This window comes from Bufo bufo, chromosome 6 (assembly GCF_905171765.1).
Source record: "Bufo bufo chromosome 6, aBufBuf1.1, whole genome shotgun sequence".
NCBI lineage: Eukaryota > Metazoa > Chordata > Amphibia > Anura > Bufonidae > Bufo > Bufo bufo.
In genome coordinates this window covers 294,154,700-294,226,788 of record NC_053394.1, presented here as the reverse complement: position 1 = coordinate 294,226,788, position 72,089 = coordinate 294,154,700, and positions in this window count along the sequence as shown.

Genomic DNA, 72,089 nt, shown 5'->3' with positions numbered 1-72,089 from the left:
CAATTTTTTATTTTTTTTTTGTCATACCATTTTGGGGCACACTTAACCTATTAAAGGGGTTGTCCGTGTTCAGAGCTGAACCCGGACATACCTTATTTTCACCCAGACAGCCCCCCTGAGGCTAGCATCGGAGCATCTCATGCTAAATCGCGCAGGGCACATGCTCTTTTGTTTTCAATAACACACTGCCGGGCGGTAACTTCCGCCCGGCAGTGTGTTCGGTGACTTCACCGGCTCTGAGGGGCAGTATGCTTTACCGCTGCCCTAGCTGTTTTACTGGCAGCCGGGGTTTCTGGCAGCCCCATGGAGAGCCCTGGTACGTCACCGGAACTCCAAAAATGCCTTTGCCCTGCGCAATTTAGCACAGGGCAAAGGAGAGCATCGGAGCATGAACTGCTCCGATGCTCATGTCAGGGGGGCTGCCTGGGTGAAAATGGAGGCATGACCGGGTTCAGCTCTGAACCCGGACAACCCCTTTAGCTTTTAATACCTTTTTTTGGGTGGTAATAGAAAAAACTGTTCTGCCATAGTTTTTTTGCACTTTAAATTCGCTGTATGGCATAACTAGTGTGTTACTGTTATTTTGTGGGCCAGTACGATTATTTTGTATGATATAATGTAAGATATGTACTTTTATGTGTGTTTTTTTTTCTTCTACTTTTGCACAATGATAGCGCGTCTCATTTTGTCACTGCATTCCAAGAGCAAGAACTCATTCATTTTTGCATTGATGTCGCCCTGTGAGCTTGCTTTTTTTTGTGGGGCGAGATGTAGTTTTGATCGGTACAATTATTTTGAGTACATTATATTTATTATTTTTTGGGGCAGGGGTTAATGTTAAATGAGTAGGGGAGGGGTTTGAAGGGGGGACCATGCTTCTGGGAGGGGGGGAGGGCGGGGAAGGGAGATAGTGCTACTCCAGTAGTGCAAGGGTAGGAACAGGGACAATGCGGCTGCAAATAGGGGAGAATTGGAAAGTGGGACAGTGCTGCTGTCGGTGTTACATGGGAGGGATGGGAGGAGGGACAGTGCTGCTGCCAGTAGGGGAGTGGTGGGAAGGGCTACAGTGCTACTGTCAGTGTTATATAGGAAGGATGGGAAGAGGAAAATGATGTTGCCAGTGGGGAGTTGGGGGTGGAAATGGACACAATGCTGATTCCAATGGGGGGAGTGGGTGGAAATGAGGACAATGCTGTTGCCAGTGGTGGGGAGGGGACAATGCTCCAAAGCTGCCATTGCGGAAGGGGGTAGAAAGGGTGAGAATGCTGTTGCCAGTTTTGCTGTGCTGGGGTATTTGGCACTTATGGAGAGGTATGTTAAGGTGCACGGATGTATTCTTTGGCGCTTCTGAGGAGTTTTGTGCTTCATGGTGGTATTCAACTAGAACTGCTGTAGGTCATATGAGTGCTGCAAGGCAGCATTTATTTTGCACTATGTTGTAGTATTTGTTCAGTGGTGAAGCCCCAACATCGCAGTGATTGACTGATGATGACAGTGATGGCTAACCTTCGGCACTCCAGCTGTGGTGAAACTGCGACTCCCAGCATGCTCTATTCATTTCTTTGGAGTTCTGAGGAGAGCCAAGCCAGAGTACATCTTGGGAGTTGTAGTTTTACCACAGCTGGAGTGCTAGAGGTTAGCCATCACAGTTCTAGAGTATCCTGTTTGTACTGACCATACGCCTTAAAGGGCTTCTGTCACCCCACTAAACTTTTTTTTTTTGTGTACTTATAATCCCTATCCTGCCATATTGCCATCCATTATGTTATTAATAATTTTCGTTCAGTAGATTTAGCAAAAAACGTACTTTTATAATATGCTAATTACCTTTCTACCAGCAAGTAGGGCGTCTACTTGCTGGTAGCAGCCACAGAAAACCGCCCCCTCCTTCTGTTGATTGACAGGGCCAGCCGCGATCTCCTCCTCCGGACAGCCCTGTCAGCATTTCAAAAATTGCGCGCCTGTGTTGATTCGGCGCAGGCGCTCTGAGATAAGGAGGCTCGCCTCCTCAGCACTCCCTCAGGGAGTGCTGAGGAGGCGAGCCTCCTTAGCTGGTAGAAAGGTAATTACCATATCATAAAAGTATGTTTTTTGCTAAATCTACTGAACGAAAATTATTAATAACATAATGGATGGCAATATGGCAGGATAGGGATTATAAGTACACAAAAAAAAAAATAAGAGTTTAGTGGGGTGACAGAAGCCCTTTAACCCCTTAGTGACCAAGCCTGTTTGGGCCTTTATGACCAAGCGTTTTTCTTCCTTTTTTTATGGTCTCGTTCCAAGAGCTATAACTTTTTTATTTTTTCATCTATATAGCTTTATGAGGGCTTGTTTTTTACGGGACAAGTTGTAGTTTTTAATGGCGCCATTTTGGGGTACACATAACTTTCTGATTAACTTTTATTAACTCTTTCTGGGAGGGAGATGGGGAAAAATAGCAATACTGCCACTGCGTTTTTACATTATACATTTTTTGGCGTTCATTTTTCGGTACGAATAACATAATATCTTTATTCTCTGGGTCAGTACGATTACAGTGATACTAAATACTTATAATTTTGTTTACGTTTTACTACTTTTTTTGCAATAAAACACCTTTTATTAACCCAAAAAATTATTTTGCATTGCCACTTCACAAGACCCATAACTTTTTTTATTTTTTTATATGGAATTGTGTGAGGGCTTGATTTTTGAAAGACGACTTGTATTTTTCATGGGTATGATTTTGGAGTAAATGCCGCTTTTTGATCGCTTGTTATTACGTTTTTTTTCGGTGGAAACTAAGAATAAATTCAAAATTCTGTCTTTTTTTATTTTTTATTTTTTACGGCGTTCACCATAGGGGATAATTTATGTAATATTTATGTAGTCCCGGTCGTTACGGACGCGGCAATACCAAACATATGGGGGATATTTTCTTTTTGCAATTTTTTTCATTGAAAAGCGTATTTTCAATGGAAAAAAAGGCATATTTTTTTATTTTATGGAATTTTTTTTATTAATAAATGTGTATTTTTTTTCAATTTTTTTTACTACTTAATAGTCCCACAAGGGGACTATAATATACAGTATTTTGATTGCTTTTAAAATGTAATGCATTATCTCTATAATGCATTGCATTTCAATAGCAATGCTATTCGAACATTGACCAGCAGGCTGCGCCAGAGAGGCATAGCCTGCTGGAAGTAACTGAAGACAGGCTCGGGCTCTCATCGGAAGCAAGGTAAGCTTCCCAGCACATCAGCACCCCGCGATCGCATTTTCGGGGTGCTGATGGGAGACAGAGGGAGTCCGCTCCCTCTGTCACCACTTTACATGCAGCGGGCGCCATTGCGCCCGGCATGTAAAGGGTTAAACAGCCCGGATCGGCACTCCTGCCGTTCCGGGCTGTTAGAGCAGGGACCCGGCTCTCATGTGAGAGCCAGGTCCGCGCTCCCCGCTGCACGGGGGGAGCGCGGCGCTTAAACTGGGCCGACGTAAAAACGCGGCGGCCCAGCCTAAGGCCCCTTAGTGACCGCCGTAAAAACACGTATGGGTGGTCACTAAGGGGTTAACAACGTATTAATCCGACCAAGACAGCAGCACCCTGGACAACTGTAGAGTACGACGGTAGATTTCAAACTCCTATAAAGCAACATAGTAACATAGTAAAGTAGACCTACATCTTTCAGTAACAGCTGTACCCTCTAACAATAAGATCATTACCTATGTATGTCAGCAGTTTTACATCAACAAAGCTGCTGGCAGACTCCCTTTAAAATATTCACCTAAGCTGAAGTGTGCTTATGGAGCAGAGCTAGAAAACCAAGCAACATTACCCAGCATGGCCTATCTATGACCGTCACTCTGCTGAGTAATCTGCCATAGGATTAAAACAATACCTAGTCAGATCTAGTATTGTGCCAGGCGTAATTCATTGGTACATGGTGGCACCACCTCTGATCTGGTCAACAAAATCTTTAAACTTAGTAGAAATTTACATAGAAAAACTTTATAGTTAGTGAAATTTACCTTTCCCCCAGTTTTTCCTGTGACCTCGATAGCAGCAGACTGCTGGAAATGACAATACGAGTGAGTGGAAGGAAGCTTTGATGTGCAACGCACCAAACTTATTCCTACCCTTCCTTTCATCCAGCGTCTGTCAGCAGCAGAAAATCGGGACCAGTAATGGATCTTCCTTCATTATTTGTTCACAGCAAAGCCATTTCCAAAGATTAGTGCGCCATATAGCAGAGGCGAGGAGAGCCCACCGCACTAACGCTGCAGTAATGGAGGCCTGGGGCTGTTTCATGTTACGTATAGCAGTGCACTCAGATTGTCGAACCTACACACACATATAAACAAACACTTATTCACACATAGAGGCACGTACACAATCACACACATATACATAGGTACATACACACACAAGCAACAAATGCACGCAAACACCAACATGCATATGTACATAAATGTACAAGTACTTATTTACACAAATGCATAAAAAGTACACAAACATACATGCTGTTGTGGAAATTTTATTATGCGGACATTTTACTTTAGGATGTGTGTGTGTGTTTTTATAAATTGTCATCTGTCTCCCTGTGTCTGATTTAGCCAAGGAGCGCTCTAGCAGAGGGTACTTTGGCTGAATCGGGACCAGCGGCAAAACCGTCAGTATGAAAACCTTCCCGTGGGCTTGGAGACATATCTGCCTTTAAGACATGCATATCTGCCTTGTCGGTATACTAGTACCATATACTGACAATAGCCGTAGCAATGCCTCGCAGATAATTTCAAACCTATGGGAACCAGTAGAATGATCTTTATTAGATACTGATCACCTTTGAGCAGTATTGAATGAGGTCCATGCTGACAGTGATGGGGGGTGGGCGGCCATCTGGCTGATCGGACAATGGACATGACTCATCCTTCCTTATACAGGGATGGGGCGTGTGCATTGTCTGCCCGGCCACATTGGTTGCCCCGCCCTGTCCTTTGACATCACTTCCTGCATGTTATAACTTCCTGTATCCTTGTCTTGGGCCAGCCCCTTTTACACCTTTTGTTAGTAAATAAAAGGTGAGCAGACTGAGAAGGGCGGGAGGAGTGGCTCAGAATTTTCTATCAAGATGGTAACATTGGTGTCTCTCTCTGACTGGGGCTGAGGGAGGGGATTCACCTTTTTCCTTACACAAACTTTGATGCGATTGATTACAACTATTATTATTTGCCACAACAGTTGGCGACCACGAAGGGACCTTTGAGGTCTGGATTTGGGAAAAGTTTGTCCGTGAATTTCCCACTAGACTCCAAAGCCATGGTTCCCTCCAGAAGGCAGAACTGTGGCTGCACAAATCCATCGAGCTCCAGCAACAGGGCATTCAAAAGTCCCAGACAGTGCGAACTAACACTGTCATGTACTCCCGTCCCGCAAAGACTGCAGAGTCCAAGAGAAGCACCCTATCTCTTTCTCCTTTTCTCTTTCTCTATCTCTCTCTCTCTCTCATCCCTTCGTCATCTCTCCATCTAACCTTGAGACGATGCACCATGATTAATCCAGCTTCTCTTCATCCTGGTTTTAAGGACGATGAGAAGGGGGGAAAGTGGTGCAGAAAACAACGATCTTCAAACTTTCTAACCTCTCAAATGTCAATCCTTTTCTTTGCTGGTACTTGGGTCCGATTTTTGCAAAGAAGGTAAAAATCACGGCCGATCCATGGCCTGAATGTTCCACTGTAACCCTTTTATTCCATCAGGTATGCCCCCAGGCAGCCCCACAGGTTATCACCCGATGTCCACCACCGGGTTTGGGAGTTCTCTTCCGGACCCAGACTCAATAACCAGTGTTCATTCTAGTCAACCAGGTGATTGGGTCGTGCTAAAGAAACATCCGAGGACGGGACTAGAGCCGAGATATCTTGGGCCATTCCAGGTGCTGCTGATGACGCCAACCTCTCTGAAGTTCGAAGGACGAGACAACTGGATCCACACTGGTCACTGCAAGAAGCTGCTCAACTAAGTCAAAGAATGCAGAGTATCACTTTTGTTTATTTGTTACAAGGAGGCATTTGTTGATAGACGATACATTATTAATATTAGCTCTGGCTCCTGCTCCTTGCTTATTAATCCTGTATGGGTGTCCGGGCAGCTAGGCGACCCGTAGATGTGGGATCCCTTGGTTGTGAGGAAGGTTATGCCTGGCTAGCAGACACCATTGACAAGGGTCAGGCCCATACTGACAGGAGCAGGACAGAGGCGGAGCTATGACTAGTGAGGGTCAGAATCCTTTTTAAAGCTTTGGGAGGTCTTGGGGCTCACTGGTTTTCCATTGGATCCGGGTGAAAGGAAATGGGACATGTACTTATGTTTTTTGTTTCCATTCCTTCTATACGCCGGAGTGAGATGTTCCTGATGTCTAATCCCGAACAGACAAGACACCCTGAAGACCAATCATGGACCAGATGCAGAGGATCCCAAACCAGCCGGCGACCAACGCGACGTGTCAAGATTGACTTTAGGTTTTACAAGACAGTTTTTTTTCAAAGAAGAAGATCGAGATCAGTCAAGGGACATTAGGGAGCATATGACAAAGAGGTGGGACTGTTGTGGAAATTTTATTATGCAGACATTTTACTTTAGGATGTGTGTGTGTGTGTTTTCATAAATTGTCATCTGTCTCCCGGTGTCTGATTTAGCCAGGGAGCGCTCTAGCAGAGGGTACTTTGGCTGAATCAGGACCAGTGGCAAAACTGTCAGTATGAAAACCTTCCCGTGGGCTTAGAGACATATCTGCCTTTAAGACATGCATATCTGCCTTGTCGGTATACTAGTACCATATACTGACAATAGCCGTAGCAATGCCTCGCAGATAATTTCAAACCTATGGGAACCAGTAGAATGATCTTTATTAGATACTGATCACCTTTGAGCAGTATTGAATGAGGTCCATGCTGACAGTGATGGGGGGTGGGCGGCCATCTGGCTGATCGGACAATGGACATGACTCATCCTTCCTTATACAGGGATGGGGCGTGTGCATTGTCTGCCCGGCCACATTGGTTGCCCCGCCCTGTCCTTTGACATCACTTCCTGCATGTTATAACTTCCTGTATCCTTGTCTTGGGCCAGCCCCTTTTACACCTTTTGTTAGTAAATAAAAGGTGAGCAGACTGAGCAGGGCGGGAGGAGTGGCTCAGAATTTTCAACCAAGATGGTAACATTGGTGTCTCTCTCTGACTGGGGCTGAGGGAGGGGATTCACCTTTTTCCTTACACAAACTTTGATGCGATTGATTACTATCACTAATATTATTACTAATAATGATGAACTATTATTATTTACCACAACAATGCATACATAACTACATATATTATATATATATATATATATACACATATACAGATGCATACACACACAACATCAGCACTTATATACAAACATACATATTGTAGGAAGGAACAAGGGGCCATCATTGATGGTCGGTACGTGTCACCGAGGTTCCTGGCCTCGGTGAGGTAAGAGCCGTTTTTTGTTTTTTTTCCTGAAGTGTCATTATTGCAGATTGCAGTCTGACACTTCAGCTGTTTAGTATGGCTGTAAAGCTGATCCGGGATGGCTCTTACTGGGAGTAGCCAAAGTGCTGGGTGGGTGGCTACTCCCTACATTCCAGGCTAGGTCTTGGCAGGCTTATAAAAGCAGTCAGCACTATCAGGTGGTGTGGATTTTCCTCCATCTGACAGTGATGCTGTGGAGTCCTCTAGGCTGAAGACTGCAAACAGGCGTGCAGGTCGCCTGGAAGCCTGCCATTAAACTTTTCTGTGACTGAGCATTCAGCCAGGTGTGAACAGACACCTAGGATTCCAGAATCCAGGTGAACATTGTTTTGTTTTTGCTGTGTGTGAACAAGCACCAAGGCTGTTATGTTTTGCTGAGTGTGAATAAAGCACTGAAGTTTGATTTACAACCTGCTTCCTTGCCTCTATACTGCGTCCGCTAACCTGTCTACCAGAACAAATCCCCACAATATATACAAATGCAAACACAGATACATGCATACAGCAATGTATGCATACATGAACACATAGATGTACACATACATACACAACAAAGTTATCCACACATACATACACTGATCAGCATGCAGCTTTACCTAGACCATGTGAGGTCATGTTCATTGGTTGCATGCCCTAGGCGCAGCTCCGGCCCATTAAAGTGAATAGGGCTGAGCGCAATAGAAAGCACAGCCACTATGTACGGCGCTGTGCTTGGTGAGCTGAGAGAATGGTGTGGCGCTACTACGAGCGCTAGTGCCTTTTCAAACAGCTGATCTACAGGGGTCCCGATTGTTGGACCCCACCAATCAGATACTGAAAACTGGAGGATAAGGCTACTTTCACACTTGCGGTAGACTTTTCCGGAACAGCTTGCCGGAAAAGTCTACCGCAAGTGTGAAAGTAGCCTTATCCTCCAGTTTTCAGTATCTGATTGGTGGGGTCCGACAATCGGGACCCCTGTAGATCAGCTGTTTGAAAAGGCATTAGCGCTCGTAGTAGCGCCACAGCATTCTCTCAGCTCACCAAGCACAGCGCCGTACATAGTGGCTGTGCTTACTGCTGCGGTTCCGGGCGCCATGTTCAGCAGTGATCTGCGGCCAGTGCTTCCCATTTCACCTCTGCAGTCCTGAGTTTTGTCTGTGTGGGTGCTGTTCTGGATCCGCTCCACAGTTTGCTCTCAGCCCTGGCCACAGCATGCTTGCTGTTTGTTCCAGCTGCACTTCCTTAAGGGCAGGCACGCGTCACTTTCTCGGCTTTGTGGCTTAGGTCATATGACCTTGCTGACCTATCTGTGCATATATAAGTGGCTCAGCCCCCTTCCCAGATGCATCAGCGTCAAGTTCCTTGTACTCTGCTGAGGCTCCTGATAATCACTTGTGTTCCTTTGTTCCTGACTCGTATTTGTGTTATTGGATTCTGCTACCCGTCTGATCCCTGCCTGCTAGCCTTGACTCTCCTATTGCCGATCCTGATTGCCTGACCTGTTCCTGTACCGCCTGCCCTGGACTGGCACTCCGGTCAGATTCTGCGTTGGGGTTCTTCCTGCCAGTCTACCTGCTTATCAGAGGTCCAACATGCTTCCTTGCCTACTTTACCTGAAGACCTGCCTGGACTTCCGCAGCAGTATGTCAGTTTTGTAGATGTCTTCAGTAAGAAAGAGACGAGTAAGCCGAGACCCTACCTCCTCATCGTCCTTATGATTGTCCGATTGACCTTCTGCCTGGTGCCAGTCCTCCGCGTGGTCAAGTCTACCCACTCTCACTTCCTGAGACCCAAGCGATGTCTGATTACATCACGGAGAATCTCGAAAGGTGGTTTATCCGGAAATCTACTTCACCAGCCGGCGCCGGGTTCTTTTTTGTGCAGAAAAAGATGGATCTTTACGGCCCTGTATCGACTATTGAGGTCTGAATAAGGTCACTGTCAAGAATCGATACCCTCTTCCGCTAATCTCTGAACTCTTTGACAGGATCCGGGGAGCTAAGGTCTTCACAAAATTCGACCTGAGCAGCGCATACAACCTTATCCGCATTCGAAAGGGTGATGAGTGAAAGACTGCTTTCAACACTCGTGATGGACACTACGAGTATCTTATCACGCCCTTCGGTCTGTGCAATGCTCCCGCAGTATTCCAGGAGTTGGTAAACGATATCTTCCGGGACCTGCTCTATGTCTGCGTGATAGTGTACCTGGACGATATACAGATCTGGTCTCCAGATTTGACCACTCACCGGAAGCATGTACGTTTTGGTTTTACAGCGGTTGAGAGAGAATTGACTTTATGCCAAACTCGAGAAATGCATCCTTGAAAAATCTACCATACCATTCCTCGGATTAGGGGTGGGCGATATTGGCGATATGATATGTGCCACAATAAGGATTTTGTGTATATCGCCGCCCCGCAATATGACCACGGAGCGGTAGTGAATGATTGCGCAGAAGCTTCTGGCTCACCGCTCCTTGGCCTCCCGACTCCGCACCGCGCTGTACTGGCTAGGGCCGGCGTGCACACAGCATCAGCCCGCTTTGCTGACGCTGTATGTGACGTCAGTCAGGTCCCGCCCAGTGCTTGAAGAAGACTAGCACCCTGCAGGAAAGGTAAGTATAATAACAGCAACTCTTGTGGGGGGAATGGGACTCCTTGCTGGAGGATCGCGGTTGGGGGGGGGGGGGGGGGGGGGGTGAAGTGGATAAGGAAAGGATCTTTTTGCAAAAGATGGCCAGAACCTGATCATCTTCTGATGGCACTGAGACCGGCTGCTCTGTATGAATATATAGCAGGGGGGACACATGGAGTCTGATGATGGCAAATGCTGGGGGACACATGTCTGATGATGGCAAATGCCATGGGGCGCTGATCTGATGGCACTGGCTCACTGGGTGACACATGGAGTCTGATGATGGCAAATGCCACATGGGGCTGATCTGATGGCACTGGCTCACTGCTGGGGGACACATGTCTGATGATGGCAAATGCCATGGGGCTTGGGGCTGATGACACTGGCTCTGAGGGACAATCATGTATGATGATGGCAAATGCCATGGGGCTGATGGCACCGGCTCTGGGCCAAGTTTTGTAATTTGTATTTTTTGTATTCATACGGAAGAAAATAATATATTGCATATCGCACATGCTTCAAATTATTTTACAATATAGATTTTAGGCCATATCGCCCACCCCTACTTCGGATACATAATCTCATATCCCGGGTTGCAGATGGATCCTGAAAAATTTAATGCAGTAATGGACTGGCCCCGCCCACAGGGTCTTCGTGCTATACAGCGCTTTCTTGGAGTTGCTAATTTCTATTGTCAGTTCATCCCGAATTTCTCATCTCTTACAACTCCGGTCTCCGCTTTTACTAAGAAAGGGGTGAATGCCAGAGTCTGGACTCCTGAGGCGGAGTCCACCTTCGTCCAATTAAAAAGGTCCTTTGCTTCTGCACCTGTTCTGCGTCATCCTGATGTCTCCTGCCAATTCTTTTTAGAAGTGGACGTCTCCTCCATAGGAGTCGGTGGTGTTTTACTACAGAAAGGTTCCAAGGGCAAGATGTTTACATGTGGATTTTTCTTCAAGCTCTTCTCCCCTGCTGAGAGAAATTACTGTATAGGAGACACAGAGCTTCTGGCCATAAAACTTGCCTTGGAGGAGTGGCGTTATCTATTGGAGGGGGCCCAGCATCCAGTGATAATCTTCACAGACCACAAGAACCTTACATATCTGCAGACGGCCCAGTGTCTGAACTCTCGCTAAGCCAGATGGGCACTCTTCTTCTCCTGTTTTGATTTTGAACTTCACTTTCGGCAGGCCAAGAAGAACATTAAGGCGGATGCTCTGTCTCGGTCATTTGACTTCTCCAACCAGCAGGAGGAGCCCCAGTACATTGTAGATCCTGCTCGCTTGATCAGTGGCTCCTGTCCTGGTAAAAGACATCCCTCACGGGAGGACATTCGTGCCATTTGCCAAGAGAAAATGTATTCTAGCTTGGGGGCACAATATCAAATTGGCTGGTCACCCAGGGATCCGCAAGACCACAGAACTTTTGTCTCGCCACTACTGGTGGCCCACACTGTAAGGATGTGTGTGATTGTGTCTGCCTGCACTGTCTGTGTTTGGAATAAAGTTTCCAGGACCGAACCACCCGGGCTGTTACCCCTTCCAGTTTCTGATGCCCCATGGCAACACATTGTTACTGATCTGGCCTCTTCTGCTGGATGTACAGCTATCTGGGTGGTCGTGGACCGCTTCTCCAAGATGGCGCACTTCGTTCCTTTGGCTGGTCTGCCCTCGGCTGCTGAACTTGCTAAACTGTTCGTGAGACACTTATACCGCTTGCATGGTCTACCTTTTGCATATTGTTTCAGATCGCGGAGTCCAGTTTACCTCTAAGCTCTGGAGAGCTCTTTTCCGGCTGCTCGAAATTGAGCTGGACTTCTCTTCCAGTTGCCATCCACAGACCAACGGGCAAGTATAGCGGGTTAATCAAATATTAGAGAACTATCTCCGGCATTTTGTTTCAGCCCAACACGACAACTGGGTTCAATTGCAACCTTGGGCTGAATTCTCCTATAACAACCACTCTAGTGAGTCTACTGGATCTTCTCCATTCTTTGTCGTTTATGGACAACACCCTCGTATGCCTCTTCCTGTTCCTACATCTTCTGGGGTACCAGCTGCGGATTCCTCTTTTAGGGATTTTTTGAAGGTTTGGCGTGACACCAAGGACTGTATCAACAAAGCGGTGACCTGAATGATAACGAATGCGGACAAGAGAAGAAGACAACCACCTCAGTTCTCGTCTGGAGTTAAGATATGGCTCTCCTCTAAAAAAATCTGCTTAAGGGTTCCCAGTGGCAAGTTTGCACCTAGATTCCTTGGACCCTTCGAAGTATTGAGGAGGATCAACAAAGTGACATACAAGTTACATCTGTCTAACTCTCTCTGCGTATTCCTAATGCCTTCCACGTGTTCTTGCTAAAACCAGTAGTCCTTATTCGCTTCTCGACTGCTCCTTCTACCCAAACTCCGGTATCTGAAGATTCTGACGAGACATTTGAGGTCAAAGACATCTTGGACATCAAGAAGACCTACTATCTTGTGGACTGGAATGACTTTGGTCCTGAGGAGAGGTCTTGGGAACCACAGAACATTCATGTTCCGAGCCTGATTAAAAAGTTTCTGTCTCGTCGCGGGTTCAAGAAGAGGGGGCGTGGGGGTACTGTGCGCTGCTGTTCCCCTGCACAGCCGCGCTTCCAGGCATCGTGTTCAGCGGTGGTCTGCAGCCGGTGCTTCTCATTTCACCGCTGCAGTCCAGGGGTCTGTCTGTGTGGGTGCTGTTGTTCTGGATCCACTCCACAGTTTGCTCTCAGCCCTGGCCACAGCATGCTTGCTGTTTGTTCCTGCTGCATTTCCTTAATGGCCGGCATGTCACTTCCTGGGCTTTGTGGCTTAGGTCATGTGACCTCGCTGACCTATCCTAGCCCTCCTGTGCATATATAAGTGGCTCAGACCCCTTCGCAGATGCCTCAGCATCAAGGTCCTTGTGCTCTGCTAAGGCTCCTGATAAACACTTGTGTTCCTGTGTTCCCGACTCATATTTGTGTTATTGAATTCTTCTACCCATCTGACCCCTGCCTGCTAGCCTTGACTCTCCTGTTGCCGATCCGGATTGACTGACCTTTCGCCTATCTGACTATGCCTCTGCCTCATCCTTCGGTCCTGCACTCTTGCTCCTGGTTACGATTCCGCCAGCCTGACTACGCCTGTACTGCTTTTCTTTTTTTTTTCTTTTTTTTTATTGAATTTCTTTTTATTGAAGTTTAACAAGTAAGGCATGTTACAGCAGGACAAAGCAGGGGTAAATCCCACGCAGGGGATACATTGACAGCATGATATATCTCTAGAATCTTGCATCAGACATGAAGAAAGATCCATTCTTGATCAGAGAAAAGTGATCAGCAGCTATAATGAAGCAATAATCCAGAGCTCAAGGTACGCACAATATTATACAGCAGGCGTATAAACTATATCGGCCACAGAATACATGCATGCATTGTGTAAAGTTAAAGAAGATGAGCACCACTCTCCCCACACCCTGTGAAACTTTTGTGGGCATTTTCTGTGAATAAATACAATTTTTCCCATACTCACAGCGTGGTTGACCAGTGATTTCCATTGACCTAGTGTGGGTGCTCTATCGGCCATCCACCTCAAGACAATGGCTTTTCTAGCAAAGAATAGTCTCACTCAAGAATACCCTGTGATAATGTCCCCAGATCTCCTCATCTAATATACCCAGAACACAAACTTTAGGGCAAAGCGGTACTGCAGAAGGAACCATAGTTGTCAATACCCCAATCACTTCTCTCCAGAAGCTTTTTAAGTATGTGCAATCACACTTGAGGTGCCAAAAATCAGCGTTGTTCACTAAGCATCTATGGCATCTATTGTGTGGTAGTCTACCCATTCTGTGTAGTCTAGTGGGCGTAAGGTAACTTCTGTGCAGAATAAACAGCTGAATCAACCTATTGTTAATTGATAGAGAGACCTTCACCGGAGCCATTAAGGCTTCATTCCAGTCATCAGCCGTCAGAGAAGGTATTGAGATTTTCCAGTTTCCTTCAATGGCAAGAAGGTTCAGCAGCATTCGATTATTGAGCAGGTGTGTATAAAGTACAGAAATGATACCCCTCGGGCCCTGCGATCTTAGTATACCTATTAAAGGGTATTTTGAGATGTTTTGTTCTCTTTCCCCAAACTGAGCCTCTAACGCGTGTCTCAGTTGCAGATATCTAAAGAAAAAGTTATGAGGTAACTCGAATTTCTCCTGCATCTGCCAGAAGGAATGCAGAGTGCCCCCAACATATAGGTCTCGTAGGGTAAGGACACTATGGGATTTCCACAAATTTACTCCTTCCAATTCCCTCAGATGAGCAAACATGGGATTATCCCATATTGGAATATCATCCGGGAGATCTCTAAATGATTGCATCTTGGCAGCACTTCATATCTGATGAGCTAATTTATGTAGAGGGATAATATTCTGCATTTGGTAATTCTGATGCTGAGATCCAAGGAGTTAAGAATTTCAACTGACCAGCCAGGTAATCAGGCAGGGCAGCGCCCCCCTCTAGCTTAGATCTATGCAGAACATTAAGGGAAAGTTTCCGTCTAGACTCTCCCCAGATAAAGCTAGCCACCAGTGAATGAAGGCGACCAAAGAATCCCTGCGGTACCGGTGTGCATGCATGTGTCAGGAGGTATAGACCCTTAGGCAAAAATCATTTTGACCAGGTTTAATCTCCCCATGATTGACAACGGTAGGGACTTTCACGTTCTAAATTTATCAGTGAATAGGGGTTCCAGCGGTGCTATATTTAGGGAATGCGACAATTGGGGACCCCTGGTGATTACAATTCCCAGATACTTGAAGCGATCTACAACCAGTAAATTACAGTATTGTGAGGGCCACTTATGTGCCCATAGGGGCATAATTGCAGATTTCGACCAAATTATGTGCAAACCCAAGTACTCGCCAAATTTTCCTATTTCAATCGCTCTAGGGAGCGTAGTCTCAGGTTACTGCTGATATCTTTCTCTGGTACCTCCTGGTCCGCCTGAACCAGCTGACCTGGTGTTCCCCTCGGGAAAGTCTATCCCCACCATCAGGGGTACTGTGAAGAATCGAGGGGTTCACTTAGACAATGCCCATAGAGGGGGTAGGACACGTGGCACAGTGGGTTCACACCCGCTGGTTCATGACACCGCTAGTCCACTGTGCCGCCGGAAGTCCGCTCCGGCCTATTCACTATAATGGGGCAGAGCCGGACGTCCGGCCGCAGCACCGTAAACATGCCAAGAGGTGGCCGGAATAAAACTACAGCATGCGGCAGTTTTTGTCTGGCAGCCGCTCGGCATGTTTGCTGTGCTGCGGCCAGACTTCCGGCCCGCCCCCGTTATAGTGAATGGGGCTGGAGCGGACTTCCGGTGGCACGGTGGACTAGCGGTAGCACGGATCCGGCAGGCTGTTCCCTCGCTGGAACAGCCTGCTGGAAAAGGCTACCGCAAGTGTGAAAGTAGCCTAAGTGGCCCCGAAAGCCCCTTTAGGCCAGATGAATGCCCACAGCAAACACACTCAAAACAGTGACAACTTCATACAACAATCCAGTAGAGAAAACTTCAGCGTTTCTTAAAAGCCAAAGACTTTAATAGAAATCCATAAAACAGGAAATACAGTTTACGGTTTTCGAACACAATCAGGTCAATGTTCAGGTTTCTCTATTGGGTCTTAAAAAAAAGGATATTTACAAAGAAGTTATCAGATGAAAACTGCTGTCCATATATCCTTTTAGGTCATGTGCATTTAAGAAAGTAGAATCTCTCTTCTTGGGACACCACTCTACCTGAGAGGAAATTCACTAAGGATTTTAGTGTCATAGGGCTTGCTGACAGATAGAGGTTGTCCATACTTGACAACAGAAGAAGGCTCCTCAATGTTACTATTCACTTTTTGGGTTGAGGAAATAACTCATTAAAAAACTCAAAAGGTAAATTAAAAGTCATCATTAAAAGAATATTCTTAGAATCAGTCTATGGTCATGATGCGTGAAAGGCTAATCTGAGAGGCCCTTCAATGTTATAACCTTCAAGAAATGTTCACTTTACAGTAACTCCCATCAAATAGGAAACATGAATCACTTACAAGATCTATCAATTTCCTTGCAACTTGTAAATCGCATAGGTCAAGTGTGTCCATCTATAAACATAAAGAAAAGTGCAGCCCAAATGTCACAGAGTATGTTCACCCTGTAGACTTTTGTTTAATTACGTGAGCCGAAATCCATCCAGAAACAAGGTGACTCAACAAGTCTCTTGTAATATCTGCAATGGCTTCCATACAATCTTATTAATTGTTTTGTAAGACAAATAGTTTAATCTTCTGTTAACAACATGTAGAGAAGATTAAAGGGTTGTCAGATTTTTTCTTTCTTCAAAATTACAAAAGTACAGGAATCTGTATAAAATAAAGTAAAAAAAAAACATTACTCACCCACTGCTCCAGCACCACCGCTGCTTCGTTCTCTGCTGATCCTGTAATGATCACATGCCATTAATGGTTGAGTCAATAACAGTCTTTAGCGTGTGCATGAATCGCATGTGACAGCTAAGGCCAGTGATTGGCTGTATCCGTCAGGTGGACAATAAATATGACTATGACAATGTTTTTTATGGGCCCATCGTGTCACTTGAACAGATTTGGCCTTGGGCTACTCCTAAGGGAAATTTCAAAGTGGCTTCCAAGCTGTTCACTCTTTAACCCCTATACAGGGATCTGGCCTTAGCTGCAGGTGAACCACTAGGTTGTTACCTCAGGAGTAGTCTTGGTTCATGTGACTTCTGACCCATGAGGGTCAGGAGACACCGATGCAAGGCACCAAGGGTTTAGGCAAAAACCGTAGTCAGGGACAGGCCGAGGTCAGGGCAAACAGAGTACCAGCAATCCGATAAATAGGCCTTGGTAAGGATGGTCAGCTTAGGGTCAGAACAGAGAACAGGCAGAAGTTAGCAAGAAACTAGTGAACTAGAACCTATTGCTGTGACACTTTCCTACAAGGGAAGGTTCCAGAATTCCAGAAGGTTCCATAGAAGGGAACTCCCATGTTCTATGGGCAAAGAGAGGTATTGTAGGTAGGAAGGAGGCGTTATCTGCATGGAAGCAGCATCTCTACTTTGGTGATTGGGGCTGTGAGGCCGGAAGCGGAAGATTCCAATAAGACCAAACCGCCAAAGCCCTGCAGCTATGGAGCAGGTGAGCAAGGTCGTGGCTGTGCCCACCAGCAGGAGAGGAGCAACAGCAGGCACTGACCACCACTATAACAGTAAGGCTACTTTCACACTAGCGTTCGGGGCTCCGCTTGTGAGCTCCGTTTGAAGGGGCTCACAAGCGGCCCCGAACGCATCCGTACTGCCCTAATGCATTCTGAGTCGATGCGGATCCGCTCAGAATGCATCAGTCTGGCAGCGTTCAGCCTCCGCTCCGCTCAGCAGGCGGACCCCTGAACGCAGCTTGCAGCGTTCGGGTGTCCGCCTGGCCGTGCGGAGGCAAATGGATCTGTCCAGACTTACATTGTAAGTCAATGGGGACGGATCCGTTTGAAGATGACACAATATGGCTCAATTTTCAAACGGATCCGTCCCCATTGACTTTCAATGTAAAGTCTGGACGGATCCGTCTGAACTACTTTCACACTTAGAATTTTTTCTAAGCTATAATGCAGACGGATCCGTTCTGAACGGATCCAAACGTCTGCATTATAGGAGCGGATCTGTCTGTGCAGACAGCAGACGGATCCGCTCTGAACGCTAGTGTGAAAGTAGCCTAACGCCTCCTTACGCCCCCTTTTTTTTTAGGTCCAGACTGTTGGAAACATTTTTTAACAGGATTGATACATTAACGTTTTCAGCAGGTTCCCAGAATCTCTCCTCTGGTCCATAACTTTTCCAGTCCATTAAATAGTCGGCTTTCCTCTTTTTTTTTTTTTTATAAAATCTTTATTTTTATTGTTTGAAAGACAACAAAACATGTCACATTACAGCAAAATATATCAAGAAAGAAATAAGGGAAGTGCATCCTCCAGGTCCCCCCCCCTGAGACCAGCGTTAGTACGGTATATGCAGGATACAGTTCCACAAAAAGATAGCAAGGGATAAAGAGAAATCTGTGGTCACAGTACCCTACAAAACACGTAGAGTGTAACCGGTATCCTTGCTTGAAGTCTTCTATTGGGTTCGCCGTGTGCCTACTGGACCCACCGGTTAACTGTTACTCGATAAAAAATAAAATATAAAATAAACGTACTGCTATAGAACTCTCTTAACCGCCTGAAAGCAGGTTACTGCGGACTGAGCGGTCGGGCACTTCGGACGTGGTCCGAGGGCCCGGCCGGGATGGGGGCCCGCCGCAGCAGTGCACATAACGTCAGTCGTCACTGTGTTCCTTCTGCACCGCACTGACGTCACACACACACACCGCAGCGCTGTTCGCGCACTCATTGGCGCTGCAGGATTCGCAGGAGAAGGAAGGGAACTCTGAGGAGCGTGGGCACAGAGTTTGCTGAGGTAGTGGTTTTGGGTTAAGTGGTAGCCGAGGCAGCTTTACGTCTCAGCTGTGTCTGGTCTGAAAGAAATTGAAAGACTGTGCTGGGCTGGCGGCGCTGCTGTGGGCTGTGGGCTGTGGCAGGGCTGGGGTGAAAAGCGGAGAAATATTAGTTATAAAAAAGTCTGATAAATACCAGTGTGAATGAAGGACTGTTGAAAGGGGTTAATAACTACTGAAGGCCCTTCACAGTAGTTATTAACCCGTTTCAGCAGTCCCTCATTCACAGTATTTATTAACCCCTTTCACTAGTCCCCTCTTCAGTGAAAGGGGGACTGCTGAAGGGGTTAATAAATACTGTGAATGGGGGACTGCTGAAGGGGTTAATACTGTGAATGGGGGACTGCTGAAAGGGGTTAATAACTATTGAAGGCCCTTCACAGTAATTATTAACCCCTTTCAAATGTCCCCTGTTCACAGTATTTATTAACCCCTTCAGCAGTCCCCTCTTCACTGAAGAGGGGACTAGTGAAAGGGGTTAATAACTACTGTGAATGGGGGACACAGGACTGCTGAACTAGGTTAATAATACAGCGCTTTTCCATTTCACAGAGTCCAGTAAAGCAAAAGCGCTATAGTGACGTATTTTTTTTCTTTTGCCGGGCACTTACTGGGAGAGGGGCGTGGTTTATCAGGTTGAGGGTGTGGCCTAGAATGTCCTCCTTTTTGGGGTGAAGCAAGTGGCCACCCTAGTCGCGAATCGTAATACTTACCTGTATAGGATAGGACTCAGGAGGGGCCTGGTCCTGTACACGTGGGTGGGGCTTGCAGCAGAACATGGGTGGGGCCTGTAAGGGGGCCCTTGATTTATTTTGCCCGGGGGCCCTGAGGCTTCTCAGTCCGCCCCTGCCTGAAAGGTACGTTAAAAGCATCTTTATTGATTCAATTATTAAAATTCGGTTCTCCACCAATTCTGGTTATCAGTAGGGGTGCACCGAAATTTCGGCGGCCGAAAATGCACCTAATCCACTTCGGCCGATATTGTTACATATCGGCCGAAAATATGGGGTGTGGGATTTGTCACCCACCATCTGCGGGCGGGCGCCGGGCGGGCGGTTTACTTTGTCACTGCATCTTTATTTTACCTTACAATCGTGAGGCTCCAGTAACTAACAACTCTGCAGGCAGAGCGGAGGCCGGCGTAACGTCACTTACTCACGTGACGGGCCTGCTCCGCCTCCTTCATTCATAAAGTGGGCGGAGCAGGTGCGTCACGTGAGTAAGTGACGTTACGCCGCCCTCCGCTCTGCCTGCAGAGTTGTTACCGGAGCGTCACGATTGTAAGGTAAAATAAAGATGCAGTGAGTGATGCTGTGAGCAGCAGGGCCGGGGCTGTTATGGGTAGGGGGATCGGTCTATGGCACTGCTATGGGGAGGGGGGATCTGTGCACTGCTATGGGGAGGGGGGATCTGTGCACTGTTATGGGGAAAGGGATCTGTGCACTGTTATGGGGAAAGGGATCTGTGCACTGTTATGCCCATAACAGTGCACATATCCCCTTTCCATAACAGTGCACAGATCCTCCTCTCCATAACAGCGCCACCCACAGATCCCCCTCTCCATAACAGCGCCACCCACAGATCCCCCTCTCCATAACAGCGCCACCCACAGATTACCCTCTCCATAACAGCGCCACCCACAGATCCCCCTCTCCATAACAGCGCCACCCACAGATCCCCCTCTCCATAACAGCGCCACCCACAGATCCCCCTCTCCATAACAGCGCCACCCACAGATCCCCCTCTCCATAACAGCGCCACCCACAGATCCCCCTCTCCATAACAGCGCCACCCACAGATCCCCCTCTCCATAACAGCGCCACCCACAGATCCCCCTCTCCATAGCGCCACCCACAGATCCCCCTCTCCATAACAGCGCCACCCACAGATCCCCCTCTCCATAACAGCGCCACCCACAGATCCCCCTCTCCATAACAGCGCCACCCACAGATGAATTTCATTCATGAAAAAGAATTATTAATAAAATCATTAAAAAAAAAGTATTTTAAAAGTATTTGGGCAAAAAGGCAGTTTCGGTTTCGGTTTTCGGTCAAGGGCATCCTGAATTTTCGGTTTCGGTTTCGGACCAGAATTTTCATTTCGGTGCACCCCTAGTTATCAGGCTAGTGGTGTGAACAGGAGCATAGGGAATATATATAGAAATACTACCTCCTGTATTTACACCACCAAAAATAGCGTCGCCCTGTTAGATTGTGGGAGCTATAGAGCCCATAGGATTAGTGAGGTAGCAAAGTCCTTGTTTTGAGTGGACACCCCTCAAATCATATGGCGGCTCTACATATATCATAAGTCAATTAACACTGAACATGTGTAGGTGCACTGTATTGACTAAGTGCACTGTATTTGCTCAACGCGTTTGCCGATATTTATCGGTATTTCTTCAGGAGCAAAACATACTGACGGTCTAGTTCAGATATTGTGCTACAACACTCTGGTGGTGAGTGTGTAGCAATAGCGCCAGCCTATCTATACTGTGCATAAAGCTGTCTAATATATATTACTACGACACGCTAACAATGAGTGTAGCAGCAGTGAAACCAGCCTATCTATATAGTTGATAAGAAGGCTGACTTAGTATATTCAGTTGTATCACGCTGCACGCCAGTTGTATCACGTGCAGCACATTTAAGTCTCTGGCACTATGAGGGCCGTGGCGCGTGCGATGTCTGCACTGTTTAAATGGAGAACACTCCTCCCACCAGATTGCCAAGCCTCCAGACCAGGAGCCAATCAGGCGCGACCATAGAGATCGCCGCGCCTACTCCTGTCAATCATCTTGTGCTTGCGGCATCGGGGATGCCATGGTTATTGTGATCTCCGCTTCAAAGGGTTCTCTTGAATTTTAGGGGGGATATGAAGCTTTTTCAGATATATACCATATACTGTATATATGCACATAAAATAGTCTACACACCAAAGATGAATAGACGCCGTGCTATGCTGGATCATAACGATATTGCACATCAAAATCGTCTGCACATCACAGATGAATAGAGGCTGGATAGTCACACGTGGCTAAGGGGACATTGAGGTACATAGAACTGTAATCCCCAATATCCCAACCACAATGGCTATATGGTGTACAACACAATATGTGGTATATAAATATAACATAGTGATTTTGCAGAAAAAATCTAGTTTGACGCCTACCACCTGCATTACAAAGGTATGTATCAAAAGGGCAAAAGTGTCCTCCATTTAAACAGTGCGGACATCGCCCGCACTACGGCCCTCATAGTGCCGGAGGCTTGAATGTGCTGCACGCATGCCATCAGAGGCGTGCAGCGTGATACAACTAACCAATCATTAGTAACAGGAGTCGTCCCGGAAGATTGGAAATTGGCAAATGTCGTGCCCATTCACAAGAAAGGTAGTAGGGAGGAATCGAGCAACTATAGACCAGTGAGTCTGACATCAATAGTAGGCAAATTAATGGAAACCCTATTAAAGGATAGGATTGTGGAACATCTAAAATCCCATGGATTGCAAGATGAAAAACAACATGGGTTTACTTCAGGGAGATCATGTCAAACAAATCTTATAGATTTTTTTGACTGGGTGAATAAAATAATAGACGGTGGAGGTGCAGTAGACATCGCATATCTAGATTTTAGTAAGGCTTTTGACACTGTCCCACATAGAAGACTTATCAATAAACTGCAGTCATTGAGCTTGGACTCCCATATTGTTGAGTGGATTAGGCAGTGGCTGAGTGACAGACAACAGAGGGTTGTAGTCAATGGAGAACATTCAAAACAAGGTCATGTTACCAGTGGGGTTCCACAGGGATCTGTACTGGGACCGATTTTGTTTAATATCTTCATAAGTGATATTGCAAAAGGCCTCGATGGTAAGGTTTGTCTTTTTGCTGATGACACAAAGATATGTAACAGGGTTGATGTTCCTGGAGGGAAACGCCAAATGGAAAAGGATTTAGGAAAACTAGAAGAATGGTCAGAACTCTGGAAACTGAAATTTAATGTGGATAAGTGCAAGATAATGCACCTGGGGCGTAAAAACCCAAGGGCAGAATATAGAATATTTGACACAGTCCTGACCTCAGTATCTGAGGAAAGGGATTTAGGAGTAATTATTTCAGAAGACTTAAAGGTGGGAAGACAATGTAATAGAGCAGCACGAAATGCCAACAGAATGCTTGGATGTATAGGGAGAGGTATAAGCAGTAGAAAGAGTGAAGTGCTTATGCCGCTGTACAGAACACTGGTGAGACCTCACTTGGAGTATTGTGCGCAGTACTGGAGGCCATATCTCCAGAAGGATATAGATACTCTAGAGAGAGTTCAGAGAAGAGCTACTAAACTAGTACATGGATTGCAGGATAAAACTTACCAGGAAAGGTTAAAGGACCTTAATATGTATAGCTTGGAAGAAAGAAGAGACAGAGGGGATATGATAGAAACTTTTAAATACATAAAGGGAATCAACTCGGTAAAGGAGGAGAGCATATTTAAAAGAAGAAAAACTACCACAAGAGGACACAGTTTTAAATTAGAGGGGCAAAGGTTTAAAAGTAATATAAGGAAGTATTACTTTACTGAGAGAGTAGTGGATGCATGGAATAGCCTTCCTGCAGAAGTGGTAGCTGCAAATACAGTGAAGGGGTTTAAGCATGCATGGGATAGGCATAAGGCTATCCTTCATATAAGATAGGGCCAGGGGCTATCCATAGTACTCAGTATATTGGGCAGACTTGATGGGCCAAATGGTTCTTATCTGCCGACACATTCTATGTTTCTATGTTTCTATATACTAAGTCAGCGTTCTTATCAACTATATAGATAGGCTGGTTTCACTGCTGCACACTCATTGTTAGAGTGTCGTAGTAATATACTGTATATTAGACAGCTCTATGCACAGTATAAATAGGCTGGCGCTATTGCTACACACTCACCACCAGAGTGTTGTAGCGCAATATCTAAACTAGACCGTCAGTATGTTTTGCTCCTGAAGAAATACCGACAAATATCGGCAGGGAAACGCGTCGAGTCAATACAGTGCACCTACACATGTTCAGTGTTAATTGAAACATAGAATGTGTCGGCAGATAAGAACCATTTGGCCCATCTAGTCTGCCCAATATACTGAGTACTATGGATAGCCCCTGGCCCTATCTTATATGAAGGATGGCCTTATGCCTACCCCATGCATGCTTAAACTCCACTGTATTTGCAGCTACCACTTCTGCAGGAAGGCTATTCCATGCATCCACTACTCTCTCAGTAAAGTAATACTGCCTGATATTACTTTTAAACCTTTACCCCTCTAATTTAAAACTATGTCCTCTTGTAGCAGTTTTTCTTCTTTTAAATATTCTCTCCTCTTTTACCTTGTTGATTACCTTTATGTATTTAAAAGTTTCTATCATATCCCCTCTGTCTCGTCTTTAGACCTGGTTCACACCTGAACGTTTTACAGCGCGCTGTAAAACGCTCAACTGGCAAAAACCCATGTTTCCCTATGGGCATGGTTCTCACCGGCGCGTTTTACAGCGCGTACGAACGCGCTGTAAAACGCCCTACGCCCAAAGAAGTACAGGAGCTTCTTTGGGGCGTATTGTCGCGCGTTCTGTACATAAACACCTCTGTTTTTCATTGGACGCCTCTGTGGTCAATCGCAAGAACGCGCGTACGACGCGTGTTTCTTATTTCCAAAAATGCGCCTCGAAAACGTCAGACTAAAACGCGAATATCAAATACGCTCAAGTGTGAACCAGGCGTTAATCTTTCCTGGTAAGTTTTATCCTGCAATCCATGTACTAGTTTAGTAGCTCTTCTCTGAACTCTCTCCAAAGTATCAATATCCTTCTGGAGATATGGTCTCCAGTACTAAGCACAATACTCCAAATGAGGTCTCACTAGTGCTCTGTAGAGCAGCATGAGAACCTCCCTCTTTCTACTGGTAATGCCTCTCCCTATACACCCAAGTATTCTGCTAGCATTTCCTGCTGCTCTATGACATTGTCTGTCTACCTTTTAAGTCTTCTGAAATAATGACCCTTAAATCCCTTTCCTCAGATACTGAGGTTAGGACTGTATCACTGATTTTATATTCTGCTCTTGGGTTTTTACGTCCCAGATGCATTATCTTGCACTTATCAACATTAAATTTTAGTTGCCAGATTTTTTAACATTCCTCTAGTTTTCCTAAATCCTTTTCCATTTGGTCTATCCCTCCATGAACATCAACCCTGTTACAAATCTTTGTGTCATCAGCAAAAAGACACACCTTACCATCGAGGCCTTCTGCAATTTCGCTGATAAAGATATTAAACAATATGGGTCCCAGAACAGATCCCTGAGGTACCCCACTGGTAACAAGACCATGGTCTGAATATACTCCATTGACTACAACCCTCTGTCTGTCCCTCAGCCACTGCCTAATCCATTTAACAATATGGGAGTCCAAGCACAATGACTGCAATTTATTGATAAGCCTTCTATGTGGGACAGTATCAAAAGCCTTACTAAAGTCTAGATAAGCGATGTCTACTGCACCTCCGCCATCTATTATTTTAGTCACCCAATCAAAAAAATCAATAAGATTAGTTTGACATGATCTCCCTGAAGTAAACCCATGCTGTTTTTCATCTTTCAATCCATGGAATTTTAGATGTTCCACAATCCTCTCCTTAAGTATGGTTTCCATTAATTTCCCCACTATTGATGTCAGGCTTACTGGCCTATAGTTGCCCGATTCCTCGCTACTACCTTTCTTGTGAATGGGCACACAACATTTGCTAATTTCCAATCTTCTGGGATGACTCCTATTACCAGTGATTGTTTAAGTAAATTTGTTAATGGTTTTGCTAGTTCACCGCTAAGCTCTTTTAATAGCTTTGGGTGTATCCCATCAGGCCCCTGTGACTTATTTGTATTCATTTTAGACAGCTGACTTAGAACCTCTTCCTCTGTAAAGACACCTGCATCAAAAGATTCATTAGTATTCCTTCCTAACTGAGGTCCTTTTCCTTCATTTTCCTTTGTAAAAACTGAACAGAAGTATTCATTGAGGCAGTCAGCTAGTTCTTTATCTTCTTCCATATACCTTCCTTCTGTAACGGGGCGCCGAAGGCGCACTCTGTCTCCCGTCAGCCGCAGACCTGCTGCTTAGCTTCGGGAGCGAGGATCTGTGTTCGGCCTCGTTCCCAGGGCGGCTTTTGCTAGCTGGGAGGCTCCCTGCTCCTAGGTCTGCCTTGAGCGCTGAGCTGATCACTCGGTGCTCGACTTGTCTGTATGTCGGTCATGTGACGCTGGCCACTTCACATGACCCTCACTCCCCACTATAAATACAGGCAACCTGCTGGCTACAGGTTGCCTGTGATTTTGGTCCCTTAGGCTGTGTATTATTATTGTTATTAAGCTTACTTTTGAATTTGACCCTTGATCTGCTTCCTGACACCTCTTCTGCCTGCTCCCTGAACCTTGACGCTACCTCTCAGATTTTGACCTCCGCTTGCTTTTGGATTTTGTCTTTGCCTCTTCTCTTGTACTGACGTGACCTCCCGGATTTTGACCTTGGCCCGCTCTCAGATCTGTCTCTGTCTCCTCCCTTGTACTGACGTGACCTCCTGGACTGACCCCGGCTAGTTGACCCGCCTCGCCCTTTCGTTTTTGGTGGTACCTTGCTTGTTCCACCTCTCTGTCCACTCGAGTGCTACCTCTCATTGGCTGTCCACTTCCCTGCTGTCTCTATCTCTCTGCTTGCACTTACTCAGGTCAGGGACTGTCGCCCAGTTGCGCCCCGTCACCTAGGGAGGGTGGTGCAAGTAGGCAGGGACAGGGGACCGGGTGGCAGCTCAGGGGGTGCACCTCCGCTCTATCTTTATACCCGTGATGCTACCCCGTTACACCTTCTTTTGTTTTTAATTTGGTAATTCCTTGTTTAGTTTCATTTATGTATCTGAAAAATGTCTTATCGCCTTTTTTCACTGACTGAGCTAATTTCTCTTCTGCCTGTGCTTTAGAAGCTCTTATAACTTATTTGGCCTCTCTCTGCCTAATCTTATAAATTTGCCTGTCATCCTATTTTTATTTTATTTTTATAATTACTAAATGCTATCTTTTCGTTTTTAATGATTTTGGCCACTTCTGCTGAGTACCACAGTGGTCTCTTCCTTTTTTTGCTTTTACTGACAAGCCTAATGCAATTATCTGTTGCCTTCAATAGTGCCACTTTTAAGTAGTCCCATTTCTCCTGGACTTTATTAAAACTGTTCCAATCTGATAGGGACTCGTATACCACTAATCTAATTTTAGAAAAGTCCGTTTTTCTAAAATCTAAAACTTTTGCTTTTGTGTGGTGTGACTCAGTCACTGTACTTATAGTAAACCACACTGACTGGTGATCACTAGATCCCAAGCTTTCCCCTACAGTAATATCAGATACCAAATTCCCATTTGTGAATACTAAATCTAACATGGCTCCTTCCGGGTTGGCTCCTCAACTACTTGCTGTAGAGATAATTCCAGTAGGGAATTTAGAATATCTGTACTCCTGGCAGAACTAGCTATTTTGGTTTTCCAGTTTACATCAGGAAAATTAAAGCCTCCCATAATGATAACTTCCCCTTTCAATGTCATTTTAGCTATTTCCTCAACTAGTAGATCATCTAATTCTTTGACTTGGCTAGGTGGTCTATATATCACACCTACACGAGTTACCTTATGATTATCAAGCTGCAATGTAACCCAAACTGACTCTGACTCTAAATTGACTTATGATATATGTAGAGCCGCCATATGATTTGAGGGGTGTCCACTCAAAACAAGGACTTTGCTACATCACTAATCCTATGGGCTCTATAGCTCCTACAATCTAACAGGGATACGCTATTTTTGCCCTTGTTCTGCTGGGTGTCTCCTCCTCCTAGGCTGTAGCGCTGGCCAATTGCAGCGCACAGCTCACAGCCTGGGAGAAAAAAAACCTCCCAGGCTGCGAGCTCTGCGCTGCGATTGGCCAGCGCTACAGCCTAGGAGAAGGAGACGCCCACAGAACAAGGGCAGACACCGCCTACTATAACTTACTGAGTGAAGATACCGGAGGACATAACGGGAGAACGGAGCGGCGCCCAGGGATAATAGTAAGTGCAGTGAGATCCCTGGACGCCGCTGTATATGTCAGAATACTTAGTTCACGATGTTTTTCAGGGTGAAAGGTCCTCTTTAAGAACTTTAAGAAAATTTTGCCTCTGTACTGCGCCCGTTTACCCTATCTACCAGAGCGAAACCCCACAGCCCCCAGGTGAGAATCTGCTTTCTGCTGGCCAAACGAATGCATGTCTTCCCAGGAAGAATATTCCTGACTAGGAAAATTGCCACAGAAATTATTCTGGTGGGATCAACAATATGTTGGGGCTCTTTCACTCGGTCAGCAGAATCGAATAAATGAGGGAGAGTATCCAATTTGATATTCTTTTCAGCAGGTTGGAAGTATAAAATGAAAGCAAAAATAACGACTATCGGGTACAGTGAGGATTAAGTTGCTGAGCAATCTGGAGATACAGTATATGTGAGATTTTTGTGATTGACAGGGTGACAGGCATCTTTCAGGAGATGATCCCAATAGAGTACTTTGGTTCTGCTGGGGAGAAGGATGCAGGTAGCCATCTTATCGGAGGAATCTTTCTGGTTAACGACAGCCACAGCTCCCATGAAGGATGCATCCGCCTTCAGGAAGAATTGTTTGGGGACATCTGAACAGTGCAGAATGGAAGATGAAGAAAAGGCCTGTTCCTCGGCTACACCCCTTTCTGGGTATGAGTAGATATGGGAGCAGTAAGGCTGGAGTGAGAGAAGTTGCGTGTAGTAATTGACAAAACCTTGAAACCACTGTATAGCACACAGTCCCAAGGGACAAGGCCATTTCAGAACTGCACTCAGCTTCTCAGGGTGCATTTTAAGACAGCGATAAGAGATTATATAAACCAGAAAGGGTAGGGAGGTTTTTCAAAAACACATTTTTCTAACTTGGCATACAGTCTGTTCTTCCATTGATGCTGTGGAACAGTGTAACTGTTTCTCAGATGTGATGTCAGATCAGGAGAGAAACTTAGGATATTGTCCAGATAGCCCACAACACAGACATAAAGAAGACATCACTGACGAATGAAAAATAGGGAAAGCATTGCAAAGGCCAAAAATCATGAAGGGGTACTCGTAGTGATCATCAAAGGTGTTGAAAGCGGTCACCCTTGTGTATGTAGATCAGGTGGTAAACCCCAAGGAGATAGTTTTGTGAACATCCTAGCTCCACTAAGCCTATAAAATAGTTCTGGGATTAGGGGCACTTTCCCTGGGATTCTCTCTGAACCGGATATCCATGCTGGTAGCAAGATTAATAATGTGGTCATCCAGGGGAGCTGGCACAGGAACTATATATAATAGAAAAATACTCACCACCGATTGGCTGGGGAAGATTAGGGTGTGCATGCTAGCCCTTTTTAATAGCCAGGGGGAGCACTATGGGTAGAGAGGGGCATTGCCGGCAAGAGGACCTTGGCCTGCGTGGAAAGAGAATCACTACTCCGGCCATCAGGACTGACAAGCAAAAAGTGGAAGATTCCAGCGGAACTGAACCACCGAAGCCCTGCAGTGCTGGACACCAACCGCCACCATAACAATGACATCAGTGCAGGACCAGTGGGGACTGCAGCATCAAGACACATCCTGGAACAGTGGTGAGTAATTTTTTAAAAAGTTTTACACCTAGAGGCTCTGCTCTCTCTGCAACTGCCGCGCTCCCTGCACTTTAACAGGCTGAGTTACAGTGGCATATTTTATTAATAATAATAATAATAATAATAATATTATTATTATTATTAATAATATAACAATAAAGTCCCCTAGTAGCCTAACCTTTGAGTTGCAGGGTACAAAAAAAATATAAACAATGTAAACGAAAAAAAACCTCACCCCAATTATTTTCCGGTAGCTAGCCAAGACCTGATGACCTGAAACTGTGGATGTAATGTATTAAAATTTACAGTATATAATAATGAATGCAAATAAAAAAACTATTTTAGGGTAATACTATTTTATTACCAGAAAAAAGATTGCTATATTGTACTGAAGCAACTTTTTTGTGCTATTTTTTTCAAACTAGAAGCCTAACATTTAAAAAAAAAAAAAGTTCATAAATTTGTGTATAAAAATTATATTAAGGCTGGGTTCAGACCTGAGTGTATTTGATATGCGCGTTTAACGCGCGTTTTTGTCGCGCGTTTTTATGCACGTTTTTTGCAATAGTAAACGCGCGTTTGTGTGATTGACTGCAGTGTCCTATGGCCACAAACGCGCGTCAAAACGCCCCAAAGAAGCTCAAGAACTTGTTTGAGCGTAGGGCGTTTTTCAGCGCGTTCAAACGCGCTGTAAGGCTGGGTTCACACTTGAGCGTTTTACAGCGCGTTCAAACGCGCTGTAAAACGCTCAACACATGAAAACCAATGCTTCCCTATGGCCCTGGTTCTCACTTGAGCGTTTTACAGCGCTGAAAAACGCGCTGTAAAACGCCCTACGCTCAAACAAGTACTTGAGCTTCTTTGGGGCGTTTTGACGCGCGTTTGTGTCCATAGGACATTGCAGTCAATCACACAAACGCGCGTCAAACGCGCGTTTACTATTGCAAAAAACGCTTGTCAAAAACGCGCGTTAAACGCGCATATCAAAGACGCTCAGGTCTGAACCCAGCCTAAAACGCTCAAGTGAGAACCAGGGCCATAGAGAAGCATTGGTTTTCATGTGTTGAGCGTTTAACATCGCGTTTGAACGCGCTGTAAAACGCTCAAGTGTGAACCCAGCCTAAAAGAAAAAAATCATGTTGCTAGCCAAACAAAGAAAAATGTTAAAGCCATAAGAGCACTCTCAAACATTCAGGCTGGGTTCACACTTGAGCGCATTTTATATGCGCGTTTAACGCTCGTTTTTGTCGCGCGTTTTTATGCGCGTTTTTTGCAGTAGTAAACGCGCGTTTGACGCGCGTTTGTGTGATTGACTGCAGTGTCCTATGGCCACAAACGCGCGTCAAAACGCCCCAAAGAAGCTCAAGAACTTGTTTGAGCGTAGGGCGTTTTTCAGCGCGTTCAAACGCGCTGTAAAACGCTCAAGTGAGAACCAGGGCCATAGGGAAGCATTGGTTTTCATGTGTTGAGCGTTTTACAGCGCGTTTGAACGCGCTGTAAAACGCTCAAGTGTGAACCCAGCCTCAGTGTTTGATCAGTGATTTTCATCAGTAAGGCTGGGTTCAGACCTGAGCGTCTTTGATATGAGCGTTTAACGCGCGTTTTTGACGCGCGTTTTTGACGAGCGTTTTTTGCAATAGTAAACGCGCGTTTGACGCGCGTTTGTGTGATTGACTGCAATGTCCTATGGCCACAAACGCGCGTCAAAACGCCCCAAAGAAGCTCAAGTACTTGTTTGAGCGTAGGGCGTTTTACAGCGCGTTTTTCAGCACTGTAAAACGCTCAAGTGAGAACCAGGGCCATAGGGAAGCATTGGTTTTCATGTGTTGAGCGTTTTACAGCGCGTTTGAACGCGCTGTAAAACGCTCAAGTGTGAACCCAGCCTTAGGCCTTGTTCACATTTCCATGTCTTTTTGACGTCCATGAAAAAATCTGTCTGTGTTTCATCTGTGAAGTGGCCCGTCATGGATCTGTGTTTGGCCTGTGTGTCCGTTTTTTTGCTGTGTTTGGTCTGCATCATTGACCAAAGTAGTGCATGTCTCCATGATTTTTTTTGACTGACCCACAGTCAGTAAAAACTACTGATGTGTGAACACATTAAAATCAAGTGGTATGTGTGCTGTGCACAGAAAATGTGGACCACACACAGTGAAAAAAATAATTTTGAACGAGGCCTAAAACACAGAACAGGTAAAAATCTTTCCATTATACCTTATCTCCGTGTAGGTTTCACCCATGTTTCTGGTTCACAATCACTGACTGTTTGAAAGTGGCCTTAGACTCATGCATCCAAAAATTACAAAAACTGTCTCTGGTCCTGAAGACTGGTATTACCCTGGTACTAAACTGGTTATTTGAATGACTGACTTGTAATATTGCATGCGATAATCCCTTTAAAGCGGTTGTTCACCCCTGGGGGCTTCTTGGACAGACTCCCCTAGTGTTGCCTGAACGGAATCATATTCCTCTGATCCCCAGCGCTAGGTTCCTGCTCCTTCGCTCCCCCCGGTCTGCTGCAGCTCTCAGGTCTCCCTGTGTCAGTTTGTCCGGTTCCAGGGGGTCACGTGGTCGCTGCAGCCAATGACTAGCTGCAGTTGTGTCGAGTCTCCCATGTGTGAAGTGACCCAGTGACATAACACATGGAAGGAACATCACCACTGCAGCCAGTCAGCCGGATGTTGATGTGGGGTGATCTGAGTGCTGCAGCAGCCTGGGGGGAGCGAAGGAGACGGAACCCATTGTTGGGGGTCAGGTATTATTCCCTCTGCAGATCTGACCACACTGGGGGTCTGACCAAGAGGCCCCTGGGGGTTGTCTGGGTTCAGAGCTAAACCCGGACATATCCCCATTTTCACCCCTCTGGCCCCCCTGATATGAGCATCAGAGGATTTCATGCTCTGATGCTCTTCCTTGCCCTGCGTTGGATCGTGCAGGGCAAGGGCTGATTGCTTGTTTTAACTCTACTAGGCGGAGGCTTACGCTTGGCAGTGTTCCTGGTGACGTCACCGGCACTGATGGGCAGGCTTTAAAGCCCGCCCATCAGTGCTGTTGATGTCACCGGGCTCACTGCTATGCGGAAGCCTCCTCCTAGCTTTATCCGGATCTCCTAAAAAAGGCTTTTTCCTGGATTTAGCGCAGGGCAAAGGAGAGCATCGGAGCATGAATTTCTCTAATGCTCATATCAGGGGGGCTGCCTTGGTGAAAATGGGGATATGTCCGGGTTCAGCTCTGAACCCGTATAACTCCTTTAAAGATAAAACAGTTTTTGTCTGGGGTTAAAAAAAAAAGTCTCAGTCATTTAGTCACATCAGCCAGAATAAAGGCCAGATCTGAACTACAGAGACGATAACAACGTTATCTCCAAGATTACATGGAAATTCACATCCCATCAAAATACATTACTATGAGATGTGGTATCTTGGTGCAGTATATGAAGAGGAAATCTGCTGCATTTTATGGATAAATAACCAAATGTGTCCTGCAAGAAATCAAATCTTCTCCATTATGGAAATAAATACGGTAGAATTATATATAATAAAGCCATGCGACCTCCCCGGGATTGTGACTGATCCTAGTGAATTCTACATTCATTTCTTGGAAATTGATTTTAGGAGGGGATTTAAACTAATCCTGTAACATAGAAGTTTGTGTATTCAGCTTCTTGACTTCTCTTCGTTACCTGGTGAAGTTTTTTGATGAGATTGGGCACTTTATAGAAATGTATGGATTATTCTGTATACTGTGCACATAATATCTGGTGTTTTTTTGGTTTTCTCCTAATTAGTACTATTAAGTAAGGATTGGGAGTTGTACTGCTTGAGAAAAACCTAGTCACTGCATACTTATCAACAGTGTTAAACAAAGCAAGCTTCGGATCCTAGATCCAAGGTTCCTTTGGTCAAAACTTCATTTGAATGCTGTATGGAGATTCGAGGCAAATTCGTTATTCACAGTCTTGCGGGACTTCGGTGAATATCTTCGGGATTTGATTTTTAAACTTTGAAACCATTTTAAAACATGGATCCGAAGTCGGCTTTGGTACCAAGGTACCTGTTGTTATCGAAGTCGACTTTAGATCCATGATTTAGAAATCGATGACCTAAGTTATTAACCAGTTTCGCGAGACTTCGCCTAGCTGGAGCCCATACATTAAAACGAAGTTTGGAGCGAATCGACTTCGGATCTAGGATCCAAAGCTCGATTCGCTGAAGTTCAACACTACTTATTAACATCGCCGTTGGCAAATTTGAGACAATTAGACTCCATCCCCAAGAATGACCCCAACCCGATTGGGAGCACCCATTTATAGATGGGGCTTCCACAGCAACCACCTATTTATGGCCCGGGACAGGGCAAATTTACAGGGACTCTCAGTGAAAATTTGAGACTGTTGGCAACTATGGTTACTGGCTCTCACCCTTTTCCCTTTGTGTTGGTCTCTTCCAGGCACCCTTCTTCCCATCATTCATTGGGGATTATAAAGTGTTCAGCCTACCCCTCCTTCTTCCTCTTCCCCTCTTGGTGAGGTCCTGAAGGCTTCATTCACCTACCTCTTTTTGTATGTTGGATATGTAATGTGTGTAGGATTATGTGGGCTGTTTTTTTTTTTTTTTTTTTTTTTTCAGTTTTCTCTTTTATAGTTGCTGTTCTTTATGGTTGTTTTCAGGTCACTGCTGGTGGTTTGGCCAATGTTCTGTTTCTGGTGAAGTCCAGAGGGTGGGCTTTTTGCTGGGAGTGCACTTACCGGCAAATTACTTCCAAATAAGTTTGAACATAACAGTTCAAAATCTTGATATTTGATAATAATGGTTTTACAAAATTTTTTATAAAGCTGTGATTGAACCCCTTCCAAATTTTTTTCCATCTGTGGTGTTTTTACTTATTGAATTATATATGCAAAGGTGCCATGGGCAGTAAGATATGCAGTTATAGCATTTCAGCAGTCGATAGAGGTAAGGCCTGGGCCAGGTCCATACTTCGCAAAAATGGCAAAAGTGGCAAGTGGTTTTGTTGGCAAGTGATAACGATGCCATTTGTACCCCAAAAACTACAAGTTACCCCGCAAAAGAAAAAGCTGTCATATATTGACAGAAAAGCAAAAAATATTATGGATCTGCAGTGATATGCTTTATTATTAAAATGACTAACTTATTTTATTTCATAAAAGCATCTTAATTGTGCAAAAGTAGAAACGCATAAATAGAAGACAAAAATAGCTTGACCTTTAAAGGATTTTTCCATTTTTTTTTAAGATTCGGCAGATAACAAGGAGCTGTGTAACAAAAAAAAAAAAAAAAAAAAAAACACACCTTACCTTCAAAAGTCCCACCAGTCCCTTTAAAGCAGCGGTCCCCAACCGCCGGGCCGCGGCCCAGGACCGGGCCCTGGAAGATGGTTTGCCGGGAGGAGATCAGGGCAGTCTTTAACGCTGTACTAATGAAGCGCTTCCATTATGGAAGCGCTTCATTAGTACAGAAGGAACAGGAAGCGGTGAAGGATCTGTACTCACCGCTTCCAGGTCCACGGCTCGGCTATCGGCTGTGCAGGGCTGCGCACAGAGTGAGGTCGCTCTGTGACCTCACACTGTGCGCCGCTATACACAGCCGACAGCAGAATGAAGAGGATCGCGATGGTGACCAGGAGCAGGAGAGGTTAGTGTTTTTTTTAATTTTATTTGCACTGGGGGCTGACATGGGGGGCTGATGGCTGACATGGGGGGCTGATAGATGGCTAAAGGTTTGGGGGTGTTGTGCCTTTTCATAGGTAAATACATTCATATCCAATTCATTATTGTTAAGATGGATCTTCATTGCCTTTAAGAGCCATGCTCGACTATAGTTGCAATTTTGTATGTCTTGAGTAGGCCAAATTAAGGTCACACAAAGCTTTAGTGTTATTCTTCTCATGAATGTACCAGTCTGAGAAGAGGCCTCCTTGTTTACTTTTAAATTTATGACGGGAGATAAGGATGAGCTCTATGCAGCTGGTGATAATTACCTATACAATTAGGCATTTATTAATGAAGCAAAATATATAATTCATGTATTCATTTAATGATCCTTAGTTAGTCCTTAGCATAAGACAATCAGTAGGACATATATATATTTGTTTATATTATATTGTTATATGTTACGAAGACAACATGTATCCAGTATATTGTATATATTTCTCATTAGAAGAGTGTCTGTGAAGATGTGTGTTTTGTAACAATTAATCACATCTTTGGTATGACAGAGGAGGTACTGATATCTCTGTGAGAAAACAAAGCCATTTACGATCCATAAATTAAGTGTGAGAAACGTTCAGAGAGACGCCTAGAGGTCTGTCTCTAATTGCTACAAGTGTCAGAATTAATCCCTATAGCTTTGAATTAAAGCTTCTAAGGTCAAAATGTATATTCAGACTTACATAAGTTAACCCTTTATACTATGATGCAAATAGCTTATACAGTAGTGCCACCTAGGTATCAGTAGGTGACATTACAACAGTAGCAAAATTGCATTCTGGGTAAGGTTATGATGTCACAATTTTTATCAATGGTCACGCCCATCCGACAATGATTGGAAAGTTCCAAACTAGGAAGGTGTGTCTAACTGATAAGTTTGTGATCATAAGCCATAAAGAAAGAAGGAGAAAAAGAGAGAAGTGGAGCTCTCTAGAGGGGTCTATCAAAATGAAAGCCATGATGAGATGCGCTATGATGGACCACCCAGCTTTCCTAGGAGCAGAAGTGAGATTCCTACTAGGACTTGGTAAGAGACACAGAAAATGATATTTCATTTTATTAAGACTAATTTGATAGTGTGGGTGAAATTATACCATCTAGATTGGCGAATAAATAAATGATTAAATTAATTGATCATCTCCATATTGAGATGTAGTCTTAGGATATTGTGAGGCTTCATTCTACCTGCAGAAGAATCTAGACTCATAATCTAGCAAAGCCTTAAATGATTGTGTGTGTGTATATATATATATATATATATATATATATATACAGTGGGATGCGAAAGTTTGGGCAACCTTGGTAATCGTCATGATTTTCCTGTATAAATCGTTGGTTGTTACGATAAAAAATGTCATTTAAATATATCATATAGGAGACACACACAGTGATATTTGAGAAGTGAAATGAAGTTTATTGGATTTACAGAAAGTGTGCTATAACTGTTTAAACAAAATTAGGCATGTGCATAAATTTGGGCACCACAAAAAAGAAATGAAATCAATATTTAGTAGATCCTCTTTTTGCAGAAATTACAGCCTCTAAACACTTCCTGTAGGTTCCAATGAGAGTCTGGATTCTGGTTGAAGGTATTTTGGACCATTCCTCTTTACAAAACATCTTTAGTTCATTCAGGTTTGATGGCTTCCGAGCATGGACAGCTCTCTTTAAGTCACACCACAGATTTTCAATTATATTCAGGTCTGGGGACTGAGATAGCCATTCCAGAACGTTGTACTTGTTCCTCTGCATAAATGCCTTAGTGGATTTTGAGCAGTGTTTAGGGTCGTTGTCTTGTTGAAAGATCCAGCTTCGGCGCAGCTTCAGCTTTGTCACTGATTCCTGGACATTTGTCTCCAGAATCTGCTGATACTGAGTAGGAATCCATGCGTCCCTCAACTTTGACAAGATTCCCAGTCCCTGCACTGGCCACACAGCCCCACAGTATGATGGAACCACCACCATATTTTACTGTAGGTAGCAGGTGTTTTTCCTGGAATGCTGTGTTCTTTTTCCTCCATGCATAACGCCCCTTGTTATGGCCAAATAACTCAATTTTAGTTTCATCAGTCCACTGCACCTTATTCCAAAATGAAGCTTGTCCAAATGTGCTTTAGCCCACCTCAAGTGGCACTTTTTGTGCTGTGGCCGGAGAAAAGGCTTCCTCTGCATCACTCTCGCATACAGCATCTCCATGTGTAAAGTGCGCCGAATGGTTGAACGATGCACAGTGACTCCATCTGCAGCAAGATGATGTTGTAGGTCTTTGGTGCTGGTCTGTGGGTTGACTCTGACTGTTCTCACCATTCGTCGCTTCTGTCTATCCGAGATTTTTCTTGGTCTGCCACTTCGAGCCTTAACTTGAACTGAGCCTGTGGTCTTCCATTTCGTCAATATGTTCCTAACTGTGGAAACAGATAGCTGAAATCTCTGAGACAGCTTTCTGTATCCTTTTCCTAAACCATGATTGTGAACAATCTTTGTCTTCAGGTCATTTGAGAGTTGTTTTGAGACCCCCATGTTGCTATTCTTCAGAGGAAATTAAAAGAGGAGGGAAACTTACAATTGACCCCCTTAAATACTCTTTCTCATAATTGGATTCACCTGTGTATGTAGTTCAGGGGTCACTGAGCTTACCAAGCCAATTTGAGTTCTAATAATTAGTTCTAAAGGTTTTGGAATCAATAAAATGACAACAGTGCCCACATTTATGCACCTGCCTAATTTTGTTTAAACAATTATAGCACACTTTCTGTAAATCCAATAAACTTCATTTCACTTCTCAAATATCACTGTGTGTGTCTCCTATATGATATATTTAACTGACATTTTTTATCGTAACAACCAACGATTTATACAGGAAAATCATGACGATTAACAAGGTTGCCCAAACTTTCGCATCCCACTGTATATATATTTATTGATAGAACATTCTTCGCCAAGCTAAGTGATGGATTCCCACAGGAAAGATTTATTTCAAATCCTTTCCATTTAAGATCCTAGATCCCTGTTATTTGTCTTAATAGTCTTACCAAAGTCATATATGTGAAAATAGTCCAGGATGGGGCGGAAGGATACAGTTATCTCTTCTAAGTTATATCCTTGAATGGATTTGCCCATCTTGAAGTCATATGATGTGTAGTTGGTTAGGGGGGCAGAATGTATTTAGCATTCTATATTGATGTCTATGATTAGACATGCCCATCTTGATATCATGAGGTTTTCTCTGAACAGAAGTAATGTATATAACTTATGTTCATATTTTGATATCCTAACCTATTAATAGCTTGTGTATAATGTGACAAGTTATTTCCACTCACATGTATTGTTAAGCTTGTAATGCTTTATATTAGCGCTATATATATTCATTTGCATGTACCATTGTGTTTATTTACTTATATATGTTTATAACCTTGTAACCAATAAATCTGCATATTTTTATAATATCTGTGTATTATTGTATAATGTAGAACTACATTTTATCATTAACGTCATCTCACGTCAAAAAGAACTTATTTATCTGAGGAAATAGTCGGACTCAGATGTGAATTGTATCAATTAGGTTGTCTACAATTCACCAGGTCATAATTTTAAGAATTTATGACAAATTTTATAAATTTAATTTTTTTATGGTTAATTATTTTTATGACCATAATTAATAATTCTTAATTGAATTATTACCCACCGACAGCGGTTGATCTGAGCCATTGGGGGTCTGATTGCTGGTCGGACCTGAGGTATAATGAAATTTTTTTTTTTCTTATTGTTCTCCTCTAAAACCTAGGTGCATCTTATAGGGCGAAAAATACGGTACAGTGCAGCAGAGACCATAGTCAGTTTATATAGTCGTTATATATTTTAATATGCACCTTGTGTTTTGCTATGCGCGTGAATCAGTCATCCCCGCCCACCCGGTGCCTGGGAAAATTGTCTTGCATGAAACTGGTCCTTGGTGCAAAAAAGGTTGGGGACCACTGCCTTAAAGGGTTTCTGTCATCAGAAAAATCGTTATGTAGCTGGCTGACATTAGCGATGTGCTAATGTCAGCAGAACATAACTGTATGACTTATATCTCCCTGCCTGCCGCCGTTCGTGCTAAATAATTACTTTTATAATGTGCAAATGAGCCTGTAGGTGCTAGTGGGGCGTTGCTGCAGCACCTAGAGGCTCTGTCCTCTCACTGTTTGGCACGCCCTTGTAAAGGTGATTGATATCCTCGGTCTCCTCTGTGTCCCTCAAATCCTGCGCCGTCCATTTTAGTATTAGGCCGCATGCACACGGCACGGACAGCCTTTACCTATAACTGCCTATTCTTGTCCGCAAAGTGCGGCCAAGAATAGGACATGTTATATTTTTTTAGCGGGGCCACGGAACGGACCAACGGATGTAGACAGCACACTGATGACAGAAACTCTTTAATCTGCTTGGGTCTACAAAACTCTGATCAGCACTGGGCAACCACACATTCATCGTTCACATGACTGCTGCAGCATCATTTGCACATTTGCATGAATTGCACTTGACTGCTGAGGCCGGTGAATGGCTGCAGTGTTCACTTAGATAGGACTAAGCATTCTGTCCTTTTACTTATGTGTTCCCCAGGAAGCCAATTTCTCTCCTTCCTGTGCAGATGGAAGCTACAAGCTACAAGAGTCTGAAGGAAGATTGTCCTCTGCTGTATCTCCACCCCCTCAGAAGCTCTTCATTCCTCCCACTACAGCCCTCACCTCCTCCTCTTTCACACCAGCATAGAATGCTTAGAATCTCTAAGCTTCAAGAACCTTTTGACATCACATGGTCATGCCACCAGATCAAGTCACATGAATTACACTTAAAAGAAAATTGAAATAACCAGCAAATGCATAGATCTATGTTAGCTATTCTATAAGAAATTAAGCATAATAATTTAAACAAATAAGTATTTTGATGTTTGGAAGTCTGAGAACAGGGTTCACATGACCGATGTATCATCATAAGGTCCTAATGGGGCGATGATAATACAGACTGCATGGAGGAGGATCAGTGGGTGGAAACATTATGGAGGAAATTCCCACCCTCATTTACACTCTCCCCCTTAGGACAGCAGTATTTGGGATTGGGACATTTAGGCAAGACTGCAACAACATAAGAAGGGATTTTGAAAGAGCAGCTGCAATTTTTAATGAATGTAGTAGAGAGAAAAGGCAGATAAAGATGGGCGGACCAGCACGGGAAAACCAGAAAGGAGACTTGTAGCAGGGATCAAGCAACAGTAAGAACAGGTTTTTTTTTTACATACTTTTAGACATATCTTTAGGTTTAGAGGTAAAAAAAATAACTATGTGAGGGTTTCTTTAATTGTACACAGTGCCTGGCTCCCTGCAAATTTAACAAAAATCTTGTAGAACCCCTTTACATCACAAACTAGACCTAGTCCTTAATGGGTTAATGCAATGATATAAACACATGTGATGACTTCTCACAATTTAGTTATCTTATTTCATATATTTACATTCAACATCTGGTGCATTATGAGAGGTAAATGACACCACAACAATAAAGATAAGTTATTACTCTGTCGAGTATTATTACAGGTAAACCACTGTGCTAACACGAGTTACCACATTATGCACAGGCCACCCCTATCTACTGGGTAAGTAGGCAAGTGAATAACTTGTGGTTTGAATAATTGAATAATTTATTTCATTTTTCTATTATTAAAGTGACACGAGATGGACTCATAAAATACTCATTTTAATATCAGGAATGAAAACGTTCATAAAGGGTGTGGGGATTTGCTCTGGTAGTTAGGATTAGCAGGTGCAGCACAGAGGCAAAGTAAGAGTTCTTGGTTCAAAACATCAGTGTTTATTCACACGTGAATGCAAAACAGAAAAGCAGGTTGCTTGGTGATCGTTCACACACATGAAAAGTTCATATACAAAACAGTCACCTTTTCTCCTGGGTGTTACTTCACACCCTGTTGAAAGCTCTGCCTTGTCAAGCCCTCACAGGGGTCTGAACCCTCAGATCATAGCACACAGACCTCCTGAGCTTCACTGTCAGACGGAGGTAATCCTCATCACCTAGCAATGCTGGCTGGTTTTTATGCCTGGCAAAACCTGGCCTGGAACATGGGGAGTAGTCACCCACCCAGCACTTTGACTACTTCCAGTAAGAGCCGTCCCAGATCAGCTATTACAGCCACACTAAATATCAAGGTGTCAAACAGCAACTGCTGCTGACACATAAAAACTGACTCTTACTTCACCGATGCCAGGAACCTTGGTGACACATACCTATCATCGACGATGATTCCTTGTACCTTCTTACATACATACCCCCTTTGTTCAACCCTGAGGAGGTGAATACATGCCATAAAGTATACTCGGGAAAGGGCATCCGCGTTTCCCTGCAACCGGCCTGCCCTGTGTTCTACGGAGAACTTAAAGTTTTGTAAGCACAGGAACCACCTGGTGATTCGGGCATTTCTCTCTTTGGCCTGGCTCATTCACTTGAGAGGGGAGTGGTCAGTCACCAGGCAGAATTTTCTCCCGAACAAATAATAGTGGAGAGACTCGAGTGCCCACTTGATAGCCAGGCACTCTCTCTCTATACTATACCTGGTGTCGGCTGTGGTGAGCTTGCAGCTTAGGAAAGCAACTGGATGCTCCTCCCCATTGACTTCCTAAGACAATACAGCACCAAGGCCTACTTCGGAGGCATCCGTCTGTACTATGAATTCCCGCTTAAAGTTTGGGGACCCACACAGGGCCGACTTCCGGCCAGTATACTTTGCAGACCGCACTAGAGTAGCCCTTACTATGGTCACCAAGTTCCCCGAGTCCAGCAGCGCCTCAGCTTGAGTGTCTGCCACATCCACCTGGCACAAGTGGTCTAGAGCAGTGGTGCCCAACCATTTTTCGTCTGAGGGCCGCACTAGACTTGGTATAAATTTTGCGGGCCGGAACCAGGTAGCTTTGCCAGAAAGAAATGCAAAGGCTGTGAGGGGGCACGTGTGAGCATTACTAAGTAGAGGGCACATATCAGGGCATAACTACTGTGAGGAGGGCACATATCGGGGCATAACTACTGTTTAGAGGGCACATATCAGGGCATAACTACTGTGTAGAGGGCACATATCAGGGCATAACTACTGTGAAGGGGGCACATATCAGGGCATAACTACTGTGAAGGGGGCACATATCAGGGCATAACTACTGTGAAAGGGGCACATATCTGGGCATAACTACTGTGAAGGGGGCACATATCAGGGCATAACTACTGTGAGGGGGCACATATCTAGGCATAACTACTGTGAGGGGGCACATATCTGGGCATAACTACTGTGAGGGGGCACATATCTGGGCATAACTACTGTGAGGGGGCATGTGTGAGCATTACGTCTGTGAAGAGGGCACATATCTTGGCATTATTACTGTGAGGGGGCATGTGAAGTATACATGTGTGTAATGTATGTAGTGCAGTATGTGATGATCACACACTGCACTACATACATTACACACATGTATACATCACATACTGCGCTGTCACCTTCTTCTGCAGGTCTACCTTGATGTCTGGTCTTTAGGCTTCAGTCAGATCCTCCACCGCCATGCTTGCGCCGTGTGCCCGACACCACCAGGACCTGGACCCTCCTCCTTTCATCTCCCGCCGGCTTCTCCTACAGCAGGGCGCTCTATCGCTCAAGTGCCCGCCCAATCTTACCAATCAGGGGCGTAGCTAGAAATGACTGGGCCCCATAGCAAAAAAATTTATGGGCCTCCCTTCCCGGATTTCCCACCCCCACATACCTATCGGACCTCCCACCCCTTCCAGAGCTCCCACCCAAACACCCCTCCAGGACCTCACACCCCAACATCCCCACACCCCTCCCTAGATCCCTGTAAGTGTCATCCACAGATCCCTCCGTAAGCATCATCCCCAATCCCCCTGTAAGCGTCATCCACAGATTCCCCCCGTAAGCGTCATCCACAGATCCCCCCCCCCGTAAGCGTCATCCACAGATCCCCCCGTAAGCGTCATCCACAGATCCCCCCGTAAGCGTCATCCACAGATCCCCCCGTAAGCGTCATCCACAGATTCCCCCCCGTAAGCGTCACCCACAGATATCCCCCCTCAGTGTCATCCACAGATATCCCCCCTTCAGTGTCATCCACAGATATCCCCGTAAGCGTCATCCCCAATCCCCCCCGTAAGCGGCATCCACAGATCCCCCCCGTAAGCGTCATCCACAGATCCCCCCGTAAGCGTCATCCACAGATCCCCCCGTAAGCGTCATCCACAGATCCCCCCGTAAGCGTCACCCACAGATATCCCCCCTCAGTGTCATCCACAGATATCCCCCCTTCAGTGTCATCCACAGATATCCCCCCTTCAGTGTCATCCACAGATATCCTCCCCACCCAGAGCCGCTTCCTAGCTAATTTATTCACTGCACTTGCCTCTGTATAATTGAAGAGAAGGGCCGCACTGGCAGATGCCAGGAAGACTGTGCATGCGCACTTCGATGCCTCTGCCAGTGCGAGATTACGGCGCATTTTCACAGAGGCAAGTGCAGTGAATAAATTAGCTAGGAGGCGGCGCTGGGCGGGGACATTGCAGGCGTTCGCAGCGCGCCCTGCGCTGATAAAGTCTTGTTACTGCGCGGGCCGCATGACACGGCTTCGCAGGCCGCATTTGGCCCGCGGGCCGTAGGTTGGGCATCACTGGTCTAGAGCCTCTGGTGTACCTGTGGCACACCGTTTCATGGCATACACTGACTGACGGTAACCACAATTAGTGTCCATGGGCTCAACCCAATGTGGACACTCAGCCCTTATATGGCCAGGTTCCTGACACAGCCAGCAGATTACCTGGGTCCGGCCCATAGTGGAAACCTCCCAGGTGGGTTTGACCGGCTCATACCATTGGGCCTTAGGTGGGGCGTTCTGGGGTTTACCTGCCCCCCTCCCGAAATAATGCAACTTAAGATTCTTAGTGGCCTCATAGCATTCTACCAGGTCCACCATTTCCAGGAGACACCTGGCCGATCCAGTGCTGGAGAGGGGGTGGCAGCGCCCTCCAGAATATCTCAGTGTCATGCCCTGCTCAGGCTATGTGCGGAGGTCTGCCAGGTTAGCAGCACATGTGTAGCCTTTTGCTTTTGTTTTGGAGTTGAGCTATATCTGCCTCCCTTCAGGTGCACTGGGTGGGGTCGTTGGTTTGAGTTTAATTACGCCCACTCCCAGTGTCCTGTGCGGGTTATAGCTTCTGTCTGGCTTGGAGGAAGGAAGGAAGGATTTGCTGTTCCTGCTCAGTAAAAGATAAGTTGGTTTTCGTTTTCTTGTGGTGGTCTGTCTAGGCTGTTAGAGAGACACCTGCCCCCTCCAGGTCCTGAGGGAGCAGGCTGCCTCTTTCCCCCTTTCACCATCTTAGGGAATCTTCAGCCTAGGCACGAGGACACGTTATTTCCACCTTCAGGGTCTGAACGTGGGCATAGAAGTCTAGGGAGAGCTGGTAGGGATTTGTCAGGAGGTGACCTTTATCCCCAGCTTCTTGCCTAGACACTTGTTTTTTTATTTTCTGTGTATCTTGTATCCTGTCCGCCGTGACATTATAACCCGCCAATACTTTGACTGCCATTGCTCAGCTGTTTTGAGATGGAGTCAATTGATGCGCTAGTTGATCGCATGCAGGGATTATCCCTAGAGGTTTCGGATCTGCGTAATTCGGTCACACAGTGTCAGAATGCTCTGGCATCAGGTGCAATAGGAGGAAGTCAAATTTATGGGGCGCCTAAAGTCGCTCTCCCTGATAGATTTGCAGGGGGTGTGGATGACTTTATCCGCTTTAAAGAGTCTTGCAAGTTGTATTTTCGGCTGCGTCCATCTTCGTCTGGTGATGAGAGTCAGAGGGTAGGGATAATCATTTCCCTGCTTAAAAGGGGACGCACAATCCTGGGCCTTTTCTCTGCCGTTCGGTTCTCTGGCCCTCCGGTCGGTGGAAGAATTTTTTAAAGCCTTGGGATTAATTTATGATGATCCAGATCGGGTCTCGATGGCGGAATCTAAATTGCGTAATTTATTACAAGGTGAACATACTGCAGAGGCTTACTGCGTTGAGTTTAGGAGATGGGCTACAGAGTCAGAGTGGAATGACCCCGCGTTACATAGTCAGTTTTGTCAGGGGTTATCTGAGAGATTGAAAAATGCCCTTGCTTTTCATGAGTACCCGGATACATTGGAGAATGCTATGTCTTTGGCAGTACGGTTAGATAGACGTATTAGAGAGAGGTGTAAGGTTCCCTCCACGCAAGGGATCCCTTCTGTGAGTGGTTTCGTCTCAGTGCTCCCCAGGGTGATATGACATGTAACTCTGGGGTAGAGGAGGAACCCATGCAGCTGGGTCAGGTATCTTTCCGTTCTGGTAGTAGGAACTTTAGGAGGTTGCATAAACTATGTTATTACTGTGGAAAAAGTGGTCATTTTATTTTTGCTTGTCCTTTTGTTAAACCGCATGTTGATGAGAAAGAATCACAAAGAGGTTTACTTAAAGAAAAGAAAAAAAACATCCATGACTCTTGGTAGTGTGAATTGAGTGGTGGAGCAAGCAGGTATGCAAGCTCCCTGTAATACTCGTTTTCTCCTTCCAGCTATGGTGGCGCTAGACTCAAGAATTTTTTTTGTTGAAGTATTCATTGACTGTGGTGCTGGGATAAACCTTATTGATTTTCTTTTTCTTCAAAATCTGGGTCTAAGTACTTGCACTTTAGAAAGAGAGATTCCGGTTTTTGCAATTGATTCTTCCCCTCTTTCTCAAAGGTGTTTCACTCATATTGCTCATGGTATTCTGTTAAGGGTGGGTGATTCACATGTTGAGATCATGTCTTGTTTTGTCATGAAGGACTTGCCCGCTCCTATAGTCTTAGGGTTACCGTGGTTGACAAAACATAACCCAATTATAGATTGGCAAGCAAGACAGATCATTGGTTGGAGTGAATTTTGTTCGGACAATTGTCTTGGCACATCTATCTCTGGTGTGTCTACTACGGCTTTACCTCAGTATCTCTCCGATTTTGCGGATGTCTTTTCGGAGGGTGGGGCTCAGGAATTGCCCCCTCATCGTGACTATGATTGTCCAGTTAATCTCATCCCAGGGGCTAAGTTGCCAAAGTCTCGGCTTTACAATCTTTCTCAACCTGAAAGAGGTCATGCGGAAGTATATCGCAGAGAGTTTGGCAAAAGGTCATATTAGGCCATCTAAGTCTCCGGTGGCAGTGGGTTTATTCTTTGTAAAGAAAAAGGATGGATCACTGAGACCTGGTTTGGATTTCCGGGAATTGAACCGTATTACGGTCCAAAATCCTTATCCCCTTCCTTTGATCTCCGATCTTTTTGATCAGATTGTTGGAGCTAAGGTGTTTTCCAAGTTGGATTTAAGATGGGCCTACAATCTGATCAGAATCAAGGAAGGGGATGAGTGGAAAACGGCCTTCAACACGCACGAGCGTCATTTCGTGAATCTGGTTATGCCTTTTGGGTTAACTAACGCGCCAGCGGTATTTCAGCGATTCGTCAATGACATTTTCCATCATTTTGTGGGGAGGTTCGTGGTAGTTTACTTGGATGACATTCTAATTTACTCTCCTGATCTGAAGACCCATCTGGATCACGTGAGACAGGTTTTGACGATCCTTCGGGAGAATAAATTATATGCCAAATTGGAGAAATGTGTGTTTTCTGTGCAGGAGCTTCCGTTTCTGGGATATCTGCTTTCTGACTCTGGTTTTCGTATGGACCCCGAAAAGGTCCGGGCGGTTCTGGAATGGGACCGACCGGAGAATCAGAAAGCTTTGATGCGGTTTTTGGGGTTTACTAATTATTATAGAAAATTTATCTTGAACTATTCTACCATTGTAAAACCTCTGACCGATATGACTAAGAAGGGCGCCGACGTCTCTGTCTGGTCGGATGAGGCATTGCAGGCCCTTTCGGCTATTAAGGAATGTTTTGCGTCTGCTCCCATTCTGGTGCAGCCCGATGTGTCTCAGCCATTCGTGGTGGAGGTTGATGCATCAGAAGTGGGGGTTGGAGCAGTGCTGTCGCAGGGTTCATCTCCTGGCAAATGGGTTCCCTGTGCTTTTTTTTTTCTTCCAAGAAGCTCTCGGTCGCCGCAAGGAATTATGATGTAGGAGATAGGGAATTGCTGGCCATCAAATTGGCCTTTGAGGAATGGCGTCACTGGTTGGAGGGGGCATCTCATCCCGTTACAGTATTTACGGATCATAAGAATTTGGCTTACCTGCAATCTGCCAAGCGTCTTAATCCTAGACAGGCCAGATGGTCACTGTTCTTTACCAGGTTCAATTTTGTGGTTACTTTTCGCCCGGGGGTTAAAAACGTCAAGGCAGATGCGTTGTCTCGCAATTTTCCTGGGGGATGTGATTCAGAGGATCCTGCTCCGATTTTGGCTGATGGGGTGGTGGTCTCCGCTCTGTACCCCGAATTGGAGATGGAGGTGTTGGGAGCCCAGGAGGGGGCTCCTGGTTCTTGTCCCCCAGGGAGGTTGTTTGTTCCTGATGGACTGCGATACAAGGTATTCAAGGAACTTCACGATACTGTCCTTGCTGGACATCCTGGTGGTAAGTTCACCTTTGATCTTGTGTCCCGGAGGTTCTGATGGCCCGGGTTACGTAAGAGTGTTGAGGATTACGAAGCAGCTTGTGAAACCTGTGCACGGTCAAAGGTTGCTCACACTCGACCTGCTGGTTCACTTCTTCCTTTGTCTATTCCGTCTCGTGCTTGGACGCACTTGTCTATGGACTTTATTACGGATCTGCCGAGTTCCTCCGGGAAAACAGTAATTTTGGTGGTTGTTGACAGTTTTAGTAAAATGGCTCACTTTGTATCGTTAGCCAGTCAGCCCACTGCCAAGACTCTTGCTCAGATTTTTGTTGATAATATTGTGAAATTGCATGGCATTCCCTCGGATGTGGTTTCTGATAGGGGCACCCAGTTTGTCTCCAGGTTTTGGAGGGCGTTCTGCTCTCGGCTTGGCATTCAACTTTCGTTCTCTTTGGCTTTTCATCCGCAGTCGAATGGGCACACAGAGCGTACTAATCAAAACCTGGAGACCTACTTGAGGTGCTTTGTGGCTGAGAATCAGGAGGACTGGTCCTCATTCTTGTCCCTAGCAGAGTTTGCTTTGAATAACCGTAGGCAGGAGTCTACGGGTAAGTCGCCATTTTTTGCCGCATACGGTTTTTCATCCTCAGTTTGGTACCTTTTCTGGGACTAGTTCCTCTGGGATGCCAGAGGAGGAGAGATTTTATTCTGCCTTGTCTTCTATCTGGCGGAGGATCCAAGTGAATTTGGAGAAGATGGGTGAGAGGTATAGGCGAATGGCTGACAAGAGACGTATGACTGGTCCGGACCTGTGTGTGGGTGATCTGGTGTGGTTATCTACTAAAAATATTAAACTGAGAGTACCATCTTGGAAACTGGGTCCAAGATTTATTGGACCTTACAAAATATCTGCGGTGGTCAATCCAGTAGCGTTTCGTCTGGATCTTCCGCAGACTTGGAGGATCCATGATGTGTGCAACAAGTCTTTACTGAAGAAATATGTGAAACCGGTGGAACCATCGCCATTGCCTACTCCCCCTGTTCTGGTTGATGGAAATTTGGAGTTCGAGATCTCCAGGGTTCTCGACTCATGAGTTCTTCGGGGTTCCCTTCAGTACCTGGTACACTGGAGGGGATACGGCCCTGAGGAGAGGATGTGGGTTCTGGCTGTGGATGTTAGTGCCAGCCGACTGGTGAGGGCTTTTCACAGATCCCACCCAGATAAAGTTGGGCCGGGGTGTCCGGAGGTCACCCGTAGAAGAGGGGTGTACTGTCATGCCCTGCTCAGGTTATGTGCGGAGGTCTGCCAGGTTAGCAGCACGTGTGTAGCCTTTTGTTTTTGTTTTGGAGTTGAGCTATATCCGCCTCCCTTCAGGTGCACTGGGTGGGGTCGTTGGTTTGAGTTTAAATTACGTCCACTCCCAGTGTCCTGTGCGGGTTATAGCTTCGGTCTGGCTTTGAGGAAGGAAGGAAGGATTTGCTGTTCCTGCTCAGTAAAAGATAAGTTGTTTTCGTTTTCTTGTGGTTGTCTGTTTAGGCTGTTAGAGAGACGCCTGCCCCCTCCAGGTCCTGAGGGAGCAGGCTGCCTCTTTCCCCCTTTCACCATCTTAGGGAATCTTCAGCCTAGGCACGAGGACACGTTATTCCCACCTTCAGGGTCTGAACGTGGGCATAGAAGTCTAGGGAGAGCTGGTAGGGATTTGTCAGGAGGTGACCTTTATCCCCAGCTTCTTGCCTAGACACATGTTTTTTTATTTTCTGTGTTTATTGTATCCTGTTCGCCATGACACTCAGCCAATAGTCTATCCAGCAGAGCCGTGGGACTCAGCACATCAGGCTGTAGCCACTTTTGCCAAAGGTGGAGTAATTCATAATACTGGGGTCTCGCGGGGTCAGCCAGTTTAAACCCCCCACTGATGTACCCGCTGGGCCTGAACCAACACATTTACCCCCAGTCTTGGCAAAATCTCACCCTTTACCTTTGGGTAGTCGGCCGCTTGGTCGTCCGGCAAGTCGAAATATATGCGCTGGGACTCTGATGCAAGGAAAGGAGCGATGACCTCAGCCCACTGGTCTGGGGGTAGCTTTTGCCTGGTGGCCACTTTCTCGTACATCGCCAGGTAGGATTCAATGCCGTCTGCGGGTGTCATCTTAGGGATCTGCTTTCCGGGCATCGTGGACGTTTGGGGTTGCTTTTGCTGTCTGCAAAGCCATCCCGTGTTGTAGCAGCAACTGGTTAGTCTCTTGCTGCTGCTTATTAGTCTCCCGTTGGTGCAGGTTGGTCTCTCGCTGCAAATTGTCCTCCATGAGGGCCTCCACAACAGCCTCCTTTTTGTCGTGGGGCACGGGTTGATATACAGCTGGTTTAATGTACGACATACAACTGTGCCCAAAAATACAAACCCAAAAATATATCGGCGTTCATGCCAGCCTAACTGTGCTTACCCGCATCCTCCACCAAATGTGGGGATTCGCTTTGGTAGTTAGGATTAGCGGGTGCAGCACAGAGGCAAAGTACAAGTTCTTGGTTCTAAACATCAGTGTTTATTCAAACGTGAAAGCAAAAAAAAGAAAAAGCAGGTTGCTTGGTGATCGTTCACACACACATGAAAAGTTCCTATACAAAGTCACCCTTTCTCCTGGGTGTTACTTCACACCCTGTTGGAAGTTCTGCCTTGTCAAGTCCACAGGCAGGCGTTAGGTGGCCTGTTCGCCATCACAGGGGTCTGAGCCCTCCAGCTCGGCTCAAGCCGCGGATTCCAACCCAGCCCTGAGATCACAGCACACAGACCTCTTGAGCTTCACTGTCAGACGGAGGTAATCCTCATCAACTGGCAGTGCTGGCTGGTCTTTATGCCTGGCAAAACCTGGCCTGGAACATGGGGAGTAGTCACCCACCCAGCAATTTGACTACTTCCAGTAAAAGCCATCCCGGATCAGCTATTACAGCCACACTAAGTATCAAGGTGTCAAACAGCAACTGCTCCTTGACACATAAAAACCGGCTCTTACTCCACCAAGGCCAGGAACCTCGGTGACACGATGATTCCTTGTACCTTCTTACAAGGGTTATACAGTCATTCTGACATGGAACTTCAAAGTAAGTACATCAGCCTCATCGGGTCCAAGAGGTCTATTAAGTAATGTCTGCAGTTTGTTTAGAGAAATTTAGTGACAGAACCTGTTTAAGAGCATGTTAGTATGTGATGTGTTTTGGCTGTTTTGTGTTTGTGCTATACCTTGTTGTCCTTAGCCCTGCACCGTCTGTGTGCCTGTTTATTTGGGAGGTTGAGTGGACGGGAGCTTTGTAGTGGCACTGACATTCAAGAGGTGGTGTTCAAGAAGAGACTGGTTTTGGCACCAAGATAAGGAGCTGTGGTTAGACCATTTGCGTTGCTTAGAGAACCAATGGTTGGCCTGTGTAATGGTAAGGCCTGTACTTGTCCATCAGTGAGGGTTAGGGGATGGTAGGCTAGAGGGGTCTTGCTTACTGGGGTGGCCAATGAAATGTAGTGGTGGTTGCCTGCAGATATGGCCCTGCTTGAATATCTTTGGAATTAGACAGTTAATCTGGGGGAATTTTTGCCTTAGATCTACCTCAGACTGACGTTGAGGCGACATAGTTGAGCACATTGTCAACCTGGGGATAGCTCAGTTCTCAAGAGTCAGCTGGTGCTTTTCGATCTGGAGGTTGGGTGGTTTTAGACTCATACCCCAGGAGGCTAGAGCTGTGACTGGTACTTCGTGAGAGGTTGGCTGCCATGAGGCCTGAAATCTGTCCTGGTTAGTTCAGTAATTTGGTGAACTAAATGGGTGTTTGGTGGGGGTTGACTTAAAGAACGTTGTCAGAAATAGAACTGGGTGGTTAGAGTGACCCCTGTGTGGAAAGTTGCTATAAACAGTTGTTGTGTTTTACCAGTTTTTGTATAGTGGTCGATGTGAAACTTAGGCTGGGTTCACATCATGTTTTTGCCATCCATTTAACGTATTCAAAAATCATATACATTAAACAGATGCCTCAGACTGATGCCATACATTGGCACACGTTCACGATAGAGTTCCATTGTAAAAAAAAAAAAAAAAAAAGTATACGTTAATGTATAAGTTCTTCTTACCAGACGCCGCAGGATACAAATGCGTGGTATGATCCCAACCTAACATTGATTAGCCATTTCAGTGAAATAAATACTTGCCTGACTGACTGAAGGTAAGCGTCTTTTGTGTATGAAATACTGTTGTGACTTGGTTCTTGTTAGTGGTGTGAAGCTAACACTCTCCCAGCGGTTTGTATGAAGGCAACGCTGTACAGAAGCTCCTGCAAAGTCAATAGTCACCTTAGAGAGAGAGTTAAAACCACTGTATCATAAAAGACCATTTAAAGGGATTGTCTGACTTCAGCAGATGGCATTTATCATGTACAGTCGTGGCCAAAAGTTTTGAGAATGACACAAATATTAGTTTTCACAAAGTTTGCTGCTAAACTGCTTTTAGATCTTTGTTTCAGTTGTTTCTGTGATGTAATGAAATATAATTACATGCACTTCATACGTTTCAAAGGTTTTTATCGACAATTACATGACATTTATGCAAAGAGTCAGTATTTGCAGGGTTGGCTCTTCTTTTTCAGGACCTCTGCAATTCGACTGGGCATGCTCTCAATCAACTTCTGGGCCAATTCCTGACTGATAGCAACCCATTCTTTCATAATCACTTCTTGGAGTTTGTCAGAATTAGTGGGTTTTTGTTTGTCCACCTGCCTCTTGAGGATTGACCACAAGTTCTCAATGGGATTAAGATCTGGGGAGTTTCCAGGCCATGGACCCAAAATGTCAACGTTTTAGTCCCCGAGCCACTTAGCTATCACTTTTGCCTTATGGCACGGTGCTCCATCGTGCTGGAAAATGCATTGTTCTTCACCAAACTGTTGTTGGATTGTTGGAAGAAGTTGCTGTTGGAGGGTGTTTTGGTACCATTCTTTATTCATGGCTGTGTTTTTGGGCAAAATTGTGAGTGAGCCCACTCCCTTGGATGAGAAGCAACCCCACACATGAATGGTCTCAGGATGCTTTACTGTTGGCATGACACAGGACTGATGGTAGCGCTCACCTTTTCTTCTCCGGACAAGCCTTTTTCCAGATGCCCCAAACAATCGGAAAGAGGCTTCATCGGAGAATATGATTTTGCCCCAGTCCTCAGCAGTCCATTCACCATAATTTCTGCAGAAGATCAATCTGTCCCTGATGTTTTTTTTGGAGAGAAGTGGCTTCTTTGCTGCTCTTCTTGACACCAGGCCATCTTCCAAAAGTCTTCGCCTCACTGTGCGTGCAGATGCGCTCACACCTGCCTGCTGCCATTCCTGAGCAAGCTCTGCACTGGTGGCACTCCGATCCCGCAGCTGAATCCTCTTTAGGAGACGATCCTGGCGCTTGCTGGACTTTCTTGGACGCCCTGAAGCCTTCTTAACAAGAATTGAACCTCTTTCCTTGAAGTTCTTGATGATCCTATAAATTGTTGATTGAGGTGCAATCTTAGTAGCCACAATATCCGTGCCTGTGAAGCCATTTTTATGCAACGCAATGATGGCTGCACGCGTTTCTTTGCAGGTCACCATGGTTAACAATGGAAGAACAATGATTTCAAGCATCACCCTCCTTTTAACATGTCATGTCTGCCATTTTAACCCAATCAGCCTGACATAATGATCTCCAGCCTTGTGCTCGTCAACATTCTCACCTGAGTTAACAAGACAATTACTGAAATGATCTCAGCAGGTCCTTTAATGACAGCAATGAAATGCAGTGGAAAGTTTTTTTTGGGATTAAGTTAATTTTCTTGGCAAAGAAGGACTATGCAATTCATCTGATCACTCTTCATAACATTCTGGAGTATATGCAAATTGCTATTATAAAAAATTAAGCAGCAACTTTTCAAATTTCCAATATTTATGTAATTCTCAAAACTTTTGGCCACGACTGTAGACAAGGCACTTATTAATGTATTGTGATTGTCCATATTGCCTCCTTTGCTAACTTGATTCAATTTTACATCACATTATACACTTCTTGTTTCAAGGGTTATGGTTACCCCCGGCCACCAGAAAGGCCAGTCCTTTTTCCTATAGTGTGCAATCACTGCCACTGAGGCTGGATTGCAGGGTGGTCGTAACCGCTGGATAACTTGATCTATATCAGTGGTGGGCAAACTTTTTTGTCAACTGAGCCAAATATCGCCAAAACCACGATTGAAATTTCTTTTGAGAGCCACATTTTTAAAACCTAAAATATATAGGAAGGTACATTGTTTTTAGTTTCAATAAGTTTTTATTGAGAATATTCTGCATGTAAGTATCCACATGGAGGATACAAATAACAACTAATAAAACAAAGACTTTAGAACGATATTATTTATCGATAACGTTAAATTCCATAAAATTTGCCTTATAATGTAGAGAAAATTACATCCTGACAATGACTGACAAAGTCACAAACACTAACAAAGTCACAAACACTATGAACAATGGCCTTGCATCTCCTTGGAAAGTTTGAGTAAGTCAGGTTTGTATGTTTTTAATTTTCGGCACGATTCCAGGTTCTCATCGTTGAGATGATTTCTCAATTTACTCTTGATAAGGTTCATGCTTGAAAATGATTGTTCGCATAAATATGTAGACCCGAATAAGGAAAGAACAGCAAACGCTATTTTTTTCAGTTGATTATATGAGTCAGGAATACTATTCCAGGTGTTAAAAAATCAACATATCTTCCTTCTCCAGGTCTTTCAAGGCAGACCACTTGTGCTGTGAACTAAGTTCACATTTGTTTTTCTCCAATATTTCTAAATCAGCACAAAGACGTTCAAATTTCAAGCTCCACAGTTCTTTGTTTTTTAAATCCAGCAATTGCATTTCAAAGTTGCCAATGTCGATATTAAAGGGAGAAAATTTTTATTCTGTTACAGTAGCATCCAGAGTTTTTTTTTTAACAAAGGACAACGTCGCTTTGCTGTTTCTGAATTCCTGAAACCTCTTGAGAAAAGCTTCCCTCATATTTAAAAGTGATGTTTTAAAATAGCAAATATCAATATCAGAATTATTTTCTTGGCGATGTTTCAACAGGCTTAGAAAGTGAATCAAATTTTCTCTGTCAAAATCTTGAGCAAAAACAGATAATTTGTTTCTCAACGAAATAACTTCTTCTAACATCGAAAAAATTGTGTTTCCTTTCCCCTGTAGTTTATGATTAAGCTGATTTAGATGGGACGTAATATCTACCATGAAATACAGTTTTTGGATCCACTACTACTTTTTGGCGGTGCGGAGGCACAGCCAGAAGCACCACGGAAGCACTCTGTAGCACTAATATCCCAGATCCTGGACCCATTGAAGGGAATGGGTCCATGATGTGGGCTGCACATGGCCAGTGCCCGTGTATTGCAACGGCGGGCACACGGTCATGTGCATGAGCCCTAATAGTCCTCACTGGTACTGTTGACGCAATAATTATGCAGCCCGCATCATGGACCCATTCACTTCAATGGGTCCAGGATCCGGGATATGAGTGCTACAGAGTGCTTCCGTGGTGCTTCTGGCTGTGCCTCCGCACCGCAGAAAAGTAGCGCATGCGCTACTTTTTTGCGGTGCGGACAGTCGGATGCGGATCGCGAACCCCATTCAAGTGAATGGGTCCACAATCCTCATGCAGCTGCCCCACGGTCTGTGTCTGTGCATTGTGGACCGCTATTTGCGGAGAAGCCATGCGTGAGAGACTCTAATGGCGGAGCCAAGCGTGAGAGACTCTAATGGCGGAGTCATATGTGTAAAACTAAAACGGAGAAGCCATGTGTGAGATACTAATAGCGGAGTCATATGTGTAAAACTAAAAACGGAGAAGCCATGCGTGAGAGACTCTAATGGTGGAGTCATATGTGTAAAACTAAAACGGAGAAGCCATGCGTGAGAGACTCTAATGGCGGAGCCATGCATGAGAGACTCATGGCGGAGTCATATGTGTAAAACTAAAACTGAGAAGCCATGCGTGAGAGACTAATGGCGGAGCCATGCGTGAGAGACTCTAATGGCGGAGTCCTATGTGTAAAACTAAAACTGAGAAGCCATACGAGAGAGACTAATGGCAGAGTCATATGTGTAAAACTAAAATGGAGAAGCCATGCGAGAGAGACTCTAATGGCGGAGTCATATGTGTAAAACTAAAAACGGAGAAGCCATGCGTGAGAGACTCTAATGGCGGAGTCATATGTGTAACACTAAAAACGGAGAAGCCATGCGAGAGAGACTAATGGCGGAGTCATATGTGTAAAATTAAAATGGAGAAGCCATGCGTGAGAGACTCTAATGGCGGAGTCATATGTGTAAAACTAAAACGGAGAAGCCATGCGTGAGAGACTCTTTTTTAAAAAAAATATAAACCACTTATGCAGCACCAGTATGACTTGGGGACTCGCATAACCATGACCCTCTCCGACAATGAACCTAGGACGCTAACCAGCCTACAACCATATTGTACCCCTAACGAACAACATAAAGAACGGTCATCGGGCCCCCGAAGCCAAGAGACTGAACTGGATGACCTTACAGTGACGATAAGTATTTAAAACGTGAGCCAGACCTAATGGAAAATGCATAGACATTAGTGATCCGAACCACGTGCATAAACGAAACATTAAACCAACCGCGAACCGCGAAATTGAAACAGATGGGAGAAAAACAAGAGCCAGAGGCATTGTAGTTCGCTAAGAGAAGACCCTTGTCGTGACAAACGAATGAACAACTGTGAAAACATAGTAGGAACTTACTCCTATTGGCCCACTGACCGCTAGGAAGCTATTTGGTTAACTGGGGCAGGAGACCAATCTGAGTGAATGCAAACCAGGACTAAAGAACAACCACAACATTTATTATTATTTTTTCTTTTCGAAGTGAACAGAAAAGGTAGGCCTATGGAATGTAACAAACCACCGAGGAAAGAAACGTAAGCCTGAAAAGAAAGCAGCTATGTTTATCGGAAGAGCAGTATCAGAGCAGTGTGCTGATTGCCCTAGTAAGAATACTGAGTAACTATAATGTAGCAATGAAAAGAAATGCAGCTTTAAGTGGAAGCAGAGTATAACACATGATGTAAGAACAAGTGGGTGAATGCAGCTCTGGATGTGAGTGGTGCCTAAAAACATGGTATGGGCACAGCTCTGAGTAGGAGCATGAAGAGCATGGTATAAAGCAGCCATATGAATGCAATCTGAAAGTGCCCAACCCTCTTCGCCCCAGAGCGCTACAAGTCACGGACCGTGTAACCAAGTCCGATCCTACTGTGAATGCTAGCACTCGCCTGGCACCATCTGCCATTGCCCAGGCGCGAACGAACCTCCACATGATGCTGCAGGAGTGTTTTTATTATTATTATTTTTTTTATATCGATGGTCACCACAACACCACCTCGTGTTGGCCTAAGAAAAACATAAACGTGGTTGAAACATAAACCCTGATGCAATGCCAATTAATTGACATAGTGCACCTATAAACATAGCACGGAACCGCTGACACATGCTTGCCCATAAAATAATGTTTATAGAAACGGCCGGGCAACAATCCTAACCACCATCATCCGACTATTAGCTCCCAACCCCCTTCGTCCCAGAACACTGAAAATCGCGGACCGCAGTGTGAGTCCTGTGCAGCAAGTTCGATCCTACCGTGAGCGCCAGCATTCGCCTGGCACCTTTTGCTGTTTACCCAGACGTGAACGAGCTGCCACACAATGCTGCAGGTTTTTTTTTTGTTTTGTAACAACCATTGATCCATGACCCTTCCAAAAACTAAATTAATAAAATACCATCACTTAAAACACAGCGTGCGTAGCTTGGAGACACGCGTCCCGTATGTAACAGGTATCAGAAAACATGCGACCATACCTATTCTAGGCACATGCTTACACCAATAACAATATGCAATAGCCCCCAACAAGCCCCTAAACAGCCGGACAAAATATACTAACAACAGTCATTTGACCATTAGCGCCCAACTCTGCTTCGTCCCAGCGTATGCGCAGACCGCAATATGGGTCTCGTGCAAACAAGTCTGATTCTACCGTGAACACCAGCACTCGCCTGGCACTTTCTGCTGTTGCCCAGGCGTGAACGAGCCTCCGCATGATGCTGCCGCATTTTTTTAAATTTTTTTTTAAATCGACCGTTGATCCACATTTACCATCACTTAAACACAGCATGCATAGCTTGAGCCAAATGCCGACACGCGCCCCGCATGTAAACCAGGTATCAGAAAACATACAACCATGCCTACTCTAAGCACATGCTACCCCAATAACTGTATGCAATGGCCCCACCAGGCCTCTGAATAGCCGGACAAACAATACTAACAACCATCGTTCGACCATTAGTGCCCAAACTCTGCTTCATCCCAGAGCGCTACATGTCGCGGACCGCAACGTGGGTCCCGTGCAAACAACTCCGATCCTACCATGAATACCAGCACCCTCCTGAGACATTCTGCTGTCACCCAGCCTTAAGGAGCCTCCACACCATGCTGCTGTATCCTAGAGCTGACTCAGAGGTAGTGAAATCAGCGTCAGCCTGAGCCCACAGGTGCCTATAAATGGCCTAGTATTCAGCCAGCCTGGGCCCACAGGTACGTATAAATAGCCTTGTAATCAGCCTCCCCTCCCACAAATGCAGCAATATTTTTGCTTAATACTTAGCGAACACGCCCTCTCTTGCTTTGCGGAACGCAAATGCGTCCCACAGGCAAGAACTCTGTAGTGCAGGATGGGTTGGTTTCGCCGTGGGAGCCCGCACCAAAGAGCCACATTGAAGGGTCTAAAGAGCCGCTTGTGGCTCGTGGGCCGCGCTTTGCCGACCACTGGTCTACATGATAAATGTCATTTGCTGAAATGAGACAACCCCTTTATGCCTTATTCTGAAATGTTCAACAAATATTGCCACTTTGTGAATTGTAGCCCCTAAGCTTAAAAAGAAAAGTATTGGTCTGTATTTTAAAGGGAAACATAACACTTGAACTAACATGTTACAATCACATAAACACTGTGGGGTCATCAGCGTAGCGGCATGACGTAGGACGTGCTGCGCCCCGCCCCCTAGCCTCGCTTCTTGCTCTGACGCTCTACCGCTAGCCTCTGTGGGATGCCGGATGACCAGACGAAGCTGTGCGGCACCCTCCATGGCGGGTTTATCGCTCCATTGCCGCCTTAACCCCCGTTGCAGCTCGCTGATGTCCAGGTGACCAGGTGACTTCTTGCCGCTTGCAGTTCCACCACCCGTGAGTCTTCTGAGGGATGGCTGGATGACTGGGTGAAGCTTGGTTTGCGGCTGTGTGCCCTCTCTCCGGTGACTTTAGCATTGCCTTATTCGTTTATCTTCTGCCGTTGTAAGCAATCCTATGAGGTGGAGCTTTAACATCGGGGGACTCTGAGGCACCGGATTAGAGGAGCATTCTCGGAGGCATGTGGGGCTGGTTTATAGGGCCTGCGTGCCAGAGTGATCTGAGTCCTCGTGGTGGTCTGGATACAGATGGGGGCACATAGCCGGACTTAGACGCAGCTCTTTTATGCTCTCGGGTGGCGCTAACCCGTGGTGATTTGAGGACATAGACATTGGGCAGATTTGCTTCGTCTCTTTCAGCACTGGTGTGTGGTGCGGGTGTGGGGAGTAGGGGTCCTTTGGGTCCCTGAGGTTGTTGGTGTCCTGTGCTGAAGGGCGCACTTGGTGAGAGTAAGAGTGCCCCAAGCCCGCTTACGGCCTCGTACTTGCCCCCGGTTCTGGTGCGGCTGTGTAATTAATAGGCCGACTTGATCTCTGCACTACCCCAGATGGGGATGAAGATCGGATCCCTTTGAGAGAGGGAGAGACTTGCATGCTTATGTGCCTTTGCCTGTGTTTTCTTGCACTGCACTGAACTGTACTGATTTATATTGTTGGAACCTTTCAGGCAAGGTTGGCAGTCTCTATGCTGTCCCTTCGTTGAAAACTGAGAGAAAAGGGCTGAAGATTGGTGAGATCCGCCGGGGTCGCCCTGCTTTAGTGTGGGATGTATGACCCATATTTTTCAGTTATCTAACTTTAAACATATTATGCGCACTAACAGAGACTAACTTCGATTAACTTGGACTGAATGGAGTGTTCATATCTCTGTTATAATAACATTTAAGTTTCAACCCAGTTTAATCTCTATTTGCTCTGTAATATGCGATTTTCTATTATGTTCTGAAAATACGGTTATAGTTGTACGCCTTTGATCTATTTTGCATGAATTGAACTCCTCTTTTCTCCCGCGCTTTTTGATATAGTGTGGTAACATACTTAGTTATAATGCCCCCTAAGTTTCCGAATCGGGGGGGGGGGGGGGGTAACTCCCCCGAAAGGAGGCCCCAGTACTAGTCCCCAAGCACGCCTAGATAAATTTTTGCGGTCGCTAACACCCAAAACCAGCGGGGGATCCCAAAAAGCGGGAGGCCACCTTGAATTGGGAGGAAATAAGCCTACCGCTACAATGTTGGTTTCCACGGATGCTAAGGAGTTTGATAGGGAAGGCCTGGATAGTGTTAATAATAAATTAGCTGAAATTTTGGGGGCAGTGAATATGACTAATAGCACAGTATCTCAATTAACAACCACAATGGCGGCGTTACAGGGGGATATCACCATAATTAGGGATGAAATTACAAAACTAAGAGTAAAAGTGAAATATTTGGAGTTGGAGACAGTGGTCGTGAAAAAGGAGCTGGGTTTAACAAAAAAACAATTTGAGGGTGTGGAGCAAGAATGTCTTGGGTTGAAAAACAAATTGATAGATCTGGAGGATAGATCTCGGAGGAATACCATAAGACTGGTGGGGTTCCCTGAGGGGGTGGAACAAGAGAACCCAGCGGACTTTGTGCAAAAGTGGCTGGTGCAAACATTGGGATCGGATTATGATCTCTCTACGTTTTGTGTAGAGTGAGCTCATAGAATCCCTTTGAGGAAGCCCCCCCAGGTGCACCCCCTAGGGCTTTATTAGCTAGATTAGTTTGCTCCAAGGACCGTGATTGGGTACTCAGACGCAAAAGAGAACTCCTTAAAACTGGTTTTGATGGGAACGACATTCAAATATACCCCGATTTCTGTAGTGAGACTCAAAATAAAAGGCGTTCTTTTTATGATGTTAAAAAAAGCTTAATCTCTGCACACATAAATTACGCGATGTTGTATCCGGCCAAACTCAGGGTTGTTTATAACGATTCTGTGCAATTTTTTTCTACACCTACAGAGGCCGCACAGTGGCTTGATTTGGCCGGTTTGTAGCCCCTGCTGGGATCTCTCATTTTTTTGATAGTGTCTGTATTTCTATGCGTTGGCTACATGGTGGTGTGGAGTGAGGAGTGGGGTTTAATCGGGAGCGGGGTTGGCAAAGTGGAAGAGGTTGATGGGGATAATATTCTCTGTGAGCCAAATGGTAGGTTCGGGTAGTGGTTATGGGTGGGGGGTGGGTATTAGGGAATGCGAAGGGGTGGGGGGGGTTAGCTGCTGTCGCTGGGCCTAGGGGACCTCTCTTCCCCCTCCTGCCGGTCTGCGGAATGCTTTGTCTTGTGATAGCTTATAATGACGCGTAGGGTTCTGTGTTGGAATGTGCGAGGGCTGGGGGATAGAATTAAAAGGACAGTGGTGTTTGATGTTGTGGCTCGGCACCTCCCGGCAATAGTGGCTTTATTGGAGACGCATGCAACGGTTGAGAAGCTCCCCCAATTAAAGAGGCGATGGGTGAAACTGGAATACCACTCATGCCTCTCATCATATTCGAGAGGTGTGAGTGTGTATATTCATCACGGGGTTGATTTTCATCCGTTGGTTGTTAGGGTGGATAGGGCGGGTCGATTTGTTTTTTTCCACGGTCAGTGGAGTGGACAGGAGACTATTTTAGCTTTTGTTTATGTGCCTCCCCCTTTGCGTCCACTGTTCTATCTTTGTTGTCTACGTTTATTTGCAGTAAACCCCCGTGTCCGCTGTTGCTGGTAGGGGATTTTAATTCGGTTTTGAATCCGAAACTGGATAGGATATCTCTCTCCTCTGAGCAGAGGCAGACTCGGTCTCTTCTGGGCAGCGTTACTCAGGAGCTTGCATGGGTCGATGTTTGGCGCTATTTGTATGGAGCAAAAAGAGCGTATTCATGCTTTGGCCGGACGTACAGGTCAATGTCAAGAATCGACTTAACGTTTGCAAATGGGGCTATCAAGTTGATCAAGTTGTGAAGATGAAATATGAACTGCACGGAATTTCTGACCATTCTCCGGTTCTGCTTCTGCTCAGGGGAGTGGGGTTAAATGCGGGCCCCAATAGAGCCTTTAGACTGAACCCGTATTGGTTGGAGGTTATTGGTGAGCGGGATCTAATCAATGAGGAGATTCTTGAATCTTGGCATCGTAATGAGGGCTCCACCCATATCCATTTTGTATGGGACGCTTTGAAGGCCTACATTAGGGGCCTTTATTGCGGTAAAATAAAAAGACAATGAGTGGAGTTCCATAAGCAGGAAAATGCAATGAAGGAGACAGTTAGGAGGTTGCAGGGCGAGTTGACTAAATACGGTACGGATTCACTTCGCATACAACTGAAAGAAGCTAATCAACAATATAGGACTTTTATGGTAAATAAGGCCCAACATAAACTTTTTTTTCAAGGACAGAGACGTTTTAGTGAGGAGGGAAAAACAGGTAAATTGTTAGCTGCACTGGTCGCCAATCAAAGGGGTGGGACAAAAATTAGGTATATTAGAAATACTCGGGGCCAGATAGTTAAGGATCCAGATCAGATCAGACAGGAATTTGTCAAGTATTATTCTACTATATATAGATCTGAAACGGTATGTAGTCCTTCTAAAATTGATGACTATTTGGACCAATTAGAAATGCCTTTTTTCTCGCCTCAGGAAACCGGAAAGCTTGATCACCCTATACAACAGGCAGAATTGGAGGATGCCCTTCGGTCCGTTAAATATAACTCTTCCCCTGGGGCGGATGGCTTGCTAAGGTACTCCTCCCTATTTTGTTGCAGGTTTTAAATGAATCATATAGATATGGTTCTCTTCCACCATCTTTTAGGGAGGCAATTATCACTTTAATAAAAAAAAAAGATAAGGATGGTAGTGAGGTTGGGTCTTAGGCCCCTTTCACACGAGCGAGTTTTCCGCGCGGATGCGTTGCGGGAGGTGAACGCATTGCATCCGCACGGAATCCTGACCCATTCATTTCTATGGGGCTGTTCGCATGAGCGGTGATTTTCACGCATCACTTGTGCATTGCGTGAAAATCGCAGCATGCTCCTCTTTGTGCGTTTTTCACGTAACGCAAGCCCCATAGAAATGAATGGGGTTGCGTGAAAATCGCAAGCATCCGCAAGCAAGTGCGGATGCGGTGCGATTTTCACGCATGGTTGCTAGGAGACGATCGGGATGGAGACCCGATCATTATTATTTTCCCTTATAACATGGTTATAAGGGAAAATAATAGTATTCTGAATACAGAATGCATAGTAAAACAGCGCTGGAGGGGTTAAAAAAAAATAAAAAAATCATTTAACTCACCTTAATCCACTTGATCGCGTAGCCCGGTATCACTTCTGTCCCCTTTACTGAATAGGACCTGTGGTGAGCATTAATTATAGGTCAAGGACCTTTGATGACGTCACTCCGGTCATCACATGGTACGTCACATGATCTTTTACCATGGTGAATCACCATGGTAAAAGATCATGTGACGTACCATGTGATGACCGGAATGACGTCACCACAGGTCCTGTTCCTGCACAGAGATCAGATGAAGCCAGAAGGAGATGCCGGGCCGCGAACAAGTGGACTAAGGTGAGTTTAAAAAAAATATATATTTTTTTTTAACCCCTCCAGCGATGTTTTACTATGCATTCTGTATTCAGAATGCTATTATTTTCCCTTATAACCATGTTATAAGGGAAAATAATACTATTTACAGAACACCGATCCCAAGCCCGAACTTCTGTGAAGAAGTTTGGGTTTGGGTGCCAAACACGCGTGATTTTTCTCACGCGAGTGCAAAACGCATTACAATGTTTTGCACTCGCGCAGAAAAATCGCGGGTGTTCCCGGAACGTACCCGCACATTTTTCCGCAACGCCCGTGTGAAAGAGGCCTTATAGGCCCATATCACTCCTTAATACAGACTATAAGGTCTTTGCAAAATCTTTAGCACACCGTCTTAAACGGGTAATTGCAGCCCTGGTTCATTCTAATCAAACAGGATTTATACCTGGGAGACAGATTCAGGCGAATCTGTATGGGGTGTATTTGAACCTGTCGGTAGGGGGGGGACCGGACCACTCCATCCTGTCTTTGGATGCTGCCAAAGCGTTCGACAGGGTGGAGTGGTCCTTCCTGTGGCGGACCATGGCACATTTTCGATTGGGGACTACTTTTATTGCAATGACTCAACTGTTATACACTCAACCAATAGCCCGAGTTAATATTGATGGGGTTAATTCCTCCATTATTGAGCTTCAACGTGGCACGAGACAGGGATGTCCCCTTTCTCCCCTATTTGCGCTATTTATGGAGCCGTTGGCTTGTAGGATTCGCTTGGATGGTCAGATTCGGGGGTTCGGGGTAGCGGGAGAGAGTGACAAAATCAGGCTCTATGCCGATGATATTATACTCTTTTTGGATCAAGCCACTGATGAAGAGGTGAGGTCACCTCGAAACGCGTCTGGCGGGCTAAAGGAACCAAACTACCATAGAAATATATCCTGCAGGATCAAGAAGTGCACATTCGAAAAAGTTGGAACTATACAAGACAAATATTACAACTTCGTCTTTTCTCCAGCATCTTTTCCATAGAGAAAATACGTGTCCACATACCACCACGTGGGACGCCAACAGCTGAGTGCCATAACAGCATCGCACGAAAAGAAAAGACAAAAGGTCTTGGTTTGGGTGAGTAGCTGTACTGCGGGAGGGACGCCTCTGCAGTAAGCACCATCAAATCCTATACAAGTATAAACAATCGACTATTTAGTCATATACAAGTAAAATCATACTGTTAATTCGAAAGACACTTACTGATCACAATTTTACAGCCAGACTGTTTCAATTGAAAATAACAGATACTTCAGTGCATAAACCAAAACTATCAACGTTAAATTACTATATAGTTTTCGGATTATTATAATCATTGCAACCACGCACTTTTTTGTATGGAACTCTGTATTGACTTACCAGCAATCTTAACAAGGACATATAGATAACATATACCTTTGATGATAAATGTATGCTTGAAATCTTATTTGAATTTTACCCGAAAAAATTATTTTATCTGAATAATTCTATGCAATATTTTATTCAATATTTTATTTGATTCTTTTTATCATTCGATTTTTTTCAATATTGAAGATTCTACTCTTTTTGAAGTTGGTTACTTATGGTCATGATTTATGCCAATAATGTATAATTCTATATGTTGTATGTAAAGTGATTACAAAGTTTAGGGTCATATATATTTTACACTATTACATATAAATTTTAACAATTTTAATAAATGTTTTTAATAAATGTGTTATATGTGAAATACAGATGGTGAGTGCCTTCTGATTAATATATAATTGTCAAATCAAGAGATTAGGTGAATCACTTACAGCAGGGCACCATTACCATAGTGACAAGTGGGGTGAGCCACTATATTCCATGAAAACTTTTTGGATCAGCGCTGGAACGCTGTCCCCTATGTTATGCAGGTGATAGAGGAGTTTAGTCAACTGTCTGGTTATTTAATCAACTGGGCTAAGTCCTCACTCCTCCCGCTAAATCGAAATGCCCCCGATGGTGGCTCCCGGATCCGGATATTATCTTTGGATGATTCTCTGGACTATCTGGGGATAAAGTTAGGTGTCCCTATAGGTAGATTCTATGAGTTAAATCTTTCCCCGGTAATGGACAAAGTAAAGGGGAAAATTAGAGCCTGGCAAAAATTGTTAATATCGCAATCTGATCGACTGGCATTAGTAAAAATGATCATACTACCTCTGGTTTTGTATCCGATCTGTGCCTCCCCCATCTGGATAGATGATGCTTTTTTTTTTTATAGATTAGAAGCTTCAAAGGGTTTCTACCACTTCGTTTTCACATAATTAGCTTTCAGACACTAGCGATCCGCTAGTGTCTGCTCTACCAAACAATCCTAATATAATAGCTTTTGGTGCAGACGTTTCGCTAAAAAAAGAACTTATATTGATATGCTAATGAGCCTCTAGGTGCTATGGGGGCGTCATTAGCACCTAGAGGCTCCGTCCACTCACCATTTCTGCCGCCCAGCGCGCTCAAGCCCACCCCTCTCCTCTAGATTGACAGCCTACTCGCGCCTGCGCCGTGTGCTTCTGTATTCGGCGCAGGCGCAGTGACTGTTGGACTGCTCCCTGCGCCGTAATCCGTGCAGGCGCAGTGAAGATGCTGGCGCAGGGAGACAGTCACTGCGCCTGCGCCGAATACAGAAGCACACGGCGCAGGCGCGAGTAGGCTGTCAATCTAGAAGAGGAGAGGGGCGGGCTGGAGCGCGCTGGGCGGCAGAAATGGTGAGTGGACGGAGCCTCTAGGTGCTGAAAAGACGCCCCCATAGCACCTAGAGGCTCATTTGCATACCAATAAAACTAAATTTTTTAGGGTAACCGCTGCAGAGAAAGGAATTACAATAGCATGGTTAGGTACAGCAGACACTAGCAGATCGCTAGTGTCTGACAGCTAATTAGGTCAAAATGTGGTGGTAGAAACCCTTTAAAGGGTTTCTACCACTTCGTTTTCACATAATTAGCTTTCAGACACTAGCGATCCGCTAGTGTCTGCTCTACCAAACAATCCTAATATAATAGCTTTTGGTGCAGCCGTTTTGCTAAAAAAAGAACTTATATTGATATGCTAATGAGCCTCAAGGTGCTATGGGGGCGCCATTAGCACCTAGAGGCTCGGTCTACCTTCACAAAATGCCGCCGCCCAGCGCATCCCTCCAGCCCGCCCATCTCCTCCGGAATGCGATCCTCCCTGTGAGCCAGCGGACGAATTCTCGCGCATGCGCCATGTGCATCTGTATTCGGTGCATGCGCAGTGAATGTCTGACCGCTTTCCTGCTCAGACATCTCCACTGCGCCTGCGCCGATGACGTCATAGTGCTCAAGGAACAGGCGCAGTGGAGATGTCTGTGCAGAAAGCGGTCAGACATTCACTGCGCATGCGCCGAATACAGACGTGCACGGCGCATTCGCGAGAATTAGTCCGCTGGCTCACAGGGAGGATCGCATTCCGGAGGAGATGGGCGGGCTGGAGGGACGCGCTGGGCGGCGGCATTTTGTGAAAGTAGACCGAGCCTCTAGGTGCTAATGCGCCCCCATAGCACCTAGAGGCTCATTAGCATATCAATATAAGTTCTTTTTTTAGCGAAACGGCTGCACCAAAAGCTATTATATTAGGATTGTTTGGTAGAGCAGACACTAGCGGATCGCTAGTGTCTGTAAGCTAATTATGTGAAAACAAATTGGTAGAAACCCTTTAAAGGGTTTCTACCACCACATTTTGACCTAATTAGCTGTCAGACACTAGCGATCTGCTAGTGTCTGCTGTACCTAACCATGCTATTGTAATTCCTTTCTCTGCAGCGGTTACCCTAAAAAACGTAGTTTTATTGGTATGCAAATGAGCCTCTAGGTGCTATGGGGGCGTCTTTTCAGCACCTAGAGGCTCCGTCCACTCACCATTTCTGCCGCCCAGCGCGCTCCAGCCCGCCCCTCTCCTCTTCTAGATTGACAGCCTACTCGCGCCTGCGCCGTGTGCTTCTGTATTCGGCGCAGGCGCAGTGTCTGTCTCCCTGCGCCGGCATCTTCACAGTCACTGCGCCTGCGCCAAATACAGAAGCACACGGCGCAGGCGCGAGTAGGCTGTCAATCTAGAGGAGAGGGGTGGGCTGGAGCGCGCTGGGCGGCAGAAATGGTGAGTGGACGGAGCCTCTAGGTGCTGAAAAGACGCCCCCATAGCACCTAAAGGCTCATTTGCATACCAATAAAACTACGTTTTTTAGGGTAACCGCTGCAGAGAAATGAATTACAATAGCATGGTTAGGTACAGCAGACACTAGCAGATCGCTAGTGTCTGACAGCTAATTAGGTCAAAATGTGGTGGTAGAAACCCTTTAATAAATGACCTAATTTGGGGGAGGAAGAGGGTCTGTATAAAGCAGAGGTATCTGTGGCTGGCTGAGTTAGACGGGGGACTATTACTCCCTTTTTTTCAAGGGTATTTTTTTTCTGCGCAGCTACAAAGATGTTGTAATTTTGGAGAGAATGCACTAGGGCAGTATTTAACTAGGGTAGGTCACTTGATAATATTTTTATGCACTTAGAAACAGCACAGTTTGGTGCTTTGGACACTAGATGTTTAATCCCTAGAACTCTACAGAGGGTCTGGGATATATTGAAAACGACTTTGCAGGTGTCACATGTTTTTCATTTTACCCCGTTATGGGAGAATCGGAATTTATTGGAATTTTTGAAAATAACTGATTACACTTATTGGAGTTGTAGGGGTATTACTAGAGTGGCACATTTGTTTGTTGCAGATTGTTTTAAAGTTTTAGGGGACTTTCATTTCACAAACACTTTCTTAGACCGATTTTATGTATGCACGTTTAAAACATACATACGAAGCTACATTTAATAAAACATATATGATTACTCAACAACATTTATTCTGTGATTATTGCTTTTCTCACTTAGGGAAAAAGAATAAAATGGCACAGATTTATTCGAAAATGCGAGATTCACTGTCCATGGTGTTCCTTTTTAAAAGTATACATAAATGGGAGCAGGAACTGAAAACCTCCCCCCTCCCCATGCCACAGATTTTCAAAAATATGAAAAAGGTAGTATCTGCTTCCAGCTATAGATTGATTCAGTTTAAGATTTTGCACAGGTTATACTATACACCGCAAATGCAGGCTAAGTTTGCTAATAACAGAGGTCGTGAATTTTTCTGTCAAAAGTGCGGCAGTCCCAATGTTGGATATACTCATCTTTTATGGGAATGTAGTGTGATAAAGCGCTTTTGGGAGCAGGTATTTACAGCATAGCAGGGGGATCTTCCCCAATCTTGTGCACCGGATATGATTTCTGTAATTTTGGGTTTCTATATACCAGAAAATCCTAACTCTTCCGTACATCAATTAATCTGGTTGAAAGGCTGCCTGATAGCAAAGGTTCTGATAGTCAAGAGATCGGGATCCCCCATTTCTCCTGTATTTGAGGAGTGGAGACGGATTATGTCCCAAATAAAGCTCTATGAGGAGGTTGAGAGGCGGAGAAGCCGAGGCACGCGATTTTTTTCTGTTTTGTAGAAGTGAGGTGGACTGACTACGTCGGTTTGATGGGTGGAGTATGTGGACGGGTACGGGGGGGGGGGGGGGGGTATGGGGTTCGGGCTACCAGCGACAGCAGCTAAGGGAAGGGGGCGGAATAGTTGGGGTTAAAGGTATTAGGCTTGAGCTTACAGAGCTGGATTTAACGTTATTGTCTGCGATGATGTTGAAATTATAGTAATATTTATTTTATATGTTTATAAGCCTTCATTTTTTTTCTTTTTTTTCCCCGCTCTGTTTAAAAGTTTTTGTAATTACTATTGAAGAAAATATTTATAAAAATATATATATATATATATATATATATATATATATATATATACACACTGTATATATATATATACAGACCCCTCCCTCAGAGATGCCTATAGGCAGAGGCCTATTGTGCCTTGAGTCATTTCTGGCCTTGATAGATGCATTCTATAGACTCTGTAATACAAAAAAAGAGCGATATTGCCTTTCATAAATTCACCTCCACATTCAATTTTAAAATGACTTAAAGAGGGAATGAGGAAGAAATGGTGAAATTATATGGACATATGTATTTTAGAGGGAGTTATCTTTACATTTTGAAAGGGAAGTCCTATAACCATATTGAATATGTTTGAATTTAGTGGACAACTCAATTTTACACCTTCGTCCCGAACCTACACAGTGATGCGGTCTATTCACACAACCGTTTTTTTTGTCAATGTGTTATACATGTGCGCAATAGACTGCACATAGGACATGAAACCATAGAAGTAAATTGTGCTATTTACACCTCTGAGAAAGGTCCTATCTTGGCCTGTGTCTCATAGAAAACGGACCTGGGCACCACAGGAGACAATTGTCTATACATGGCACCAGGTCCATGTCCTACATGGACATACAGACCTCCTTTCCATACTTCCATTTTTTCCATGTACTGCTGCTGCAATACGGACAATTATGAATATGGATATGTGAATAAGCACAAATATTGCAGCGGTCATGCATAACAGTCTGTGGAATTGAGCTTCAACTGATTGAGTTTGTTGTGTCGTTTTCTAGAGCTAACATTCCCCTTTGCTTTAGTTAAAATGAATAAAAGAACATCCTCTGTTTCATATATGAAAAAAAAAAACATGTTACATGCATGAAAGCTATTTGGATAATTTAAACCTACTGTATGTTGAGCCCTTTGAGGCACTTGTAGATCATTTTTTACAGCATTGTATTCTGATCACTCTGTTGGTCATCTCTGTAAAAAAACAAGCAATTTTTTTAACTTATAGTGAGTGTCCTTCTAATGCCAATACCTTGAGTGGGGTTGTCAGTTATGTAAAAGTAAATTACAGCACTGTAAATCTGATGGTCAGCAATATATACATAAGCTAAGCAAGTTTTAGGCAAAAAAAATTCTATTTACTTATTTCCCTAGGTCTGTTCTGGCCTCTTGTTTACACGCAGTAACAACATTCTCTGAGGTTTTCCTCATGAATATTTGTGGCCGTCAACAAAGACTGCCCCTCCCCCTGCTCTGCAAATGTATTGAATAAAATTGCTGCCCTGAGTGAACTGTGTGACTGCCGGTGTACTCATGTTGTATGTGTAGGACTACACATCCCAGATGAACACTGATACACACAGGATCTTATCCCTACCTGTTCTTGTGCAATGCTCTGTAGAACTCCTCCAGTCTGTCAGCTCTGTGTTTGCAGGGTAAGGAGGGAAGATCCTGTGCCCAGCATTTGTCTCTTCACTGCCTGGAGAAGCCCTGCAGCTGCTCAGCAAAGCCTCAAACCCTGAGTCTGTGCTGCTGATGGTAGAAGGGGTTAAACTTTCCTGAAGAATTCAGTAGGAGGGAGACACAGGGCAGACATTAGCAGCTTAGCCAGTACAGAGGTGTGTGGCCAGCACAGTGACGTTTCGCGTGCACAGATACAGACCTGCTCCTTGTGCACAAAACATCATCAGAGCAGGGAGAGAAGCTAACATCACAGGTCATGTGACCCTCAGTGAAATCTGAGAAAGGGGCCACTGCAGAAGAAGTAAGTGAATTGTAAACCCCTTACATTTAGTTAGTAAGAAACATAGAAAGAACAAAAAATACCTTGGACAACCCATTGCCACCATTGCTGTTTCCGCTGAGGCTTGTCTCTTTATTCTTGGTTGACTGGATTTATAGTTCAAAGCAGATTCGTCTGACTTTGTCTTAATCCATTGCCTCCTAGTATTGGTTTGATATTCTGACTGACTTGGTTACAGTGATGTACTTCACATGGAGTTAGACCATAGACTTTGCTGAGTCCCGATCAAGCGCTGAACTCCTTTTTCTGCTTTCTGACATAGATCCATGGCACTAGGGAGAGTATAATATACTGTGTGAAGGGAAGTGAGGAACTGAGAACAGTATAGGGGAGATTTGTTAGTGTATTCATTCCAGTTGTCTGGTGTACATACCTTCAGAAATATATAAATCACCAGTTCTAATTTTTCCAACATAGAGGCTGGGTATAGTGGGTAAGGTGGAGTGTGCCATTTTTTGTTTTAATCAAAAACCTCCACTTGAGACTTCTGTTTCCGCCACCATCATAGCTGGCAGCGCGTGGTGAGAGCTGTCTCCCAAATACCCCCGCCATAGAGGGACATTCAGTCCCCATCACGTAGGCTTATACACAACCCTCCATATACATGGAAAAATATCTGACCACCATGGGGAGTAAGACCAAAGCAAAGGGTACTGGAAAGGCGGTGAAGACTGCGGCATGCACATCATCGCCTGCAATGGTGGATGAGGTGAGCTCAGCAAGTTCTCCACGCTCTGACACACCGAGGGCGTCTAAAGGAGAGGAAACCGATGAACAAGCTCAGGTCGACTACACATGCCTGTCTGTGAAGGTTCTCATTTATCCAGGTCATGGTATATCTGTAAAGAATAAATCAAGGCAAC